Below are 61806 nucleotides of genomic sequence, written 5' to 3' on the forward strand. Positions count from 1 at the left end.
CACTGGACAATAAACGATAAGTTATACCAACTCCTACTTTGAGCATAAAGTCAGATTCAGTTCTCAAAACAGTTCTTCTTAATGTAATTTAAAAGCATTTACTGAGTCTTTAGGGTTTATAAATAAATGTTTTAATTGCAAACTATGGAATCTGTGACGATTGCGGCTATACCCAGATATAAGGACCAGGCATGGACCAGTGGTGTGTCAACTTAATTTGTATGTTTCGGGGTCTCCGTGAGGACCAGCAAAGACTCAAGGCAAACATAAATCAGTCAAGTTCTGCCTGTCCCCAAAACAAATGTTGCTTATCTGAATTCAGGTCCCTGGCTGGCCTTGACCTTATCCCAATTTGCCTGGAGGCTCTGTAAATCGACGCTCTGCCCCCTCCCCTCTCCCACCGAGGAAGTCTGCGGACCTATCAGAGGGGCCCAGCTGATGTCATCATTTCAGGACTCTTGGATTCTCTTTCTCTGGTGCGTTCCTTGGTTGATCTCGGCACTCCTTGAGAGAGTTTATGGATGTCACCAGAGGGAACTGGCTGACTAGACCATTCTTATCAGAACTCCTACAGTGCCTCTGGGGTGTCCTTGAACACCCTCACCTCTCTTGTCATCTCCTCTCCCCTGCAGAATGTCTGCATCACTATGTGCTTGTGTGCGGGGTGTTTTTTTTTTTTACAATTTCAGGCTATCTGTCCTCGGCCATGGCTTGAGAGTCTGTTAGGAATTGTTTTTGCCTCCAAATCCTACTTGTTGTCACTTTCATTACTTTTTTGTCTGTCTAAACAGGTCTCACTTGTAAATGATTCCCAGAGGCTCAATGTGATTAATCTGTCTCAATAAAGGTTGAATGAATGAAAGAAAAGGACCAACAAGAACAGAGACCAAGACTCAGAATCAGTTTACAGTGTTTACAAGGTGAGATATAAGCAATAAGCCAGGGGAGGGGCTGGACCCCTGAGGAGCAGAGACAAGGTTAGAGTCTAGGATGTCGAGGGCGATAATGATATTGCAGTTCTCTCTTACGTTGGTGGTTGAGGTCAGACATGGGAGAGTAGACCCAAATGGTTCCAGATGGAAGAGGTGCAGGTGAAAGGCAAGCGGTAGGAAGATGTGGAGGCAGCTGATGAGGCACAGAGGAGCTTGAGATCTGCTGAGGAGATTTCAGGAACACAGGACATCAAAGGTAACTCGTTGGAGGCACGGAAAAAAAAGCACAAGTCATTCATTTTTAGCTTGGACCACAAATAGAAGGCTAGAACAAGACTACTGTTGGAAGGTAATGCTCCAGCGCTGGATGAGTGTCTTCTGAGGCCTCTTATACTCCTCGTGAACATCAAGTCGCAGGATCACAGGTGGGGCTAAATAAAGTCTGACTGTGGGAGCAGGAGCTGGCAGAGCAGAACTACCACAAAAATCCAACGGAAAAAAGTTATCCCAAACTATTTTAGACAGTATCCTGATGCATGCTCATTAATCCAGGTAGAAAAATCCAAAAAAGTTCAATCTGGTCCTCTGGACATTCAAAAAAACAAAAAACAAAACTAAGCAAAAAAAATATATAGAAACGTTTCATCTCTCATCCGAGAGACTTCCTCAGTCTGAGTTGCTGTATATTTTAGACAGTGCAGTTTGAAAGAGTTTACTCCATTAGTGGTTTCGATATTTTCATTAGCAATTCTGACATGCAGGTCTGCAATCACTGTAAACAAAACATTCACCTGAATCCCCTGGAAAGCTGAAAAAAAAAAATTATACACAAACACATGAAAATATTTGGACCTTTCCATCGCAGTTAGTTATTTCATGGATGTCACCGTTGTTGACATATTTAATTCTCTTCAGCCGTTCCTATAGATTAAAAAAGTGTTTGTTGTAGTTGGCAGCCGTTCTCAATATCGCCTACACTTTACCATTAAATAATACATTAACCATCAAAATGACAACATATTTGTTCAAAATGTTGCATCTTACTTTTTCGGACCGGTCTAGTGAGTACCTTGAAAAGTAAAGCCACACTTCTATATTTACAGACTCTGCATCCATTTCTTCTTTGCTGAAGAAACAAACTGCCCAACTCTCATTGAAGCAGTTTGTGCTGGGTATTATCTGTGATGCCAGCAGGGTATATAATAAAGCCAAAATTACATCTAAATGTTTAAACAAGAAGCACCGGAAACCAATATACAGTTGATCTTAAGTTCTATTTTATTATATTTTAATGTTTACTATAGAAGTACCTACAACATGATTTGGCAGACAAATATTGTTTGCTGCTGCGCCACTATGGCTCATTTGAATTTCAATTTGGCATGGAAGGAAGCAATAAGAGGGAAAGGAGGGAGTGTGTGGAGGGGATATAAGGCAGCGAAGAGAGAACGAGTCCAATCACTCATAGATTAGAGTCATTTGTCTCAGTCTGAGGCACTTGTTCAGTTGTTTTTACCTGTTTGCTTTAAACCTAGAAGGTATTGAATCATTTCTCTCTGCAGCACAAGAGAGCAGATAAAGACAAGATATAAAAAAGAAAATCCTTTTGATGCAAAACTAGAATAATAGTCGTATTATCTTATACAATGTCTGCCAACAAGATAATCAAAACAAACATGTCACTTTCTTTCATCACTTGAAAGAGTGTACGACTGACGCGTGACAGCGTGTGACAAGAGGTCATCTTAGAAATGTACAAACCTCCCAAATTCTGAGCAACATGCTTCAAAATCTGAAGGAATTCAGCTTCTGCGCCATCAGGCTGCATGATGTGAATGAATTACAGGCGAACGTGAGATTAAAAAGCAACGATAAAACGGATTTGGGTTCCCAGACACCAATGAAGATCTGTTGCTGGAAGATTTGCTCTGCAGGATGGTTTTTCTCCACTGAATAACTCGTGCTATAATAGCAGCTGATGACAAAACGAACAATGCAAACGTGCACTTACAGAGTTCTATAGCTGAGCACTGGATTGTGTTTGAGTTGGTGAATGCAGCAGACAGCATACATTTATGTCGGATGTTGTTAGCAGATAAGAAGCTCCCAGGTGAGCAGGAAAAGAGAGAAGAGCAGCAGAAGGTGAGAGACGGAAAAGAAAACGTGCTAAAACCATCAATGGTGAGAGCCAGCTATACTGCTGACTCATACATGGAGCCTAATTACACCCCAGGAAGGGCTGGCATAACCCTTCTGATGGGTGTCCATGTGTGTTTGTTTGTGTTTGGTGGTGGGGTAAGGGGGTCTCAGAACGTTCATGCGTTTCATTTTTTGGGAAACTATCAAGAATTTAAACTATTGCTGAATAGGTAGGCTAAACGCATCTGAAATATTAACAACAGTGTGTTACTACAGTAAATCACGTCATTAAAGAAACTATTACTACTACTAGTTTATTCATGAAGCACTGTAAAACAACCACAGCTGCAACAAAGTGATGTACATACAAAATCAAGAACATTTAAACACATAAAAGAATAAAATAGTGAAAACAGTAAAACTAATCAAGTTCAAGTTAAGTTCATCGTCATTCGAATCACATGAGGTGGAATGAAATTATGTACACAGGGTCCCGGTTACACCCAACAATAGCAAAAGTATAAAGTTTTAAAAGAAACAGTACGGTGATGAGTATCACCGGCTGCAGCTTTTCCTCTCCAAGATGGCCGCCAATCAGCACCACCTGATGACCATCATCTGGATGAGGCGCCTGACTACTTAAGGCTGAAGTTAGATGTCACTCGTCACCGGAGCATTTGCCACGGATGGTATACTTTGTCTCTGGCCTATGTTTATCTATCATGCTTTAAACTAAAACCTTTTCCTATGGTTACACCTTCCCGCCTCCTTGGTTCCCGTTGTGCCTTGGTCCTCCTCTGGTTCTGCTCCTTGGTTCCCGCCGTGCCTTGGTTCCCCTCAGCTCCTCTCTTGGTTCCTCGTGCCTTGCCTTCCAGCCACACGTCTTCCTGCCTTCCCATCTGGAGTCTACTTTGGTTTCCCTTCGACCATCCTCCACACTGGTCCCAGCTGATCATCTTCTTCACTGTAAATAATAAGCACTGTCAATTTGTATCTCTGAGTCTTGCCTTGTTTCCATGGTCTCGTACCACTCTGGGTTCCCCGAGTCGTAACAAGTATATAAAGATCTAAGATATACACCAGGATATATGCTAACAAACAGCAAATGGTACGCTTAAAGATCAAAGACATGCATCAAACGTCATATGTTTTGGATATGTTATGATGCTTAACCATAGCTACAAGGTGGATTTTTACAAATGGGAGTGTCAGGGTTTTCAAGGCAGATCAGGACAGAAGAACCCAATTGCGCAGGCAGGACTCAGGAGGCAGATGTATAAAATAAAATACTTTTAATAATAATAATAATAACAAATCAAAAGGCTGACATGGCAGCAAAACTTACATGGACTCAAGAAACAGGATCACACAGGCAGGACAAGACAGGCAATACCCAACGACGAACCGACAATGACAGAACTGACAGACAGACTTTATATACACACAACCAGGACATGACACAGGTGACGATAATCAGACAATCAATTCAGACACAAGGGAGAACAGACAGGGGGAAGGCCCACTAGATGGTGCCATCCCTACAGGGAGCAGCTGATGAACATCTCAAAAGCTCAAAAAAAAAAATAAATCAACTGCAGCCCCAAATCCCGAATGAGTTGAAAAGGAGGTGCCATGGATGCATTCCCATCTACCTGGAGGCAGTGCTAGAGTGCCTGACCACAGAGATCTTGGAGGTAGCGGAAAATGCAGCTCTTGACAATGGAAGGATCGAGATCATCCCTCGGCTCCTGCAGTTACGTTTGTGGTGATGAGGGGCTCAGCAGGCTGCTGGGAGAAATGGCCTCGCTCGGAGAGGAGTTCTGCCCGGCATTCAGGCAGTCCTGCTGCCCAAGAGGACTGAGAGTTCTGCTGGGTCTGGGTGGATAGATCGGCATCTGCAGCCAGTTTTTTTCTGATCTGCTGTCAGACGGACTGCTGCAGATCCTTCCTGCCCAAAGCCATCAGCATCTATAACATCTCTTAATGAAACAAGGATGAGCTACAACAACAATTAATTTCCCTTTGGGATCAATAAAGTATTTTTGAATTGAATAATTTGAAACACTAATAATGTAAAACAACACGGTATCAACAGCAGCCCGACCATGAGGCTGCAATGAGCAAAGAGATATGAATGAATACAGCAGCATGAGATCAGCAGTATGAGATCAGCAACTCACCAAGTGTCATTACAGTGATTTATTTTCTTACAGTGATTATAAAACAATAAAAAATAATAAAACAACAAAAGCAGTAGTGCAGAGCAAGCTTCAGGCTGTGCCAAAAGCCAGGGATCGTTCCATAAATTTGCAGCAGTAGCAGAAAAAGCTCTGAATCCTCTGAGCCTCCGTTTGGACCGCGGCACCGCCAGGAGCAGCTGATCAGCTGGTCTGAGGTACTGAGCAGGAGTACAGGTGAAGCAGCGCAGAGAGGTAGGATGGGGCAAGACCATTCAAACTTTAAAAACAAATTAAAGAATCTTAAATCAAACTCTAAAATGAACAGGCAGCCAGTGGAGTGAAGCCAGAGTGGGTGATGTGCTCCTTCTTATGAACTCCAGTTAGAAGCCGAGCTGCAGCATTATGGACAAACTGGACACGTCTGAGGGAGGACTGGCTGACTCCAAGGTAACGAGCAGTACAATAATCCAGCCGAGGTGTAACAAAAACATGGATTACTGTTTCCAGCTGCTGCTGTGTGACGATCTACTTTACCGTAGCCAGCTGCCTGGACTTGACCATTGCTCCAATCTTGGAGTCTATTTTAAAAATCACTGTCCATTTAAAAACCCAAATCAAAAACTGTTTGCTCTACATGTGGTGCCAGAAGGACCAGATCAACAGGGGAAGGTTCACAGGAGCCACTGGGACCAAACGCTATCACTTCCGTTTTCTCGTCATTAAAATTTTAAAAAGTTTAAGGACATTCAGGCTTTGAAGTCTTCAAGACACAAGAGGTCTAACTGTGGGGGCATCTTTCTTTTTATGTGGCAAATAAATCTGACTCGTCAGCATAGCAGTGAAAAAGATCCCATGCTTGTATGCAAAAGAGCAGCACGGTGGTGCAGTTTGTAGAGCTGTGGTCGCTCAACGAGAAGGTTGACAGATCAAATCCCAGTCGGGAACCCCACTGGGTGGAGTTTGCATGTTCTCTCCGTGCATGCGAGAGTTTTCTCCGGGTGCTCCGGTTTCCTCCCACAGACCAAAAACGTGCACGTTAACGCAGAAATTGTTATTAGGACCTGCAGAAAATTCAAGAAATTCAAGATTTTCTTCTACACTGTATGAGAAACAAGCTTGAGCATGTGTTAGTGGGAAGGTTTAAAATTATAAATATAACTTTAAAAAAAAAAAATCTAAGACAGTCGATATATTGAGCTTGTTTTGAAGCACAGCAGTGGGTTCTGTAACTTTAGGGTTGATGGTATAAAAAAATGAATACATTATTGAGCCGCTTTGATCCAAGCAGCACAGTAACACCGTGCACAAACTCAGTGCTGGAATAAATTCACTACCAACCAAAGCTGCATTACACATCGAGCTTTAAATTGTGGCGGTAGTCTCCCTGTCTTGTCACTGCAGCGGGAGACCCAGACTGTGAGCAGCCACATAAGATGGAGAGGACTGTAATCTGTTGAATGATACAAAGTCTTAAAATAAAACTCATTTCTTTTCCCACTGCGTTTTGCTTTGTCTGCAAAAAAAAAAGGATTTGCAACGACTTCTCAGACATTCAGGGCTACTAGTGAATAAAAAGAGTTATTATTCACATCACAGTGTGTTCACACACAGATACACAGATGCACACATTCACAAGCTTAGAGAGATCCCTTCGCTCTAATTGTCAATCCGTTGCCATTTCCGTTTGGTCCTTTATGGCTCCTGTAGCTTTCGGGAAGTGTGATTAAATGAGATACAACTCTGTTTAACAGCCCCTACACCCAGTCATAAAAACATATGAATGTGAGGGAGGTTAGATGGGTAAATGTGGCAGAATCACCTCTTGTTACCTTTGAATCCTGAAATCAAGACATTTTGGGACCAGGAGTCAGAAACTAAATGAAATTTAGCCTGTGGAGTTGCACTGGTCAAAACATGCAGCTTTGAAAGTCCATCCATCCATTATCTTTTACCCACTTCTTCCATTTTGGGTCACAGGGGTCGCCGGTGCCCATGTCCGGCAATCACTGTGCGAGGGGCGGTGTACACCCTGGATGGGTCGCAAGTCCATCACAGGGCCACATAGAGACAAGCGAGACAAACAACCATTCACTCTCTCACTCACACCTAGGGACAATTTAGAGTCACCAATCAGTCTAACATGCATGTTTTTGGTCTGTGGGAGGAAACCGGAGTACCTGGAGAAAACCCACGCATGCACGGAGAGAACATACTAACTCCAACCAGAAGGGCACCCGGACAGGGATTTGCTTTGAAAGTCGAACCGACTAATATACGTTTTTTCCCCATGTTTATAACACAATATTTGACTTTGAAATGTTAATTCATATACATGGACCAGTAAACATTACCAGTTGCAGCCGCTATCCCTCTAGGCTTTTATATGCTCTACCCCGCTAACCCTCACGGGTTAGCTCACGGCCGGCGCCTTCATCCCCACTCCGGCGGCGGAGCAGGGAGGAACACCAGCGCCCAGGCGAAATGAAGCTGCTTTGACCATTAAAGTGCATTGATTAAGGAAAAGTTCAACTGAGACACACCTTTGCTATAATGTCAAGCAAACAAATAATTGGTTTTTTAGGTGTTAATCTTGTTAAATTCTTGTTAAAGTCCTCCCGTGCATGCTTCCGCAGCCGTCATTTGGCAGCCAATTGATTTCTGGCACAACACTAGCCCATATTTCTGGGTGGTCAGCGGTGACGCATAATAAATGCGACTTATACAGCGAAGCAACTTATTTATGTTTTTTTCCACTTTATTAGACATTTTTTGACTGATGTGACTTATACGCTGGAGCGACTTGTAAGGTGAAAAATAAGGTATTTAGCATTTCGACCTAGCATTTCTTGAAAGAGTGCATATTGACTGCCACCGTCCATGTCAGACTCAGACTGAGATGCTGAAAAATGAGTTGTTTTGGCTTTGGTCAAAACTTGAAAACAACAATGGGCACAACCTCCTGCTCAGAGTATGTGATGTGAATGACTCTCAGCTACTACCACATCAAAACTCAGCTCAACTTTTGTCAAAGTGACTGAGGTATAGCCATGTGTCTGTCCATTTTTGATTGACTGTGAAAGCCACCTGTAATTGGATTGACTCCAAAAGTAAAAGAAATATAAGTTAATTAATAGTTAAACTCTGAGTGTATAGTGTGTGTGTGGGGGGGGGGGGGGGGGGCATGTGTGTGCACATGTGGGAGTCTGTTTGAAAAGGAATAATGAAAGCACAATAAAAGGAAAATGGACTTTGAAGAAAGAATGAATGAAAAGAAGGAATTTTGATCGTCAGCTGATGTGCCTGACTCATGCGTTATGAATAATGTAGAGGACGGTGGCTGCTGCTTTCTGATCCATCTGCAGGAGCAGCAACAGTTAGGAAACTGAGCAGGTGAAAAGATTCAATTTCATGTAGGTTTGTGGCTTCATTCATGGCAGAAGCAGGAGGAACTTTCAGCAGAGGGAGGTTTAATTAATGTCAAGAGGCTTTTCAGATGTGCTACAATAATTCACACATTGGATTATTCTCTCAGGATTTGGGCTCCACTTCCACCCTACACTCAACAGTATCATGAACATTGAGCATTCACAAGCAGGAACAGCTTCACCACTGAAACCAAAGTCAACTTTAGCTGTTCAGCCGCCCTGGGTCTTCTTTGCTGGATTACTTTGTTTCATGGTTCAGCCGCCCTGGGTCTTCTTTGCTGGATTACTTTGTTTCATGATGCACCAAATATTTCCAGTTGAGGTCTGGACAGTAGGTAGTTCAGCTCCCAGACACTTCTTTTATGAAGCCATGCTGTTGTAAAAAAAAATGCATTATGCAGTTTAGCATTGTCTTACTGAAATGTGCAAGACTTTCCCTAATAAAAAGCGCCCTCTAGAATGGAGCATACTGTATGTTGTTCTCATCTGACCTGCTGCCAATCAAGATCCTCATACTGTGGTAAGGAACAGGATGTTAGGAAGGAGGACAGTGTGTTTCATGCAAAAAATACTACTTTCCGTGCACCTTTTCCCAAAACATGATGGACTTGCCTGGATACACAAACTGGCAGGCAAATTGAATTTCCCTGCAATAACAGAAAAGTGAATACTGCTGATAAACAGCAACACAGATTTCCATCAACACTAAGTACTTATGATTAGCCATAAAGTACTGTAAGAAACTGCACTTCTTTTGGATGTAATAAAAACAAAGGGTGCAGACATTGAAATTTACAGTATGAAACTATTATTGCAAACTTCTTAACCCATCCATCCAAAACTCACTTCATCTTGTGACATTTCAAAGAGGTGGCGGCTGACACCACTGCAGACATTTGGCAAATATCCACATTTATATCTGCAGTAAATTCAGAAATCTGGGTTAAGCCCATGAAGAGAAGGAGATCATGCAACTCTGATCATCCTCCAGCTAAACAGCAAATCTGTGAGGCAGCAATGTTAAACGCTGCACAACCATGCCAGCATAAGTTTGATTGTACAAACGTGTGGCTGGGGAGAGCTGTCTCGGACACTCGGACTATAAGCACAGGATCTCCACAGGGCTGTGTGCTTTCCCCCCTGCTTTTCTCCCTGTACACCAACTGCTGCACCTCCAGCCATGACTCTGTGAAACTTATTAAGTTTGCAGATGACACCACCCTCATCGGGCTCATCTCAGAAGGTGATGAGTCTGCATACAGGAGGGAGGTGGACTGGCTGGTGACCTGGTGCAGCAGCAACAACCTGGAACTCAATGCCCAGAAGACAGTGGAGATGATTGTGGATTTCAGGAAAGCCACAGCCCCTCTGCCCCCCCTCACCTGTAATGATACCCCCATCACCACTGCAAATTCTTATCGGTTCCTCGGCACCACCATCACCCAGGACCTCAAGTGGGAGCCAACCATCAGCTCCCTCATCAAGAAGGCCCAGCAGAGACTGTACTTCCTGCGACAGCTGAAGAAGGCCAAGCTGCCGGCCAAGCTGATGGTGCAGTTCTACACAGCCATCATCGAGTCCATCCTCAGCTGCTCCATCACGGTGTGGTACGCCGGGGCCACTGCCAGGGACAGACTCAGACTGCAGCGCGTTGTGCGCTCAGCTGAGAAGGTGATCGGCTGCAGCCTTCCATCCCTCCACGACCTGTACGTCTCCAGGACTGTGAGGCGAGCAGGTCGGATCACAGCTGACCCTGCTCACCCTGCACACGGACTGTTTGAACCACTCCCCTCAGGCAGGAGGCTTCGGTCCATTCGGACCAGAACCTCCCGCCATAAGAACAGTTTTTTCCCCTCTGCTGTTGGACTCCTGAACACTCATAATGCTACCTCATAATGTCTGCTTTGGTCACATTACATCTGTATTATAACTGAATACTCCATCTGTACTGTTTTCTAAGCTTTTTTATTGTTTTCTATTGTATGGGTGTACATATGGTTATGTTATGTTTTTAATTTTACTTTATTTGTGGGTGTACACAGGTCTTATGTCTTATGTAATGTTCTCATTTTTACTTAATTTTTACTTTATTTTTACTTTATTTTACTTTACTACTATTCGCACCTTATGTCGAAGCAAATTCCTAGTTTGTGAACCTCGTTCATTGACATGGCGATAATAAACTGATTCTGATTCTGATTCTGACAAGCAATCATGAAAAAAGAACTAAATAACTAAATAATATGAATCTGTTTTACTTAGTTCATTCACAATGCTGCGTTATCCCTATTTTATCGTCTGTAATCCTGTAAATAAATAAAAGACAGGCCAACACATTGAATGAACAATTGTAGAATGTAAGTGTAAAAAGATGTACTTTGTATTAAAGAAAACCTTTAGGTGAAAATTCCTCATCTAAAAATTTGTCATAAAGAACAAGCTGCACCCCCTGGATGAATGAATTCAAAGTAACGGTCATTCTGGCAGCAAATGCAAAGCTGCTCATACTCTGAAAGTAATCTCATTTTAATAACTGCATACATGAAAGTGCCTCAACTGTTGATACATAGAACACTGTTGGAGATAAATATTTATACTGAGGCGCTTGTGGGAAAATTTAAGCGCAGCATCGTGATGCTACAACTGCCAACAAGTCTTCCTCTTTTATTTCTGTGAGCGCAAACAGCTCTTCAATCAATTATGTACAAAAATACAAACATCCATTTCCTCTTCCTCCTCCTCCTCCTCAGTAAGTTGCATGTCCCACTTGTGCATGGCAAATAAAACCTCCACTCATTCACGCTCTGCCTTGAACACACTCTTCTGAAGAGGCCAAAAAGGCTCTACCCATCAGAAGTGTATATGATCAGAGGAAGCTCACAGCTTGTCGTGCATCCTCAGACAAAAGCAATGGCAGAAGTGAAGCAAAACTGGAGTGCTCAGAGAAGAGAAGCCCCCAAGCTGAGACACAAATTGCTTTCCTCTTCTCTCCGCAGCTCTAAGACGATTCCATATATCAAATAGCGGCCACGGCGGTAGAAGATCTCTGCCACTGCGGTTCCTTTTCTGGTCTAATGCCAAATGAGTGCAGTGCGTCCTCCACATCAGAGATCAAGCAAGCAGCTCAGAGAGGGCAGATGTATTATAAATCTCCTGCCCGTCCGCAGGAACTAAATAGCTGCTGACAGACTACATCTCACATTATGAAAGAGAAAGCTGACAAGTCACCTCTGAATGAATGTGGGCTGAAGCTTATCGATTTCACACACCGTTTCTCCACCTGTGAGGAATTTTCAGCATTGTGTTTTGTAGCAGCTGGGGCTTAAAATGTATGACTGCTCCGTGTGTTTTGTTTCGTTTCTTCATTTAAAATGGGCTCTGCTACCTTTTTGTGCTTTAAACAAACATTACACATTTTCCTCCAAATCCCCAGTCCCTGAAATATCTTAGTTCTGGGCGGTCTTCCATCAGAATACAACCGTTATGTCCTGCTTATTTCTTCCAATACCCTTATCTCAAGCCTGGTTTCCTGCCATGCAAGCCCAAGACACAAGTAGGTCTGTCCACTGCAGCTATTAAAAAACTAAATATGATCACGTTTAGTGGTGTCAAATACCCAGAGTTTCAACTCAGGCACGAGAGACCAAACAGTTTATAACTAGTTGTGTTTATTTCCAAAAAGACGATTCACTGGAGGGAGCTGCAGGAGATGGTGAGAATATGGAAGTAGGGAGATGTGGTTGTTGCCAAGAGATATAACAGTAATTGCTTACTTGATGTTCTCTTTACAGGAGTGAAGCAGACACCAGAAGATTCCAGGGAAGTGGAGAAGGATGAATGAGAGTTTCAGGACATACCTTAAGGCTGGATGAAGAGATGTTAAGTTGTTGGTTATGGATTTGTTGCAGGTGGCAGTTCCAGGGGTTGGATCCAAGGAAGACTTGGGGAGCAGAAACCAGGTGTTGTCTCGAGGTATCTTGGAAGCAAGGAACTGATAGCAGGAGCTACAAAGAATACAAAGAAATTAAAGGTTTGTGTTAACAAAAGGAGACTAGATTTCACAAGTACATGGTACCATAGTATGGAAAATGTTCCTGCAGCGACTGATAAGTTGGAGAACGTCATCAGCTGATAGAAGGCAGCTGATGGTAATTGGCTCCACTCAGGAGCTGCAAAAGGTAGTGGATGGAAAAACTCCAGAATTCCCACAAATGCATGGTGACTGAAACATGGTTTCTGTTTGATCACAACAGTAAACCATAAAAAAATCTTTATATCTGCCACAACATCCAATGGCGACCAAGTGGGGTGAGAACAAGCCATCCATCCATCCATCCATCCATTATCTTTACTCGTTTATTCCATTTTGGGTCACGGGGGTCGCTGGTGCCCATGTCCAGCAATCACTGTGCGAGGGGCGGGGTACACCCTGGACGGGTCGCAAGTCCATCACAGGGCCACATAGAGACAAACAAGACAAACAACCATTCACTCTCTCACTCCTTCTGGGGGATCCCAGGCATTCCCAGGCCAGAAATGGACTGTACTTATATAGCACCTTTCTATCTTATTGAGATACTCAAAGCGCTTTACAACACAATCTGTGTCCTCATTTATCCATTCATACAGCACTCTACTAGACCTCTACAAAAAATAATCAGTGCTTTATTGCATTCATACATCAATGGGACAAACATTGGAGGCAATGAGGGGTTCAGTATCTTGCCCAGGGACACTTCAGCATGTGACTGCTGGTGGAATCGAACCCCCAACTCTTGCACTGGTGGACGACTGCTCTAACCACTTAGAAACAGCCGCCCCAAAAGATAAACAATAAACAAAAAACAAAACAAAAAAAAAATTCCCCAGTGAGTCCTGAGTCTACACTGGGATTTCCTCCCAAAGGGACATGGCTGGAAAACTTTCATCGAGAGGTACTTAGGAGGCTTCCTAATCAAATACCCAAACCATTGGTTGACTCCTCCACTCTCCCCAGATGACAGAACTTCCACCATATCTCTAATGTTGAGCCCAGTAATCTGACAAGATGTTGCTTTTTCAGTCATGATCCACATCTCATGCCCATAGGTAAAGTCTGAAATGTAAACAGACCAGTAAATGGAGAGCATTGCATTTTAGCACAGCTATTTCTTCACCTCAACAAACTGGAACAATTTCATCATTACTGCAAACAAGGCCCCAATCCATCGATCCATCTCCTGCCCCATCCCACCATCAGTCATTAACAAGACTTCCAGATGCTTGGACTTCTCAGCTTGAGGCAGGAACTCACCCCCGATATGGAAGGAGCATTTCCCGTCTTTCCATTTGAGAGCCATGGTCTCAGACTTAGAGGAGCCGACTTTCATCCCAGCTGCTTCCTACTTGGCAGCAAACTACCCCAGTGCATGCTGAAAGCCATGGCTTACAGAAACCAACAGAACCTCATTATCTGCAAAAAGCATAGATGACACTCAAACCTGACACTCACCTCTCTACGTCTGCACCTTGACATCCTGTCCATGAACACCACAAACACAAATGGAGGACAAGGCACAGCCCTCGGAGAATCCAACCTGCACGGGGAACAAGCTCAACTTTGGTCTGAGGATGCGGACGCAGGATTTGCTGTGGTTATACTGGGACAAGATAGCCTTTAAACATGACCCTGGAACCCTCACAGAATGCCTCTAGGAATGCCTCTTAATCTTCATCAGAATAAATAAAAACAACAATGCATAAATGTGTAGGAAGAGAAGCATAAATCATTACACAGCAACAACTTTCTCATCTATTTATTTCATTTTCATTGGCTTGTTCTCGGCAGCACGGTAGTGCAACTGGTAGAGCTGCTGCCTCTCAGCGAGCAGGTCCCTGGTTCAAACCCCGGTCCAGGGGCCTTTCTGGGTGGAGTTTGCATGTTCTCTCCGTGCATGCGTGGGTTTTCTCCGGGTACTCCGGTTTCCTCCTACAGTCCAAAAACATGCATGTTAGGCTGATTGGTAACTCTAAATTGTCCCTAGGTGTGAGCTAGAGAGGGTCGCAGGGAAGAAAGATATTTGGGTTTCCCTTTTGGACCTGTTGCCTCTCCACTCTGACTGGATAAGCAGCAGAAAGTGAACAAATGAGTGAACAAATGAATGAGTAATTATCTGTATTGCTTCTATATTTATTTATTTTTATAGCAGGAATGAAGGACAAATAGATTGAGCCTCTGGGCAACCATAACATTTAATACATGCAAGAACGTGATGATGGAATAGGATTAATTTTAAGCAAAGATGGAAGTTCATAATGCCAAACAAGATATCGATTTCAACATTCGCTTATAGTAGTAGCTCATTCTCACAAAATGCAAAGTGTACACAGTATTTATTCTCACAATCTCTTTGGACACTCATTCAGAGGAACAGAAGAACATCCAATTCCTCAAAAGACACCTAGATTCCTATGAAAATATTAGAAAAAACATGGCACATTTTTAGTTCTTTTTTGGTTTGATCAGATTTCTTCACAAGTTGTTTGTTTAAATGCTATTCACATGAAAGCTCATTCAAATTTACACCCTCAAGCTCTCATCCTGATTTCTTTGAAACATAGCCAAAGAGAAAATGAATTCCTAACATAAGCATTGTTTAATCTAATTTTCCTCAATTTGCTTCATGACTGAACTTTCTGCTGGTGTAAGCACAGGACTGAGCTGTATCAAAACTGGAAGAAAAAAATGGTTATGTTGGACTTGATGTATTAAAGATGTTTGATGCCAAGTTTGACATTAATAAATGTGAAAACAGAGTTTAAGAGTTGTGGTGATTTGACGTTTGATCCACTCTCTTCTGTTTCTTTGTGCTAAAAGAGGCAAACTCTCAGCTGGGACTGTAAGGAAACAGTTGCTCACCAATTTTAAGGTAGTGGGGTCTTTATTGCAAACACATACTGTATTTAGTCTGTGATATTTTCAAGCTTTTTTTCTAAGCTGTGTGCAATATCTTTAACCTGTCCATATCTTTAATGTGTCCACATCTTTAATGTGTCCATAAGCCAAAAATCCATTCCAGACACTTGGAAAACAGTCTGTTCTACCTTTGCAGAAGGGAGGAGACCCCACCTCACTGAACAACTATCGGCCAATCTCTAAACTCTGCATTTTAGACGAGTTTCTAAAAAAACTGATAAACTCTCAAATCAAAAAGTATCTGGACTCGTTTAACATTATACCTCCCCATCAATCTGGTTTCAGGAAACATCACAGTACAATGACTGCTTCGCTAAAGGTTTTTAATGACGTTGTTGAAGCACTGGGTTCTAAGGATTATTGTGCTGTGCTGCACTTTTCTTAGACCTGTCTAAAGCTTTTGACACTGTGTGTCATAAGCTCTCAGAAATTTGTTTCTCAGCTCACACCATTGGTTGGTTCTCTAACTATCTTTCAGATCGGAGGCAGTGCGTTCGATATAATGGTACTTCCTCCAGTTATTTAACTGTCTGCTTTCAACATCATCCAGTTTGATTTGTTCCGTTACAAACTTGTCCTAAACACAGACAAAACCAAAGGAATGCTTTTTTCAAACAGGAAGTCAGTCCCAGCAGTTCTTCCTTTGATTTTATCCTTGAATGGTGTCCCTATTGAGTTTGTCGATTCCTACAAACATTTGGGTATCTTGATCAATTCATATCTCTCTTTTAAAGTTAAACTGGGTTTCTTTTTCAGAAATAGATCCTGTCTAATTCTGAACGCTAGGAAACACCTTGTAACTGTGACTTTCCTTCCCTCCGCTGACTACGGTGACATTATTTACATGAACGTCCCTACAAGCACCCTGCAGATGTTGGATGCTGTCTATCATGCAGCACTAAGATTCATAACTGGCTGTAACTACCGTACCCACCACTGCACCCTGTATTCACTGGTTAACTGGACATCTTTAACTTCACACAGACTCTCTCACTGGTACAGTTTCATCTTTAAATCACTTCTCGGTCTGTTGCCTTCATACATCTCCTCCTACATGTCACTGCGTGAGTGCAGCTACAGCGTGCGCTCTCAGGACATTATTACCTGCAGTGTTCCCTCAGGGAGGACTGAACTAGGCAAAAGGGCCTTCTCCTACTCCGCTCCTGTTTCCTGGAATATCTTGCACAAAGATCTGAAGTTCTCAACTTGACCTCTAAGTGGCTTCAAACATCTGCAAAGTTCCTGGCAAAAACCAATGCAGACACATTCCTGTTTCTAGTATACTACACCACCCTACAACTTAGCTGGGTTTTTTTTTTTTTTACATTTTCTTTCAAACACCATTTTATTTTCATTTGTTAAAAATAAAAAAAAACTCAACATGTACGCATCCTTTATGATTGTCTATTATTGTCTTTTTTGGCTACTGTTGTCATGACTTTGTTGAAATCAGGTCTCTCTTGTAAACGACTCCCCGAAGCTCAATGGGATTAACCTGTATATATATGCTAATATAAAACCTCATGTAGTACTCGTCTCAACTGACAGAGCTGCTAGCTTCATGTCCGACTTATGGCTCCGCTGATCATCATGTCTGTGAAATTGTCATCCAGTACAAAATGGAGCATGCACTGATTTATCTGATAATTTCTCACATTCACACTGAGGGTGAATCTGCTCCAGTGTTGACAACTAAACCACGACAATTCCTTCAGCGCAGAAGCCCGCCCCAGGTGATACTTCCTGGTGCTTTATTGCTTCAGAGCAAACCTTTGGCACAGATAGAGCAAATTACAGGTGTTTTTCTTTCTGTTGGTTTTATTTTATGTGCATGGGAGCTGCTTCAGTTGTAATGGGCTGTGATGTGGTTATCTTGCCTAAAAGAAAGATAAAGAGTGGTCATAAAGGAACGTTCGCACATTTTAATGGATGCATGGAAGCTGGCCAAGTTTTACGTTGAGAAGAGATACAATAATGGATCTTTCAATAGGCTGGGGAGGAAACCAGCATTACAAAGTTTATTGAGAGGTTCATTACCAAGTTTGTTTCATCAATATGATAATAAGTGCATTTAAGGTGAGTGCAGAAGTACTTGTTTAAGAAAGAAGAGGGCAAGTCATATATTTTCATAAAGCTACACCTGTCAGGCTTAATATGTCTTCAAAATCCTTGCCTGCCTTCCAAAACATCTGCTGCATCTCTTGTGATATTAATTAATTGTATTATTTTCTGTCAGTTTCCACATCCTACCCGCTCTTCTTAATGACTGATTTTAATTTAAAATCTCTACAGGAAGATGATTCAATACATCTCCCAAGTGTCTGCCACACAAACACTAATTTCAGATTATGCTGAAATACAGTTTGTCACTAACAGAACACATAAAACTTTATTTCCCATTTTCTGAGTAAATCTGCTCCTTTCTCTCACAAACATCTGTTTTAATCTAAATTAAACTTTCTTAGTACAATACGCCACCAAAAGGTGGACAAGTCATACTGTTTTTGTCCGTGTGTGTGTTGGTGTGTGTTTACATGTGCGTCTGATACCATATTATCTTATAAACCACTGATCAAATTTTAATTAGCTTGCAGAAAATAATGATTAGATCAGTGTATGAGTGATTAACCTTTGGAGTGAACTCGATTAAATACCTGCCACGTAAGCTTAAAAACACAAAAATAGTTATGACTATAGACAGGTTTACAGGTTTGTATTAATAAGTTGTGTAGTGGTGACAGAGTGATCTTCAACACACATTTTTAGCTCTAACAGATTGCACAAGATCACTGTTTAAAACTTTCCCATTAACTATTTGGAGTCACTCTGCCTGTCTGTAATCATTTTTATTCATGAACCCCTGGGCAAATTGTAAAGAAATTCTCATTTCTCCGTGATCTTGGTTTAAAACGTTGGCATCAAACATACCCATATCTAATTTAGGCCTTTGCATACCTTGTTTTTGATCTATTGATTATATTTTACACAGAGTAAAATAGTGATAAATATTAATTGTTCAAGTAGGGGCGTCCCTGGTTTGGAGGATTGTTCATCTTGTTCTTGTGAATGTGCAGTTTTGTGTGCAGCTGAGAAAGAAGCAAAGATATTTCATTCAACTGTTTGTGCAACAACCACAAACTAATCCTGGTGACAATATCACACGGCCCATCTAATAGAATTTTTTGTGCATTTGAAGAAAAAGCCTTTGTGCCACAATTTTATTGTTTTCTACTACTCGTTTTTTGTACTCTGTATACCCGTCTTTTCTTTCCTTATCTGTCTTCTGCCTCCTACTCTTGGCTTTAGGCTCACTTAGGCCCATGACCCATCAGTCCCGCAAAGACCTCTAAGGGGCTATCCATCACCAGAGCAGCATTGTAACCTGGGGATAGATTTCCACTGCCCTTGCCCACTCATCAATCAACAGGGACCACTGTGCATACCCAAGAAGGCTGCAGAAAGTGGAAAAGGCCAAGCAATGCTATTTACTTGGCTCAGAAGCCACTTGAAGAATGAAAGAGGAGGCAAAATAGCTGAATGAAAAGACAAAACAAGCTCTGTGCAAGCTGTTTTGTAAAGAAAAGATGTACTGAAACAGGGAAAAAATTATTTAATCTTTTATTCATGGAAATTACTACAAACCCTGAGCCAGAATCTCTATGAGTGTACTAGAAAGTTTACTTCTGTCCTTAAAAAACAGAAGCAGCAAGAAAACAAGCAGCTGATACACAAGAGGCACGTTAGAAAGTGCATGTAGGCTCAGGGAGCTGTGCTCAGCAGTTGTGGCTGACACAAAACATCAACCTTACACCAGCAAAAAATATTAAAACTTACAGTTCTCTAGAAGCTCAACAAAACAGAAAGACAATGTGTAAAGCAGTTCACCGCAACTTTGTGCAAGAAAATACGGTGGACGTGAGGTGTAAATGAATGTTTGAAAAAAACAGAATTACATTTGGGGGAGAAAAAAAAACGGAATTACATTAAGCCAAAGCGGAAGTGACAATCATATTTGGAAAAAAAAAAAAAAGTAAATTTGAAAAAAAAAAATACATTTGAAAAAATAGAAATACATTAAGCAAAACCGGAAGTGGTGGTGTTTGTCTTTAGTGTTTTTTTTTCTTTTTTTTAACTTTATTTTTATTTATTTATTATGTTTATTTATTACATTTTTTTCAAATGTAACTTTGCTTTTTAAAATGTAATTTTGTTTTTTCAAAAGTAGTTCTTTTTTTTCAAATATGATTCTGGCCACTTCCGTTTCGGCCACTTCCACTTTGGCCATTTCCACTTTGGCCACTTCTGCTTTGGCTTAATATAATTTCGTTTTTTCAAATGTGATTCTGTCCACTTCCATTTCGGCCATTTCCACTTTGGCCACTTCCGCTTTGGCTTAATGCATTCTGTTTTTTCAAATGTCATTCCGTTTTGTCAAATGTAATTCTGTTTTTTCAAATGTAGTTCATCTACACCTCACGGCCACCGTAAAAAAGGGAAGACTTGAAATCACTGATAAATCTAGTGAAAGCAGGCAGCGTAAGGAAGTCCCATCGTGACGCAAAGCAATGCAAGGAAACCACAACAAAAGATCTGGCACAGGAGGGAATACGTGAAATGCTAATTATTCAAAATACAAAGAAATTAAATAGTGATGCAACTACACAGAAAGAGCAACAAAGGAGAGAAAGTGAAATAAAAAATAACATGGGATGTTGGCAGCAAGACAAAAACAAGACCCCTGTCAATGACACCTACACGGAGAGGATGCAGTGATGGTTGAGGCTGTTAAGTAGATACAGAAGAGGCAGAGCACAGTGGCTGATGTCATTGAGTCAGACAGTGCCAGGTGTCCTTTTGACATGTGTACTCCCCTAAATGACTGGCTGAGGGAAGACAGAGTGTGTAGCTGCCACCAACACCCATCCAATTAAAACCCCTAATTAATCAGTGCTATTTAAAGAAGCCCATACATCGCCACTGGCAGGAAGCATGGTAACGAGAGAGAAGATTAACTGCACAATATTGCTCTGATTTACCTTTCCTTTGCTCTGCCTTTAGGCTCTGCTGCCTTCATCCATGGATACGCAGTGCAGCTGTCACATTCAAAACATAATTACGACATAAAGAATAATTGCATCTAACAAGCGATTCTGCATTTCTCTGTCTGACAAAATGGTTTTCCTCACTAATTCTTGTCAAGGATTTAAGGCCACTTCCACAACAAAGGTTAAACAATTTATTTTATTTGGGGTAATGCAAAAACAAGTTGAAATGGGGAAAACTTTTTACTTTTAAAAATGAATATCACCTTGAATTTTGTTTTAGCTCTAATTTTATGTAAATTAAAAGACTAACATTCCTCCGATATCACATTTTCACATCGCAGTTTCAGACTAAGACCATCTGATGTTGAGAAATAACACACTCGTGTGATATTGTGATTTCCCATGATCCGTTAACACTTGGAGTTTTTGTTGTAGATGACCGTCAGGTACTACCACCCCTTAAATATTTACCAAATTTATGGAGGTATAGTCAATCCTGCGTAAGAAAAGGTCGATTGACTGTGGCAGTCCCCAAAGGTTTATCAGTTGTAGATGTACAACCAGTGATTACTTTGAGAGTTTCATTAAAATATATCTGGTGGGGAACATTCTCAACTACTAACAACGTTTTAGCTCAATGATTGCTAAGGCTTCTTTGCTGTGGTGGCCATCATGGATCTGCTTGACTCAAAAAGTTAACAATGACAACGCAATGAGTTCAATGGTACATTACAATGTGTTCAAGGTTCTTTACTGTCATTTGCATCACATGTGATACATGAGGTGGAATGAAATTGTGTACTCAAGGTCCCAGTTACACCCCAAAATAGCAAAAATATAAAATGTTTTTTAAAAGTACACGACTCCAAGATATACACTAAACAATAATAATGTAATACAGTATATTAAACAGCACCCTGAAAATCTAAGATCTATAAGATATTTTGCTAACAGTACAGACAACGGAGCACACACACACACACACATCACACAAAGGCTAAAACTTTATCTGACTGCCTTTGGTGGGTCAAAATGGAAGAGCAATGTTTGTTTTTTTAACAAAATATCAGATTTTTTTTATTTTATGCAAAGCAAAAATCAGGTTTAAGGCTTAATAAGCAGGTTGTTCTGTTGAGGGCATGCACGTTTGTTTTTTAACTAAAAAAGTTGCAACTTGAGCAGATGACATGATCTGCTGTTTAGGAGTTGAACCCACGAGCAGGAAGGCAACGAAGACTCCGAGTAAAATAAGTAATTTTATAATTTATTTAAAAATAAACAAATCAAAATGCTGACCGGGCAGCAAAACTTACAGGGAGATGAGGGTACGCAGAGCAGACACAGGCCATGACAAAGGATAATGCCCAGATACCAGAGGAGTGAACTATATACAGAACGCTAATGAGACTGAGTGGGAAACACCTGGGGTGACTGGGATTCAGGACAGGTGTGACAGGAGCAGAAGATAAGGATGAGAAAAGCACAGGGAGGTGCAGAAAAGACAGAAACCCCACAGCAGAATATGGTTTGGGATTGACCTACTGAAAAACAAGGCCTTCTCTAAAAATAATATTCCCTGGATTACAGCTTATTGCCCTAAAGTCTGTTTACTGTTTAGTATTAATGATCATCTTTAGAAAATTAAAGCTGCATATTATGAGAACAGATGTAAGAAGCGGTTATGAATACTGGCTGATAACTTAATGAATCCTTTCTCGTTTTTATTCAAACAATATTGCATGTATTGTCTAAATATATTTTAAATTCCTAGTTGAGAGCCTAAAATAGCATATTTGACCTGTCTCAGGTTTTTGTAAAAGAAGATCAAATCAGAAAACGGAGGGTTTGCTTTGATTTTTCTGTCTAAAGGTAGTTTGATCCACCGTAGTAAACACAAAAACATTGTTTTCTGACATTTGTTTTAATTGATGCAATAAAATCTTCAGCAGAAATGTGTTGCAGAAACCAGATAAGGAAATCCAAAAAAGTGTGGCCATGCTGCTCTGCCTTGTTACTGACATACAGAGTTAAATGTCTTATACGTCATAAGCATCACAAATGATAAGATGCAAAAATTTTTGTAATTGTTTCTGCAATGCATCACACTGGATTGTCAGAAGATTAAAAATAGTAAAAACAGTTGTTTCCCATTTGCACAGGAGGAGGAGATCGCCTGGAAAAGCTTTCTCTTATGGTTTGCACACACACTTCCATGTGTTTTTATCAATGAAGGTTTAAAAATGAGTGCTTTGGGTCATGTTTGTGCTGTAGTTTGTTCTCATTTTGTACTTGTAGAGCTTCTCTGTTTATACTTTCACTTTCTGTGCTTTGTTAGAATGAAGGTTAGATATATAAAAAAATAAAATAAAAATGTTTTTTGTCATGCTGTGGTTGCAGACAAACATCTCGTTCTGTATGCTGGCCCTTTCAGCCCTCCGTGTTAGCAGCAGGAGAGCTAAAATAACGGTGCTAAAGTACAACAAAAATGAGAAACAGATCATGAATTGCATTCAGCCCAAAATGAGGAGAAGATGTTGAGGAGCTCGGTGTTTCCCCAGGCTCACAAAAGTATTTCATCTTGGTCCAAACTTTCTGGAATATGGTGGGAGGAAACACATTTTGGCAGCCTGCATTTTCTGCCACTGAAAGGAGCTCATTAGCATTTCTTGCCCTTAGTTGAGCTTCTCAGACAGAACTTCCCCTCATGCTGAATACAAATCCCATCTTTTTATTCCAAATCCACAAATAAAGTAAACAATTCTGTAAATCTCCAACTTTAATCAAATCCTAGCACTTAAGTTGTTATACCTCAAAGAAAACAGCTGGTTCAATCAGGTCGTGCCAGTTCATTCAGACTAGATATAAGTACAACACACGTATGTTCCAGTACACAGTAGCTAAACTGTCTCCCTCTGGTAATTGAACATATTTGCATTTAAAAATCTGAACTTTGCTCAGACTTTCTCCATTTGACTCAGGAGCTTCTAGACCTAATCTGTCCAATCATGCAATTGCATAAACCGCAAGGACGTTTTCGTACATTCAGTGATTCACTACATCTTTGAGTTAAACAAATGCACAATTTAAATTTAAAGAAATAAAAGAACTGCATTTTTTACTTTATGTGAATTATTTGTATTACCAGTAAGTAAAAGGGAAAGGCAGAGCAATTTTGAACAGATGTTAACGAAACCTGCAGAAAGTAATCAGTGGATGACACCTAGAACTGATTAACTTTTGGAGTCGTCGTTATGGCATGAGCTCGTTTCTTTTGCATAAAACTGTGCAGTTGATGGTTTGCTGACCACTCCTGACCTCCCAATGGACATCTCTCTGCACCCTGGTTGTATTGTTCATCTCCTGCTCCTCCAACCTCATCAGTAAGTCCAGTTTAGTTGGCTACCTGGCCTAAAATATTTGATTGCTGCTGACTGATTGATTTGTTCTAGAATTGCGCCGTTCGGGGTGGCTGCATATTGGAGCAGCTCTGTTACATTCATTCTAAGATTTTGCTTTTGGAAACTTTAATTCCTCTTTTTCTGGATGTAAATCATATTTTTTGTGAGGATTGTTTCCTCTGGTATCAGATGCTGTGCAGCTGGAAGGATTTTCACTGAAACATTTTAGTTTTAAATATTTGTTATGATGTGTAACAATAACAACAAGTTTTTTTTTTTTTTTTTGGGGGGGGGGGGGGGTTAACAACCGGGAGCAGATGATCAACACCTCAAAACTCAAATAATAGCTCTGCTACAGCCCCAATTCTCAAATGAGTTGAAAAGGAGGTGCCGTAGATGCATTTCCGTCTTCTTGCCAGCTGTGCTCGGGTGCCTGACCACTGAAATCCTGGAGCTGGCAGGAAATATGGCTCGTGAAAGCAGGACAGGATAGTCCCCCAGTACCTGCAGCTGACTGTTTGCAGTGACGAGGAGCTCGGCAGGCTGCTGGGAGGAGTGGCCTCTTCTCAGGTTCTTGAGATGTCTCTGGGAGGAGTTCTACCCAGCATTCGGGTGGTCCTGATGCCCAGAGGAACTGAGAGGCCAGCCTAGTCTGGGTGGACGGATTGGATGGCATCTGGAGCCAGTTTCTTCGTATCTGCTGTGGGACGGACCTTTACAAGAGATCCTTCCTGCCTACAGCCATCAGCATCTATAACATCTCAATGAAATGAGGATAACGAGCTACAACATTAAATTTCCCTTTGGGATTAATATTCTTGAATTGAATTGAAGAAAATTTGGATTAAGTACAAAAAACAATCCAATTCTATGCTGCCACTACAACTAATCAACATTAGCCAGTACAAAAATGGATATATCTCCGTCAATCCAACATATACTGAGCTAACATTTGATGTGGTAGTAGCTGAGTCATTCGCAAAACATATTCTGAGTGTGACATCTCATGACTGCATGAAATCATGCATTAGTTTATTTTTAAGGTTTGTCCAAAATAGTCCTCTCATCATAAAATGAACTTTGGCCTTCAAGAAGGTTGGTAACCTGCAGCCTTTCAAGGAAAACTAAGCTTTAAATTTTTATTTGCAGTGAACAGAAGAAGTGAGCAATCTTCAGCAGGACTGGAAAAATGTAGCCACATGTTGTAGCTTAGTCATGTGGCATAAGTTAATCTACCAATATCCTGTAAATCATGACGGAATTTTAAAAATCATTTCTGTTGGAGCAACATGGCAGCAGCATGCAGGACATCGCTGTGACTCATCGGGTCTGTTCGTCTCTCATTTTGTTGTCTGGATGAGAACAAAAGGTCGCGTCCCCGAAAGGTCGGCCAGAGCTCGAAGAACGAGCGGTCTGCGAATAAATTACATCTTCATTGTAAGATGTGTTTTGCTAGTCAAAGAACATTTAAGAGCTTTGAGGAAATCAGAAAAAAATGACATTTCAAATCAACAGGGATTTTATGACGTGATGACAGAAGAAAGATCCTTCACAGTTACTGTTAGTCTTCCTCGAAAAAAGTATCGTCTTCATTTCCTTGTTTGTAGGAAGGAAAAACCAAGATAAAATATTTTATTGGGATTCCTTTAAAACTTAAAACTGAGAGTTTACATCTTAACCAAATCAAACAGATCAATTATGCTTTCGGAAAAACATTTTGCCTACCATCGTTACATTTTATGGCCTTCTCCTTAAGATTGATTTTATAAGAGCATAATTATTGTCAAAACATGGTTTTAAAAATGTTTGGTACCACTTCAAAATAAAGACTCCTTTATAAATGATTCATAAATGGATTATTTAGGTTTGTAAATATTTCATAAAGCATTAACAATCGTTTCTTAAAGTTATGAAACATTGTTCATACACTGAAGCAATCTCGCTATTTGGCAAGATCAAGTGCTTTTATATGTTTAGTCAAATGTAAATTATTGCTTGTTGCTTGGCTTACATTTAAATAAATAACTTTATGCAACCCCAAAATAACATTTTTCCTCTATAGATGCTTACGTTCAGATAAATTGTTGACAAATGCTTGAAAGTAGTATCTATTTAATTAAGAAATGAATATAAGTGCAAAATGGCGAGTATGCCTCAGTGTACGAACAGTGTTTTATAGCCATTTTATAATATTTCATAAATGCTTCATGAAGCGTTTAACAACTCGTGAAAAACATTTGTAAGTAGCTATAATAAATATTTTATAAATTGGTTGTTAATAAGAATGTAAGAACTTGTACAGCATTAATAAACACTTTATTATAAAGGAGCTTGTTGTGAAGTAGTCCTCTACATTTCCATAGTTAAATAAAGGTCATTGTTCAGGTTTCAGTATTGAATGCTTTCACGTTATTCCCAAAAAGTTTTAGCGATTGTTGCTGCAAAACTATCTTTGTACAGAAACTCTTTGGTGGAATTATTTACATGTAATAACATACTTTAATGAAAATTGTGGAAGGCATGTGAAAGATGAACTAATTCAGTCTTGCAATTGTATTAATTACCGGTGACATGGTGCTCCCTTTGGGCGGCACGATAGCGCAGCTGGTAAAGCTGCCACCATTTAGGGTGGTGTTTGCATGTTCTCTCTGTGCATACATGGGTTTTCCCCGGGTACAACGGTTTCCTCCCTAAATTAGACAGATTGGTAACTCTAAATTGTCCCTAGGTGTGAGTGAGAGAGTGATCGTCTCCGTGTGTCCCTGTGATGGACTGGAGACCTGTCCAGGGTGTATCCAACCTCTTGCACAGTGACTGCTGGATATTTACACCAGTGACACCCGCCACCCGATAAGGAAAAAGTGGGTAAAGATAATGTATGGATGGTGCTCCCATGTGTTAACAACGTATATGTGAATAATAAAACTTACTGTTTCTGTTGAGTAAAGCTCAGTACAAACAATAATTTGGTTTTCCGGGCTTATTAAAGGTTCGTTGGGTTCACATATGCAGGATGTCACCGGCGTGGCTTCAGAACAAGCTTCAGCAGGACGAGTGTGCAAAGACAGAAGCGATAAACCGGGAGAGCATTCAACTCAAGAATGATGCAGCGACGAACAGGAGGCAGAGAATAATCTAAGGGATTTTAATCTATCATATAGATCCTTCAGTACATGCAAAATTTGATGGCTATTTTAATTAATAAGGTTCAACTCTATTATTTGCCTGAATTTAATCTATTTTTTAAATTCTCTTACTAACCTTTTAGGGTTTTTTTTTTATTTTACATTTCTTCTTCCTTCTGGAAAACTACCATTATGCCATTATGACTCCAGCGCGGTTCTGAAAAGCCTGAAGGTTTTCTTCAATATGCGTCTTTTTTTGTCCTGCAGCGAGTGTTGGAAGATTGATTTCTTAGATCCTCCAACACCTGTGGTGAGTTAGACAGAGAAATAATTGCTTATTTTGTAACAGCGCCCACCTTAATAAAGGGGCTTCAATACTTCCAACTCCTGTGGAGATAGTTAGTGAATTCCAGCCAGAAGTTTAGAGAAGCTTTTATTTCTGTACAAGCGCTGCTTTAATTGGGCTGAAAAAAATTGCTGCTGATTATTCTGTTGTTTATTAGTTTAATAACCATTGAGCCATAAAATTAGGTGGAAGGTGAGGACCATTAAATTTCTTTTTCTTTTGGTTTGCTAAGATAAAAGCTTTTATTTTTAAGCTCAACACCACTTGTATTTTCTATTAGAGACTCATGAAAGGCCAAGTTATTCCACCAAAATCCTTTCAATCACTTATGAAAAGTATATTCTTATTTGTTTTGTTTGATACTGCAGAGTGGGAGACAGCCTTTTACTCGAGGACAAAGAGAAAACGTTTTAATTTACAAAAGAAACCAAGAAAAACCCAATCGTATCACTGTTTTGTGTTCATTTTTACAAGAATAGTTTGAACTTATTAATTAAGCAAACAAGAATCTAAGTGCATAACGTCGATCTGTTGAGCTTGGCTCAGCTTTCTGTGGAGCACAATGATTTTCTGCACTGACATTTAAAAACCCACATCTCCTTGATCCAATATTGTCGTACCTTTACTGTATATTTGGTCAAAGCAGGTCATCTTTATTATCCGTTTTAAAATGTCATTCTTTAATAATTCACAAAGGCCACTATAAAGCCAATGCACTGCCTAAAATAAGAATTTTTGCAGCAGATCGGGGGTGTAGCCAGGGGTGCAATATGCATAAAAGATGAACTCCCAGCAGACTGAAACAGCTCTTTTATTCTTCTCTGTGCGATCCGTGTGTATTTCCGCATTAATCTCCTCACTGCGGTGGGTCGAGATCCCAGGATGCAGCGCTGCCTCCCAGCTGTAGGCAGGTGCAGGATGTCAGCGGCATCCTGTAGACTTATTGAAAAGATGACCTTTAACTCATCTAGATGTAGAATATTGCATATAAAGCCCAGATCCCTCAGTCAGCTGGTGTCACAAGCCAACGCTGGATTCTTCCTTTGTTCAACAGATCATCACTTCTCTCGATTGTTTATTCCCTTTGAAAATATTTTTATTTTAAACCTCGATAGGAACCAAGTTTCAACGTCTTTTCTCTTGACTTTTGCTATGACAAATGCAATAATAAAGTGGGGCACTCTCCAAGTCAGGGTTATTTAATTAGTTATTAGAAATCGTATTGTTTTGAAGCCAATGCGATTTAATCAGGTATGCAAATGCATGACCTAAATTGCAAAAGTAATTATGAAGAGATGAAAGATTTAAGAAATGATGCAACACTGCCACCTACTGAGTTGTGTTTTGTTGGCCCCAACTGCTAATCTGCTCTACATGCAGTTTTAAATCACAGCTCGTTAGTTCAGAACATGTTCCGCTGATCATCCTCAGCTATGACACCAACAAATTTGGGTCAATACATGTTAAACTGAGTTTTATTCTTCTTTTGGTTTTTAAGATCATTTGGCTACAGCAACCATTTTAAATTGGTCTCGACTCTTTTTAAAAAAAGCAATTGAGGTAGTGACTAATTTCTTTACATTTCCTTAATTGTTTGTCTTCAGTCTGCATGTATTAAATTACTTTGCATACACAAATCACATATGACTATCTGCATTTCAATTATTTATTTTTCATGTCCAGAGGTTACATAACTCTAAAACTGAAATGTGCATTACACTTAGTAAGTGTTGGAAAAAATAACTTGTATTCAAATGGTATATTTGCACAACTGTTTCACCCAAAAAGGCACCAAAGACACACAAGTATTTACCAGAATGGTTATAATAATCTCACTTGTGCCGTTAACAACGCTAGAAAATATTACAATGATCGACTTGTGAACTATGTATAGAAATAAACATAATTATCAACATTATTATGTACTTTTGTTTTTTTCTTATAAACAATCTTTATTTGAATGGTTAAAAGCTAATAAGACAATAGTGGTGTTGTTGTAGCTAAAATATATATTATATAAATACAACTTATTTTAAGTGTACAATTTTTACTCCCTTTGTGGCTAAAGACAGTCCACGGTTTGTGCAAGGAGAAAAAGCAATGTCCGAACAACCTGCATTCAAAGCACAACTCTTTTTCAAAATAAATCACACTTTTGTAATAAATTATCTTCAGTACAATTTCTAGTACAAAACAGCAGATGTTATTTTTGAACAGATGTAAAATGCACCAACAGCTGCTGAAATTTATTGCTAAAGGTCTGAAATTAAACGATACGGTTGTGATTGTCTGAACGTTGAAGAGTTTTGTATACGGTCTTTTTTTGTGTGTGTCTGTCACCGTGACAGGAGAGCTCTCCGCGCTGCCGAGCCCCACAAATTGCAACAAATGAAAAGAGTGAAAAGTTCTTGGTACAAAATATAGAGGACACTCAAGTGGCATCGCAAATGGAAACGTGGCACACTTGAGACAACGGACAAATGAAAAGAAAGGGGGTCATAAATTCTGAGCTCTGCTGCAGTGGGTTAGAGCTGCTCGGTTTTTACCTGAAGACACAAACAAGCGAGGTAACGTCATCTTAAGCATCAAAGGTGTTCAGACTTAGCAGCGGCGCTCCTTCTCTTCCATCACCTTCTCTCGCATTCAGGAACGAGAAAAGCTCTTGCACCAAAACTGTGCAAATAACGAGACTATGGGACTTGGTAAAATGAGAAATAACTGCAGTTATTGTAGTGGGTAACTGGAATTACATTTATGCACCACTCCTCTGCATACAGAGGGCACCTCTTTCATCAAATCAAAGCAGTTCTGAATCCTCTGGCAGTCTTTCCTATTCATCACGTGCTTCTTCCTGATCGGTACAAAGGGAAGAGCTGCGAACAGCTTCAGGAAGAGTTGACCTGATTGTTTCTTCTTCCTCATTTGTTTAGAGCGATGGAGACGTAAGATGTAGGTATGTAGCCTTCATCTCCATTGTTCCTTCGCACACGAGTCCAACCGTCCCCTTTATCCTCTTCTACCACAGCCAGCACTTCCCCTTCCTGCATAGAGATGGTTCCTTCACTCGCACCTGAGAGGGGAAAAAGATTGACAAGAGAAATCCATGTGACACTTTAAAACAAGTTTACAGAACTATGAGGGGGAAACTGAATGAATAGTTCTGAAATGCACTCCGACTGGTCAGTGAATTTACTGTCATAGTGCCAAAGTCTGTAACTTGTATTAGAAATCAAGCTACGTTGATTTAGAAAATAAACCACTTACCTTATTTTTCCCCAAGTCGCACCTTTTTACATAAATTTGCAACTTCTGCGACTTATACATCGAATCGACTAATATATGGTTTTTCCCCAGATTTATAATAAAATTTTTGGCTTAGATATGATGATTTAATTCATTCTGACATGAAAAATATTGAACACTACCATTTGCAGCCGCTAGAGGGCCCTTAAGTCTTAAGGCAAGCCAAATGTCTCATTAATAGGTAAAAGTGGCGATTAATGAGACACTTGGCTAAGCCACCTTTGTCTCTCTCTGGAACTCCTGGAGCAAACGTCAAATTAGCTGAGTTTTGCTGCACCGCCCAGGCGAACGAAATGCAGCTGATTTGAGCATTAAAGAGCATTTACAGTGCCTTGCGAAAGTATTCGGCCCCCTTGAACTTTTCAACCTTTTGCCACATTTCAGGCTTCAAACATAAAAATATAAAATTTTAATTTTTTTGTGAAGAATCAACAACAAGTGGGACACAATTGTGAAGTTGAATAAAATTTATTGGATGTGTCAAACTTTTTAACAAATAAAAAAACTGAAAGTGGGGCGTGCAATATTATTCGGCCCCCTTGTGTTAATACTTTGTAGCGCCGCCTTTTGCTGCAGTTCCAGCTGCAAGTCTCTTGGGGTTTGTCTCTATCAGTTTTACACATGGAGAGACTGAAATTCTTGCCCATTCTTTTTTGCAAAACAGCTCGAGCTCAGTGAGGTTGGATGGAGAGTGTTTGTGAACAGCAGTCTTCAGCTCTTTCCACAGATTCTCGATTGGATTCAGGTCTGGACTTTGACTTGGCCATTCCAACACCTGGATACGTTTATTTGTGAACCATTCCATTGTAGATTTGTCTTTATGTTTTGGACCATTGTCTTGTTGGAAGATAAATCTCCGTCCCAGTCTCAGGTCTCTTGCAGACTCAAACAGGTTTTCTTCCAGAATGGTTCTGTATTTGGCCCCATCCATCTTCCCATCAATTCTGACCATCTTCCCTGTCCATGCTGACGAAAAGCAGGCCCAAACCATGATGCTGCCACCACCATGTTTGACAGTGGGGATGGTGTGTTCAGGGTGATGAGCTGTGTTGCTTTTACGCCAAACATATCGTTTTGCATTGTGGCCAAAGAGTTGGATTTTGGTTTCATCTGACCAGAGCACCTTCTTCCACATGTTTGGTGTGTCTCCCAGGTGCTTGTGGCAAACTTTAAACAACACTTTTTATGGATATCTTTGAGAAATGGCTTTCTTCTTGCCACTCTTCCATAAAGACCAGATTTGTGCAGTGTACGGCTGATTGTTGTCCTATGGACAGACTCTCCCACCTCAGCTGTAGATCTCTGCAGTTCATCCAGAGTGATCATGGGCCTCTTGGCTGCATCTCTGATCAGTCTTCTCCTTGTTCGAGATGAAAGTTTAGAGGGACGGCCGGGTCTTGGTAGATTTGCAGTGGTCTGATACTCCTTCCATTTCACTATGATTGCTTGCACAGTGCTCCTAGGAATGTTTAAAGCTTGGGAAATCTTTTTGTATCCAAATCTGGCTTTAAACTTCTCCACAACAGTATCTCGGACCTGCCTGGTGTGTTCCTTGGTCTTCATGATGCTGCTTTGAACAGAACCCTGAGACTATCACAGAGCAGGTGCATTTATACGGAGACTTGATTACACACATGTGGATTCTATTTATCATCATCAGTCATTTGGGACAACATTGGATCATTCATAGATCCTCAATGAACTTCTGGAGTGAGTTTGCTGCACTGAAAGTAAAGGGGCCGAATAATATTGCACTTATTTATGTTTTTTCCACTTTATTAGACATTTTTGGACTGATGCGACTTTTATGTCAGAAAATATGGTCGTTGAAACACTAACGTACCGGGGAAGCTGTACATGGCTGTGCATCTTCCTATAGGAGCTGCTAGTTCCTCGTCTTCAAAATCATCATCAAACTCGGCATAGATGGCTTGGGAAGAATCAGCAGGAGTTTCATCAGAATGAGCTCCATCAGGGCTGGAAAAGCAAGCAAACAAATAAACAATACTTTCTTCGCACAACTAACCTGATTTAGTTTCAAGCATTATTTTTTCTGCTGGAAGAAATAATCTTACCTGAGCGCATCATGAGCACCGTTATTGTTAAAAGTGTGGGTTTTATATCGCATTGTTTCACCTCGAGCTCCAGCTTCTGTCAACCAATTCTTGATAAAAAGGGAGAAAAGAAGAATAAAAATGTGCTTAATGCGTTAAATGCACTTACAAATGAGAGTTGTAACTCTATTGATCAAACCTTGAAAATATTACGTGCCATTTTGTGCAATTTAACAAAATGTCAGAGTACATGTTGAAGGACTCTCAGCTATAAGCACTTCAAACTGTGGCATAATATCTGTAAAATGACTACCGTATTTTTCAGACTATAAGACGCACTTAAAGTCCTTTAATTTTCTGAAAAACAATCAATAGTGAGCCTTATAATCCATTGCGCCTTATAAAATCAGTTTGAGGTCAGTAAGCACAACCAGAATTAATACATGTGGTTATTGTGAATGAGTTTAATAAAGTTTGACTTATTTGACTGTTTTGTTTCGCTTAATGCGCCTTGTAGTCCGAAAAATACGGTAAATGATAGCCTTTTGAGTATATTATTAAAAGGTCAGCTGGATATGGCAGCCATCTTGAATTGGCTCCAAAAGGTAATCAGTTGTAGAGGTACATCCACTTGTTCCCTATAAGTTTCATTAAAATACATCCAGTAATTTATGAGATGCTTTGCTAACAGAGTTCACTACAAATCGCCAATAGCAAAGTTTTAAACAAAGACCTTTAGGGCTCAAATGTGTGCTATCAGTCTGAGCTACAAATTGGATTTGTAAAATTGACCGAGCTAAAGGCAAGTTAGTGTTTTCTGTCGTCAGTTGACTGTGGAAGCCATTTTTAATAGGGTAAAGCTTAAAAGTCATGCAAATAGTTGTGCAACCACAGACTATTTTGGGCAAAAGTCATTAAGATTTATCCAGTGGTTGATGAGATATTTTGTAAACAGATAGACATACACACACACACGCATACAAAGACAAGGCAAAAGCATTGTCCCCCTTTACTTTTCAGTGAGAGGCAGTTTTGTGTAATTTTGTTATCATTATAAATAGACGCCTGTATATTATGAATAAACAACAGGGGGGAGAATTACCTCATACTTGCTCATCTCTCCTTTGAGCCGCTCGATGTTCTGAGACGTCTGACTGATTTGGGATGCAAGAGTAGCCGGATCTCCCATTTGAGGGTTTTTCTCATAAACATCTTTCATCTTTCCGAGTGCTTCACTAAGTGGAGAAAAGAAAAGACGGCAACAAGAGCAAGGAGAAGTAAAAGTGACTTTTGGAGAAACTCTGCTCCCTGCAGAGCTCAGGGGTGGGTAAACAATTCAGATACACACAGAGAACACAGAGTTGTTTACACTGCATGAATATTGTATCCACATTTCCTGAAGAGAAACTCTCACGTTGTTACCAATGCGCACAAATACACACAAATACACACAAATACACACCTCTGATCTACTTCCTTCTGCAACTCTTTGGAAATTTCCTCTAATTTCAGTTGTAACCTTTTCCTGCGCTGTTCTGGCGGAAGATGGCCAAAGTCTTCTGTCACCGTGGGCTGTGCAAAATCACAGGAAGGGCGGGTTAGCACAAAAAATTTAACATTTTCAAAAGAATTTTATCAGCAAAAGCAAAAGAAACAGGCAAACTGATGAGAAACACCAAGACTGTGGTTTGAGATCAGCTCAAAAGATACAGTTGAACAAGTTTTCAATCACTTGTAGGGTTTGAATTAATAAAAAGCCAGGGATGAGCAGATTATCAGTGAGCTGAACACAAAACCTTCACCCATGTACTGGCAAATACAATGTAGCACCCATTATAAGTTTGTAGAGTTTTAACTTTTTAAGAAAAGAAAAAAAACTAAACAATAAATCAATAATTATAAAAGGGAATGAATGGGAAAAGTTAGGAGCCAAAGTGCACAGAAAATCTGTTTTTTTTTGTTGTTCAGCTTCCTTTGTGTCAACCAGCATCCGCCCTTCCTCCACCACCAGATGGCCACCTCTTCCATTTAAACTTAAAAAGACTTTCTTGGAGCACAGAAACATTAGAGAAGGAAAACTACAGAATAAGTGCCCGTGTTTGTGTGTCAAACAAGTGAGAACCCCACACCAGCGTTGGAATTATATTACAGTACCATGACCTTGTCTGGGGTAAATTTCTGGGGGGGCAAAAAGAAACAATACATGTAAAAAAAAAATAAACAAATGTTTCTTGTCAAACATTGAGCTTCCTTTATTTTAACCCACATCCGCTTGAAAAAAATCTAATGTTAGTTTAAACATGTAAAATCAGTTAATTGTTTGAGGAGTTTAGCAACTTTTGGACAGAAACAAGCCACTAAAGCCGCTTCTCCACGGCTTTTATCAGTTCGCATCAACTCAGCATCGGCCAATTGTGTCTCCATTACCTGTCCCGCTCAGTTTTTGGATCTGCTTCAGCCGTGGTTCCAAGCGAGCTCAGCTGAGCTGAGCAAGCGATTTTGACGTCAGCAAACAGCATCCCGTCGATTGGCCCCATGAGTCAAGGCTGCACTTTCAAACTCCTCATGAGGTGCCATTTTCAAACTGATTGTTACAGAGCGTACTTTCCCAAGACAGAGGTGGCGAGCTGCAAATCCCATGTAATCCCATGACCGATGATGAGGTGCAAACCTTTATACCCATTTTGGCTGACGAGCGCATACAGTGCGAGCTCGACGGAGCCACGAGGAACTAACGAGTGTACCAGGATGTGTCTGAAAAACTGGCCACCCACGGCTACGCTCAGTAGAGGTGCACCGATCCTATGTTAATATCGGTATCATTACAGATATCGGAAATAATTCTGGATCGGGTATCGGTGACAATGTGACCGATCCATAAGGACAGGAGCCGATTGCCATTTATTTTAAATATCTGCCAACTAAGCTAGTGAAGCTATTGGTGTGTTGAAGTGTGGTGTACTGGTGCAGATTTGCAATAAATTTGTAATTCAGTACATTTATGTCTGCGTTTTTTTTTTGTTTTTTTTAAGTTAAGTTAATTCAGCATTTTTTTTCTGTATTGATCGACATCAGATTGGTATCGACCAATACTAAACATCAGATATCGGTATTGATAACAGAAGTGAACAACGTGGCTCGGTGCATCCCTAATAAAAAATGTTGAAACCATTAAAAAAAAAAAAGAAATCTGACGACTGCCCCCTTTGCGCTGCTGATCATGCCCAGAGAATCCCACCCACTGAGTGAGGGGCACACACACATTTGAAGAACTGAATAGAAATGAAGCGATTAGACTCAACAATGGAGAAGCGGCTTAATAGTGGAGGTGTCCTAGTACCCGAATCAACTCCTCTTGTCACTCACCGATCTCTTGAGTGTCCTGAAGGAAGAGATTCTGGGTTTGACTGACTTATTGATCTCCTTCAAACAGTGCGACAGGGAGTCCCGGCCAAACTTGGGGGAATGGGATCCATTAGAGGGTGAAGCGTCAGGGTGTGTGAAGAAAGGACCGAGTGTGGAGGAGAGCTGGGGTTGGGCAAAAGTACCAGCACCCGATAATCGAGTATGCAGGTATGAGATGGTGTATGAGGGAGAGAGGGGGAGGTGGGGACAACAGAGAACAGGGGAACAAGGAAGACAAAAACAAAAACCAAACATGGTGACAAAGGAAAGAAAAAGACACCATCAACACCTTAAAGCGCACCACAATGCATGGAAGACAACACAAACCCAACACACAAGCTCAAAGAACATAAAAACAAACATCACTCTTATTGTTAAAAAAGGCCCATTCCATGCAAACGCATGGAACAGTCAATTATTTTAGAAAACTTTCTAAAAATGTATTCTACTTCATGTCTGCAGCACATAACAGAAAAGTGGAGACAGATCCAAACATCTAGGAACTGAGAGGACCAGTTGCTGGATTGTTTGTATGAGAATATTGTTTCAGTCTTGTTTGAGGTCATGATGTTCAACAGTCCTTGGTTTTCATTGCAGGAATTTTTTTTTTTTTTTTTTTTTTTTTGTTTCGTGATGTGTCAAAGGTTTTTATTTGGTCAGAAGTCTGGACTGCAGGCAGACCAGTTCAGCGCCCGGACTCTTCCACTATGAAGCCATGCTGCTGGAATGGGCGCAGCATGCGGTTTAGCAATGTCTTACTGAAATATGCAAGACCTTCTTTAAACAAAGACCCATCTGAATGGGAGCACAGGTTGTTTTAGAATCTATATACAGTAGTCCCTCGTTCTATGCAACTTTAACATATGTATTTGTATATGTACTGCACAGTAGCTACGTACTGCAAAATTTTATACGGGTACTAAACAGTCTTGGTCCGGTTCTGACTGGCTCTCTGCAGCCGTTGAGCATCAAGATGCTTTTAGAGCGAGACAGACCTTCAGAGAGCCAGCACAAAACCACACAATGGTCCCGAGTGAATCCAAATAATCCAGAGGGATAAGGATGAAAAAAGTCCCGGTGAGCTCCGAAGAAGACATCGGACCTCCAAGCAACGTCTCCCCACTTGAGAGGCTTCCTGGGCCGGCAAGCAGCATTCAGATTGATTGATGAAGCTGGAAGTAGTCCTGGTCCAGTTCTAGTTTGGTTCTGGTCGACTCTCTGCATCCACTGAGTGTCGAAGTCACTATGAACAAGGACCAAATTTTTTCCGGATCGGATCAAAAATTTCCCTGCATTTCAGCAGAAAGCAATGGCTGGAAGCACTGTTGGCTTCTGGGTAATGTAGTCCTTTTGACTGGCCTTACTGTGTAGACTTATTGAGAGAAAACTAGAAAATGGCAGCGCCTGTTCAAACTATTTTTTGTTAACTTTTTACTGTATCCCATACTGTCCCAGTCACGTGAATTTTTATTCTATTTTTTTCCCTTTCGGCTGCTCCCTGCATTAGGGGTCGCCACAGTGAACGAAGACTTGTCAGTTATTTTAACGCCGGATGCCCTTCCTGATGCAACCACAGACCACCAAGCTATCACAGCCCTCTGTGTGGAGCAGAGAGCTGCTATCTAGGACACCCGGAAGAGCAGATGGTGGGGGTTAAGGGCTTTGCTCAAGGGCCCAGAGTGTGACAAATGAAGGTGGGGGCAGGTGTGGGTGCTTCACCTACCCCACTCACATTTTTGATGTCGGTACCAGAGCTTGAACCGGCGATCTTCCGATCACAGGCCCACCTTCTCTAACCTCTGCGCCACCACTCCCCAGTCCCAGTCACGTGAATAATAGTTGACAATCGTGTGTCGTGTGCAATCCTTATTTTTTGTTGTTGTGTACAATCTTACTTTGAAAAACCATGAAAGAGCGAGTCCATAAAAGTCGAACCGTGAAGTAAGAGGGACTACTGTATACTTTTCTGCATTGGTGGTGCCTTTCCAGATGTGTAAAGTCTGACATTGTCATTGGCATTAATGCCCCCTCATCCCATCATAGAGGCAGGCTATTGAACTGTGCACTGACAACAGGTTGGATGGTCTCTCTCCTTTCGATACAGAGACGTGGGGTCCGTTGTTTCCAAAAATAATTTCTAATTTTCTCCCATCTGACTGCAGAACAGTTTCCCCTTTTATTCCAGTTAACTTTAAATGAGCATCATGACTCCGAGAAGATGGTGGTGTTTGTGGATGGAGTTCACTTAACGTTTTTTCTTTGCATGATAGAACTGGATTTGAGGATGGCACAGTGAACTGCATGCACTAACAATGATTTGAGGAAGTGTTTCTGGGTCCAGGCAGTGATGTTCATAATTAGGCCTGTCACGATAATAAATTTTGCTGGGCGATTAATTGTCTCAGAAATTATTGCGATAAACAAAAATATTATTTGAAATTTGACCATAATTAGTAATTAGTAATTATGGTCAAATTTAAGAAGAAATGTTGGTTAATTTTTGTGTCTAGTACCTTTTTTGACCACTGGATGTCAGCATAAGACTGTTTGAACCGAAGGATGGATAGTGAGGGAGCTAGCAGCGTGTCTCTAAGAAAAATGGGAGGGAGGCCCATTGACGTGACATGGGCTGTCTCCCATTTCTGTTTTTCGGTTCTCAAAATGGTGGACGCTTGGTGTGGTTTGAGCTCTTTAGCATAGCATTTGTCACACAAAGCTTTTAATTAAAAAAAACAGTAAACAAGTTCTCAGCTTCTTTTTGCAGAGAAAAACAACTTTTTAGACGAAGGCACGGGTTTCAACCGTGAATTTTTGGAGCTTTGACAAGACAGAGGGTTTTTTTGTTGTTGATGTTTACCAATAGATGCCGTTTTTCCTTTGAACCACTGCTCATCTTTACTTCCGAGATGACAAGCCTCTTAAAAAAAGCTTTATTTATAATCAGTTCTCTTATTGGCCTGTTGCCAATTAACAAAATTAATCTAATTTTAACTTGATTGAAGAGGTTGTTTTTTTTTAAAGATATTCTTTACAAACCACTTAGGCAACAATTTCATGCAATAATTTCATGATAATATCAATTTTTTTTAATTGTCTTTCGAACATAAAGTAAAAAATAAAAAAAATCCGTTTTAAAAAAAGTCCAAAAGTCATCATCATTAACAACCGAAAAATAAAGTCGGTTAGCTTCAGCTCAAAAACTCAAGATGAACTTAAAGAGTTGTGTGGATGTGTTTCCATGGGATGAGCAGACTCAAAAATAAAAATAAGTGAACTCCACAGTGATCAACCAGCAGCTTGAAACTTGCAGCAAAACTCAAACATAAAGCCAGAGTGAGCCCCAATGAGGATCATAAGAAAGGCACAAAAAACACATTGATGTTGCTCAATTTTAGCAAACTATGCTAAATAAGCTTTATATGACCCTTTTCAGCAATTAAAAGTTCTTGTGTTTGCTCGTTTGGAAAATGATACGGTTTACAATAATCAGATTTGTTTATAACCATTTTCAGAGTTACGCTCTAAACTTTTTAGGATTGCAATTTTCCACAGTGAAAAAAGATTTTTAAACAGCCAATACAAGGCAATATCCATATCGTAAAAATATCCTTGTGAAAAATTCAGCAAGAGAAAATCTGTTTAAAATTTAAGCAGCAGAACCCTGAGACTGACCCACATAAACAGCCCTACAGCTATTAAACCAGTACAGTTGTTATAAATAGCCTGCTGAATTACCACAGTGGGATTGTGAGGATGGATTTTTGGGGCTGGGCAAACAGCCTGTATTAGAGTTCTTAACCTGACAACATATCTGCACAGAACTACATAAATATTCTGGAAGGTCCATTAGCTAAATTACACAGGAGGCTGATGGCGTCTAGCCTTCAATACAGTGTCTAAAACGGCCTCACAACAAGCTCCCATGTGTAAATACTGAGAGTTTGAAGCGCAGGACTGTTATTACACGAACATGTACTACTTTAGTGCTACTCGTCCCAAGAGTTATGGAGCTCTAAGTAGAGGAGAGAAGTTAATAGGAATGTTCAGTGGCCAGACTTGAACTGAGCTTACTCAAACCAGTACACAGCCAGTCTCCTGTTCGCACATACTTCTAAAGCCTAATTGGGAGAGCCTGACTGATGACACAGAGTTCTGTGCCACACACACACATATGCGCACGCACACACACAAAACAGGAAGCGTGCACAGCAGAACGCAGCTAGTAAGACGTGCAGAAAAAAAAAAAAAAAAAAAAGGCATGCTGAACAAGCAAACACCGCAGGGAAGAAGGAAAGGATCATTAAGTCCTGGGCCTGGAGGAGTGGACCATGAGCTGGTTAGCAGTCAGCCACCCATGAAACTGGTTGAATTCAAAACTAGTGCGCTTGCAGTTTTATTACGACATAGTAGGTGGTTTGCACACACACAAAAAACTAAAACTAAAGAGCAAACGCAATCATTTCTGGCATTACAAACCTGGTGTCATTCTGATGTAGGCAAAAAGATGATGCGACACCTAACAGCAGGTTGGATTGGGGGTGGGGTGGGGGGCTGTGGAGGGAAAACTCAATGTTTGGGTCTTGTGCTGCTCAAAGCACAAGCAGCAGAACGCTGGCTGTCGGTTGAACGATTGGAAACCACTATGAAGAAATGAGGAAGATGTATAAGGATGGGGGGGGGGGGGGGGTGTTTAATCGCTCACAGCCAGGGACAGTCATGCAACAAAACTTGTCTGAAAAGCTCGAGGTTTTTGAATGTGGTCACTTATATTGAGAGGAGAATGGCTCATGCGTTATTGTATATTTATTACCTACAGCTTCACCACACGTGCACCGTTTCCAGCTCTGCCAGGCAAGAAGTCATGACTTATCTTATCTGATCTTATCTAGGACATTAGTGTTTTTATTTTAACATTTACAGCATAATAAAGCTTTAAGTTGGAAATTAAACTGTTGCCTTGTGAATAAAATACAAGTAAGAAATTCAACTTTGTGCATGTGTGTAATGAATTTGCATTCACTGGAAAAAAAAAAAAAAAATGCCCGTTTCACAAAAACATCGAGGGTACTGAAGTGTTATCAGTCAACATCTGTTGACATATACAAAACAGAAAACTGTGGAAAAGTTTGCTCTGAAAACATTTAACAGTGTTTGTGACTTTCAGGTTATGAGTACAAGTTCTTGCTCAGTTTTCACATCTCGAAACTTTAACGACTGAAACGCAGCTGTCTAACCATCTTAACTGCTTCCTTAATTTGGTTCCTGAAAAACAAAGAGTGATGAATAGAAAGAAATTTAAATTTAGTCACTTTTAGGACCTGTAAAACATTTCCAACGACAACAAAATACGTTTCTCTGCTGCAATTCCAGTTGTTGTATTGTTGCTCTTTTTCAAAGCAGCTCAACCAAATTAAAACATTTAAGCTGTAAAGTATTGGAGCATCGTCATGCATTTGTTTTATGCATCAGAAAGTGTCACTTCACATGAAGGAGGAGGACCCAAATCCAAGACTAAACACGCAGGAAGACAGGCAAAAACAAAAAAACATATGTTTATTTTACAGAACAAAACCAAGGACGATGACAAAGAGAAGCTAAAAGTTCAGATATAAATTCACAACACATAAAACGACTTGATGTGAAAACGGAGACGAGTACAAAACTTGATACAGAGCAGGAAATGATTACAGAACGTCACCAAAGAATCTGGCAGAGAACAAAAGAAAAAAAGAGTGCGTATGGAAACTGAAAGGTGTGATTGATTAAGAAGCTGCAGGCAAGAAAACGAGACGACAAAGACGGTAATGTAAAGTTCAAATGAGAGTGACTGGGAAAATCTTCAGGAAGTGACAAACAAGAGCAAAGTACGTTCAAATAATAAGACAAAAACCAAACGACTGCTAGTTAAACACATTAACTGTACATAAAGCTGTGGTAGAGCAAACAGCAATGAATAAAAAACAGCTAAAAACTAGAACACTTGCATTTCCTGCGAAAATGCAGCATAAACACTTGTTGCAGAATAACTTGCTGAAAAACAGCTAAAATTAGCTAAAAAAAATCATGCTAAAATGTAGCTGAAATGTAAGAACAAACCATTAGCAGAAGAAAGCAGAGAGAATACACTTGCTGAATTAGCTTTAAATAAGCAGAAATGAGCACAAAAATTAGGAAACAAGCAAAAAAAAGCTGAAATTGGTAGAAAGAAGGTTAAATTACCAGATTAAAGCAAAAAGAGCTCCAACAAGCTAAAAAAATGTGGAATTACATGAAAAAGCTAAAATTACCATAAAACCAGCTACATGGCAGCTGAAATTGCAGAGAAAGCTGAAACTATCAGAAATAAGCTGAAAGGAGCATAAGAAGCTTGAATTAACATAAAGAAGTTAATTAGGATGAAAGTAGCAAAAATTACAAAGAAAAACATGAATTACCATAATCTGAAAACAGCTTAAATTAGCTAAAAAAAATACTAAAAAGCTAGCTGAAAAGTTAGAACAAGCTTAAATTAAAAGAACAAAGCATAAAGAACACGTTTGTCCAATTAGGCTGAAAGAAGCAGAAATGAGAAGAAAAAAATGGAAATTACCTGAAAAAAAGCTGAAATTAGGAGAGAAAAAAAAACAGATGAAAAGTAGCTAAAGTTGGAAAAAAAAGAAGCTTAAATTAGCAGAAGGAAGAACAATTTAGCTAAATTAGGCTGAAAAAAGTTTAAATGAGTGCAAAAATGTGAAATTAGCTAAAATTAGCATAAAACGGCTAAATAGTAGTTGAAATAGCAAAAATATGTTGAAACTTGCAGAAATAAGCTGAAAGGAGCATAACAAGCTTAATTAGCATAAAGAAGTTAATTTGGCTGAAAGTAGCAAAAATTACAAAGAAAAACAATGAATTCCCGTAATCTGAAAACAGCTTAAATTAGCTAAATAAATGCTAAAAAGCTAGCTGAAAAGTTAGAACAAGCTTAAATTAAAAGAACAAAGCAGAAAGAACCTGTTTGCCCAATTAGGCTGAAAGAAGCAGAAATGAGAAAAAAGTGGAAATTACCTGAACAAAGCTTAAATTAGGGAAAATGTTTAAAAAGAACAGATGAAAAGTAGCTAAAAATGAAAAATGAAGCACAATTTAGTTAAACTAAGCTGAAAAAAGTTTAAATGAGTGCAAAAATGTGGAATTAGCTAAAATTAGCATAAAAACAGCTACAGTAAATAGTAGTTGAAATAGCAGACAAATCTGAAACTTGCAGAAATGAGCTGAAAGGAGCATAACAAGCTGAAATTAGCAGAAATAAATTAGAAGAAGCATAACAAATATTGTAGATAGCAGCAAGAATCTGCTAGGAGTATAAAGGAGTACAAAACAGCAGAAAAAACAGCTGAAATTAGCTGAAAAAAAGATTAAATTTGTACAAGGAAGCTGAAAGAAGCTGAACCGAACAAAATGTGAATGGAGCAGTAAAAGGTTGTAAACAGATCTAAAGATTTGAAGGATGTACAACAATCTCAGTTAATTTTCTATGAGAAAAAAAAAATGGCAGAAAAGACTAAATATTTTTAAAAAACTCAAGTTGCACCAATACCAAAAGTCACAGCACGATTATCCTGAACGAGCTGAACGTTTTGATTTATGATTTGTTGAAATAGCACAAAAATTGTGGAACGAGAAAGATGCCAAAAAATGTACGGAAGAAAAATGGATCACAATGGAGTGAATGATTCAGAAGCATTCATACCATTAAACCTATTTAGATTATAACTCTTTCGCTAAACATGCTTAAATCTCTTGGTCCAAGAGACATACTATATTTAAAAAATAATAATAATAATTTATTTTAAATAAGATTTTTTTTTATGAAAGAGCCATAATATAGCAACTAGAATTGCAGCAGAGTATCTGTCTTTCAAACGCTGAGCAACAACATTTAAATGAGGCCTAATAGGTCCAAGACAAATCAAAGATTTGACCAGATTTCGTTTTTTCAGGTGAATGGTGACATGCTCAGACTTGGGTGTCTTTAGGAACGAGGGCCTAAAAAATTTGTCACAAAGCTGAAGTGAACAAAACAATCTGCCCTCTGACTGGACCATCTGAGCTGTGACTGAGCTGCTGCAGGTCACTAGATTAGTAAAGATAAAGGGTCAGAATTAGCACTTGTAACTTTAGAGTCTGTATTTTACTATATTTGAAATATTTCCTAATAAATCATTTATGAATTTGCACTTTAAAACAAGTTGTGTTTAACTGTATTTTGTTCAAAGTTCAGAATTATTGGAACAATGCAATATATTGACATGCCAATGACTTTTATATTAATGTACAATCAACTACTGCCGTATTTTTTGGACTATAAGGCACACCAGATTATAAGGTGCATTAAGCAAATAAAAGTCAGATAAGTCGAACTTTATTCAACTCATTCACAATAGTCACATAAAATCAGTTCAAGGTCAGTAAGAACCAGAATCCATACATACATGTAAGGATGATAAGGCTCACTGTCAATTTTGGGTGAAATTAAAGGATTTTAAGCGCGTCTTATAGTCCAAACTTTTGAATTTCAAAATCCATAATTCAGTATTCTTCTTCACTCCTTCACTGCCCACTTTATACAAAGTAGAAATATGTTAGGGTGGAGGCACATCACATGTTTTAACAAAATAAAAAGTCCTACCTTACTCCTTCTGTTGAAAAGCCAAAAGTTTTTGCCCTTGTTCCTCCCCAGAAGGTCCATGGGGCCTTTAGGTGTACCCAAACTACTGTCAGAAGAGGCTCGGTTGATTCCTTGGCTGTAGTCCTCAAACTCCACGTCTCCAGGACGCTCAAATCCGGACTTGTTCTGCTCTATTACAATCGCTGTGTCCTACGATGAAGGCGGTTAGGAGTGAAATAATATGATAAAATATAAAAAAATAATATGATCAGTCTCTGAAACAAACTCACATTCTTCTCATTAACGTTGGTGCCAGCTTTGGTAATGCCTTCCAGGCACTTTCCAATGATGGGCATCACTTGCTTTTCTGTGTCTGAGAACAACATGTAGCCTCGTGCCAACTTCTGTATTCGCCTCTCGTCCAGATCCTGCAATTTCTAAAGAAAACAAAACGGTTACTCAGACTCTGCCATTAGCAGACAAAACATTAAACGAACGTATACTTCACTGGAAATCTACAACTTTCATTATATATATATTGTTTTAACTCCTCCGCCAGGACAAATTTCCTGCTTTACGGTTTGGTTTACACAAAACAGGACCGTCATTTAGCAAATGAGCAATATGCTTCATTAAATAAGATGTGAAACTAGCGCCTAAGCTTTTATACTCGGGAAATGTTTGTGAAGTTGCAGCTCAAGCAACGTTGACTCCAGTCTTGTTAGTGAAGCAGACATTTAATTGTGTTTTAAGCGACACAAGTAATTAACTTCACTTTTTTTTTTTTTTCTGTAAAGACTACAAGATTTGGAACAGTTAACACTGCCATTCTGCAACCCAGCCAAAACACAACAATAAAAACTGCTGCAACACAACAGGTCTTACATTGAAAACATGTGGCATGTCAGTAAAATAGAACTGGCTCTGCTCTTTGTTGTATCTTTGGAGCTGAGCAGCATAGTCGTTCTTACTCTCCTCCGCTGTTTGGGCCTTAAAATGAGCCTGCTGTTTGGCCTGAAACCACAGAGCAAAAAAACAAAAGTAAAAACTGACACTGAACGATTGAACCGTGTTAAACTCTTTTTGTATGAAATGTAAATTTTCCACACTCCTCACTTTCTCAACATCGGCTTTTGTTGCGTTGATGTCCAGATCCGTCTTCTCTGCGTTCTGTGCTGCACGCTCTGCTTCTCTCCACTCCCTCTCAAAGCGCTTTTTGCTCTGAGAGGAAAACAGTTCAGTTCATTAAAGTGAGGCCCGAGCTTAAATCAAATGTGAAGAGTATTTTCTAATTAAAGCAGTTTGATTGCTTGTTAGGAGAGATTTAATTTGAATAAGCAACAAACAAATATATATATATATATATAAATATAATACAGATGCAGGAGTTTAAAATGCTTTCCACTGTGATTATCTGGTTTTACTATAAACAAATAACGCCGCCTGCCTGACCACACCGACTAGGAAATAATTCCCGAACAGATTGCATTTTACCCTGTCACTCTGACCCGAACCGACACTGATTAAAGGCCTCCCATCCATGAAGGAATGCATATCTCCCACCAGCTTTCATTCCAGAGAGTTCAATTAAGATCATCTTATAGAGGAGAAGACAGAGCACAGTAGTCCCTCGTTTATCGTGGGGGGTTCCGTTCTCAGTCCACCGACAACAAGTGAAAAACCGCGAAGGAGGAATAGTAGTACAAGTAGTTTATTTTAGTATTTATATATACAGTAGTCCCTCGCTACTTCGCGGTTCATTTATGGCAGATTTTCTAAATAAGATTGGACATGACACAACTGTCGGATTGATGGATGAGCCATGGATTGTTTATTTAAAATTAATTATTTTAAATGATTTTGCACCATGTGTGAAGCCCACAAGTGGAGGGGGAAGCTCCCTCCTGCAGCTGATCAGCTGATCTCCATCTCTGCCACGCGCACACATTTCTCCCGCTGCAGCTTTGTGAAGGGATAACCCTTTGATGTCCAGATGCACCGATCCGACTTTTGTCTTCCTAATTAAAGTTCAAAATATGTCACATCGTAAAAATCCTCATAATCACAAAATATAAAGTGTTAAAAGTTATTTTTCAATACTTTAGAACTTCTATGATCAGTTGTTGAAGTGTAATTATCAAAAAGTACAGTTCTGCTCAGGGCAGCACGGTGGCGCAACTGGTAGAGCTGCTGCCTCTCAGCGAACAGGTCCCTGGTTCAAACCCCGGTCCAGGGGCCTTCTGGGTGGAGTTTGCATGTTCTCTCCGTGCATGTGTGGGTTTTCTCCGGGTACTCCGGTTTCTTCCCACAGACCAAAAACATGCATGTTAGGCTGATTGGTAACTCTAAATTGTCCCTAGGTGTGAGTGAGAGAGTGAATGGTTGTTTGTCTCGTTTGTCTCTATGTGTCCCTGTGATGGACTTGCGACCCGTCCAGGGTGTACCCCGCCCCTCGCACAGTGATTGCTGGACATGGGCACCAGCGACCCCCGTGACCCAAAATGGAATAAACGGGTAAAGAAAATGGATGGATGGATGGACAGTTCTGCTCTGTGAAGCTGTGTGACATCTCTTTGATGTCCTGCTGCACTTCTCTTCTCTACAATTTAAATTCAAATACTGCAACAGTTTGAATAAACAATCCATGCTGTATGGATTGTTCATTTAAAATGTTACAGTATTTAAATTTAAATTGTTTATTTAAGGAGGGAGATTGTGAGTAACAGGTGATGAGTGTGATTACAGCCTGGCACATATCAAAGTTTACTGAACTTGAACTACTGTATTTCTACTTCGTTGTTTTTCACTTATCGTGGGTGGGCGTGGTCCCAAACACCCGTGATAAACGAGGGACCACAGTATACATTCATTTTTAAGGCGTTTTAAACCCTTCCCACACTCTTGCAACATCCTAAACAATGTTTCTAAACTCTAAACGTTCTAAAAGAGCACAGAATGTCATGATCTCTGCTCTATCTGCCACACCTACGTCTCTGCTGCAGAGCAGAGATCATGACATGCTGCAGGAGGGAGCTTCTCCCTGCACATGTGGGCTGCACACATGTGCATCTGGTGCAAAATAATTTTAAATAATTTATTTAAATTTTTTTTTTAATCCAGGTTGATCTTGCAGCTCATCCAATCAGACAATTGTGTGTCATGTCCAATCTTACTTTGAAAAACAGCGAAAGAGTGAGTCTGCAAAAGTCGAACCGCGAAGTAGCGAGGGACTAGTGTTTTAGTTAAACCTTGTAAATGACGTCATCTCAAGTGATACTGGGAGGTTCTCAGATTTGTTAGAGCTCAAAGAATGATTTGAGGATGGCGCCCATCTAATACCACACAAAACTTTAGCTCAAAATCTATAAACTTGACTTGGAGCCATTTTTGTTTTGGCTACGGTTGATTTCCTGTAGAGATCCCCTTGGAATGAGTTGACTCCATCTGTACATGTACGTGCAACGATTATCTAAAAAAAGTTTCAATAAAATCACTCCAGAAGTCCATGAGATATTTTGCAACGACAGTCAAATGAACACACAAATTTTTTGGAAAAAAAAAAACACTATTGCACTTTGCCAAAAACAATATTAGGGTTATTTTGACCGGTCTACACATTTTAAGAGTCGACTCACATAGTCGAGCTGCTTGTAGGTGCTCTCCAAACTCTGCTGGGCCTTCTTGACCTCCATCAGATACTGCAGACATTTATATAAAAACAAAATGACAAGGAGGCCTTATGACGGAGAGAGACATGTGTGGGAGAAGACAAGATAAACGAGGACCTTGGAAAGCCACACTGCAAATTAGACAGGAAAACAAATAGCAGCGTGTCAGTTTGAGACGCAACATCTTCAGCTGTACATAGCTGCAATGTCCTGCAACCCAACATAACAAAGATGGAGTAGTTCTCATGGAGAAACAGAACACCACTGCACAACCAGTTCTCCCTCAGGAGACACTTAAAACTTCTTTCCTGCTGCAGCATCGTGATGTCTCCACATCTCAACTCTTATAAATCTGGTTTTCTACCCCTCCCATACGTCTCTTCCCAAATTGTGTTTGCTGTATAAATAAAAACCCCATTTGGTGTTTTGTCAAGACTATTTACAAGTATGGTCTTGTACACACAAATATAATAGTGTGCAGAATAAACATTTCTGTATGATTTAAACACAATGTTAAATATTTAGCCTTGGCATTCCTTTAAGTAATGCAGATCGTCTTTCATGCCAGAGTTTGGAATTAAGATCTTATGATGACAGGGAACAGAGTTTTATCTGTTAAGGTTAAACCTCGTAAATGACATTATGGGGGATCTCATCGACATGTATTACAGTAGCACTCAGAAGATATGTAGAGGATAACTCTCAGCTACAACTACACCAATGTTTACCTTTATATCTGTAAAAATGAGAGTAAAACTGAGTAAAAGATATTTTTTTTTGTTCCCCAAGGTAGGCCTGTCACGATAAACAATAAATCAATTAATCGCATGATCAATGAAAATTACTGATCTCGTTTTCATTTATCGGCTTTATCGTTTCTTCGTGTCTCGTTTTGACGTCACTGGATGACAAGGCTCAACTCCAGTCTCTTCACTGACCCCTCCATTTCTCTTTAAAATCCATTTCAACCATTTTGTTTTTGGATCGTTAAAAGCAGTTATGCTGAGAAGCTAAGCTACGAGCTAAGCTAAGCTAACAGGCCGACCTCAGGAAAAAAAAACTCTGTCTTGTCAAAGCTCCAAAATTCACAGTTGAAACCTGTGCCTTTGTGTAAAAAGTTGTTTTTCTCTGCAAAAAGAAGCTGAGAACTTCCAACATTTTTCAGTCAGGTCATCTGAACAGTTTCTTTTTTTGTGCTGAAACGTTGGACCTTCGATCCAGAAGGCTTCATCAGTCAAGGACAAACAAAAAAACTGATTCTTCCCCCAACAGCTGACTCCAAAGTGGAACAAACCAGTTATGTTGGTGCTAAGATGGTCTCTTTGGTACGCCCCCTACTCCATTGCCGGCCCTCTTCCTTGTTGACAGTCGTGTCAAACTGGTTGAAAACAACAAAGTCCATGCTCAATAATCCAGGATTACAATCCAACATTTTTCAGTCTGGTCATCTGGACAGTTTCTTTTTTTGTGCTGTTCAGATGACCTGACTGAAAAATGTTGGATTGTAATCCTGGATTATTGAGCATGGACTTTGTTGAAGCTGAGAACTTGTTTACTGAGTTTTTATTAAAAGCTTTGTGTGAAAAATGCTAAACTGCTCAAACCACACCGAGCATTCGCCATTTTGAGAACCGAAAAACAGGAACGTGTGACAGCCCATGTCACGTCAAGGGGCCTCCCTTCCATTTTTCTTAAAGAGGCACGCTGCTCGCTCCCTCACTATCCATCCTTCGGTTCAAACAGTCTTATACTGCCATACAGTGGTTAAAAAAAAGGTACCAAACACAAAAATTAACCAACATTTATTCTTAAATTTGACAATAATTAATAATTATTGTCAAATTTCAAAGAATATTATCGTTTATCGCAATAATTTCTGAGACAATTAATTGTCCAGCAAAATTTATTATCATGACAGGCCTACCCCAAGTTCAGCTGGCTGTGGCAGCCATCTTAAATTAGAATGACCCCAAAAGTGGATTAGTTGTAGATGTACATCCAAACATTACTTTCTAAGAGTTTCATTAAAATCCCTCAGGAGGTTATTGAGATATTTTGGTTAAAAAAACAGACACAGATATGGGCTAAAACACTGTCGCCTCTCACCTTTGAGGGGCAGGCAAATAAAGGACACCATCACAGTTAATAAATCTAAAATTAGGAGTATCAGAGGATGGCTCTACTGGACCGTAACCAGGAAATCTCTGCACGTTATCAGTACTTTGCATATCAAGCTCACCGTCTTTCGCTCCTGCTTGAGCTCTTGCAGGTACTTTGTGAGATCAATACAAATGTTCATCATCAAGTTCTCTGCAATTAGCTCCCTCTGGCCCGCATAGTCGTTCATCTCATTCAGGATGTCCAAATAGGACTGGTAGCTGGACAACCTATCATTGAAGAGGAGAAAAAGGAAAGGGTGGAGACATGAGGACATGCGGATGGGACTGCTGATAACGGGATAATTGCCAAAAGTTCTGCAGTGGGTGAAGTCCTGATAACAAGATCACGACTTCCTTATTCCTGTTTCCTTCTGAGGGCATTTAAATGTTGCCTACAAACATCCCACAACAAGTGCACGGATAACAACGATGAAAACAACTCTTTACAACTTTTAAAAAGTGTTCATTTTTTGTAATAGCCTAACAAGCTGTGAAGCTCACCTGCACTCTGGCTCATCTTTGCTGCATCGCTTTTGGTAATATTTCTTGGAAAGATTCCTGTGGGCATTGAAAGGGCTTTACAAAAATGTACAATACGACTTGCTTGTGCAACCATTCCAAGGTTTTTCACTATATTAAAATAATCATTCACAACGAACATATTTATTTAGCTGCTCTTCCTTCTTTCACTCTCTCTCAATGACCACTTCCAGTCTGTCATGTGCCAGTCTGCTCCCACTTCCTCTGCTCTGCAGCAAAGCTCAGCACTACAACAGATGTGGGCTTGTGCACTGGGAACCAAAGGGTTGAGAAAGACGGGAGACGTGGAGCAGCTGGAGAATTAGGCTAGTGTTTCAAAGACAAGCTAGAATCTGTCCCAAAGCAGTCATAAGACCCAAGAACCTTTCACAAACAATGTTCTTATGTGCAACTAAGGACGCACAAGCTGCAAAAGATTCTGGACAGCTCATATAGGGGAAAAAAAATACAGTAAACTGAACCGTACCTCAGTTGTTTGGCATAGTTTTGCTCAATCTCTGTTCTCTCCTTCACAAATTTGACGTACTTCTCCACCAGCTCCAGGCCGGACTGTGTGTGCTTCTCGATTATGTCATACTGATCCTGGAGAAGCAATAAAGAATATAAAGGTTTAAAAAAAAAAAAAAAAGACAGAGCTTGTGCTAACCTTTAGACTACAAGAATCTTGAATGAAAGACAACAAACTAAACAGAACGAGCTTTTTCCTGCATGCTGGATTCTGGGAATGCGCTTCACATGTGGTAAACGTGTTTGTGTGATGGTCTTTAAACTTCTGCTTAGCTTTAAAACATGGAGCACACCCATCATGAACGAGGGGATAAAAACAGTTAAAAAGGCACAATCTGCCTGAAATACCTAGTTAAACAGTGTTGATTAAGCTGTTCTATAATTATAATAATGTGGGAAAAGGTGCGACTAAATCACAGCTCTTATTATGCAATTGTGCATCTTTAAACCACTTTTTCCACTTCATTCAGGAAAATTTGCTGATTTTCGCTTATTTTTAGCGAGACGACAAAGTAATTTTCAGTTTCTTTACTTCTGCTTTTGCTTATCTGGCATGACTTTTTGGCACCTTCAAGTTCAGACAGGTCTGTTAGACGTGAGGGATGGCATCAAAACGCTGTTTTTTCTTACTGTAGACAAAGAGCAGCTCCCCCCAGATTTTATTGCTGCTAATTTTGCATTGAAGTAGGGGCATATTTAGAAAGGGGATTCCTGACATGTTGGGCCTTGTTCCTCTGCACCCTCCATGCACTTTAGATTAAATAAAACAGACTCAGATGAATGAGGTTGCCTAATCACAGACCGAAGCAGCCTGCAACACAGAACCCCAGAAAAGGCCAGCAATAATGTTTTGCCTTGCTGGGCTTTTCAAGCAAGGTTATTTTTGAGTAACAGAAGTTTTGACAGTCATAATGGCTCACACATTTTTGCTAACTCAGCATATCCTTTGTTTGAGGATACTCCCCCTCCTTCTATCTCAGTCTGGAAATTTTAACAACACTGAAAGATACCAACTTCAAGCATCGGAAAATTGATCAAATCAAATAGTTCATTTCTTGATATACTGGTATCATCAGGCTTTTACATAAAATTAGGGGTGCACCGATTACAGTTTTCTGGCCGAGCATCAATCCCTAAAAAGTCTGGACTTGCCAATACAGATTTTGGCCGATACCGATTTTGTTTGATAAGCGACACTGTCAGGTGTTATAAGGTCACAATGCACCTTCAATTTTCCAATCGTATTTTATTGAGAAAAAAAAATGCCCTTGAACAATATCCTAGAAACAATACAAACTTAGTTTTAACTGGCCAAGAGGTAGTGTTTTGAAATATAAATTAAGTTTAGACAATTGTTAGAAGTAGAAAATTTCTGTAAAATCAGTTTCTCATGTATCGGCCGATCACTCAACATTAGGGAAATCAGGGCCAATTCATCGGTGCACCCCTATAAAAAAATCTGAGTGCTCAACTGCCCTGCAGAGTCAAGTAACATACAACAAAGCAAAGGCAATCAGCATGAAACTTTCTTCATTCTTGGTTAGGCCTGTCACGATAACAAATTTTGCTGGGCGATTAATTGTCTCAGAAATTATTGCGATAAACGATAATATTGTTTGAAATTTGACAATAATTAGCAATTGTCAAATTTAAGAAGAAACGTTTCATAATTCACTTGAGTGTAGTACCTTTTTTTGACCACTGGATGGCAGTGTAAAACAGTTTGAACCAAAGGATGGATAGTGAGGACGCGAGCAACGTGTCTCTCTTAAGAAAAATGGGAGGGAGGCCCCTTGTCGTGACATGGGCTGTCTCCTTTATTTCGGTTCTCAAAATGGTGGACGCTCGGTGTGGTTTGAGCTCGTTAGCATAGCATTTTTCACACAAAGCTTTTAATTTTTTAAAAATCAGTAAACAAGTTCTCAGCATCTTTTTGCAGAGAAAAACTACTTTTTAGACGAAGACACAGGTTTCAACCATGAATTTTGGAGCTTCAACAAGACAGATTTTTTTACCCGAGGTCAGCCTGTTAGCGTAGCTCGTAGCTTAGCTTCTCAGTTTAGCTGCTTTTAACGATCCAAAAACACGATTTTGGACGGTCAAAACCGATTTTAAAGAGAAAAGAGAAAGGGAAGGGTCAGTGAAGAGCACCGGAGTTGAGCCTTTGTCATCGAGTGTCTTCAGTAAAAAGACACGAAGAAGCGATAGACGATAAATGAAAATTATCGACCTCATTTTCATTTATCATGCGATTAATTGATTTATCGTTTATCGTGACAGACCTGTTCTTGGTTATAAGAGTTGCAGTTGGACAATCAAACTTTGTAGTATTAGCAGAGTTGCATTAAAAATCACAAGGTTTTAGGTTTAAATTATACAGTAAACTTGTAGGTAAATTATAAAATGGTCTATTCTGTTACTTTACTTTTTATTACCAAGTGTAAAATATTAACTGATCCAGTTTAGTTTTTATTTGCTATTAACATAAACATTTTATGTTAACCGCGTACTGCTACTATAACTTTGTCATGTTTATAACTATTGTTGCTATTACATTCTACACGCACAAAATCTTCCAAACAAAAATGAAGCGTCGGAGAAAATTCTCACGATTTTTTACAAACAAGACATGAATATTCATTCAACCTTTATTTACACAGCTAAATCACATTGAGCCTCGCAGACTCATTTACAAACGAGACCCGTTTATGGTAATATGTTTTTACACATACAAGCTGATAAATATCAAGTTTAATAATCAAGTCCAACGTTTCTATAAATGATTCAACATGTCCCAGCACTGACGAGTCTGTTTAACGAGACCCTGAACATTTTCAGGTTAATTGTTTTGTTTTGTTGAGATGAAAGTTTCCCATCCTAAACATCAAATCCTTGTAGTTTTATTTAGATTATAATCCGATTATAAATGTGGGTGGGAAAGATGAACAATGGCCTCCACTCTGGGCCCTTGAGCAAGATCCTTAACCCCCACCATCTGCTCCCCCAGGCGCCCTAGATGGCAGCTCTCTGCTCCACACAGAGGGCTGCGGTAGCTCAGTGGTCTGTGGTTGCGTCAGGAAGGGCATCAGGCGTAAAAACAACCTCCAAGTCTTCGTGCGAGTTAGTTCGCTGTGGTAACCCCTGAGGAAGGGAGCGGCCGAAAGAAGAATTCTCTTGTGAAAATAGTTTAATGAGACACTTGTGAGAGAGGTGGTGTCAGTGATTCATTTCACAGGTTGTACTCGTTTGATGCTTCTTTCAAACTTAGGTATATTTAGAATAACTAAAAAAAAAAAAAAACAAGCAGGACCAGATGAAAGGGAACAGACCCAAACAATGATACTACCACTTCTGTGTTCCTTTAAAAAAATGTTGGAATACAGTTTATTTCTTCAAAAAAAATAATGGATTTTCTTTAAAACAGAACTTTCAATTTCCTGCTGTTTTATATTAAATTAACCATAAGAGATTTGTTTCTCTTTTCCTTTCACAAAACATGCAACACTGAATCTTTAGATTCACTGCATAAATTAAAAACACCCTTACATTGTTTTCATATTTGTGCAAATACACAAAATGTTTTGTGCAGAGCCACAAATTCTTATAGAACACGAGAGCACAAGTGAAAAGCAGCTCTCAGCCTTTAGCCTTCAATTCTGGCTATTTGCATTTGCGAGTATACCATTTGCATATTCAGGTTTGGGATTTTGTTCAGTCTGCAGCACGGTGCAACAAAACACTGTGGAGACTGAGAGGCAGGTTAGGATTTGTACAAGGTCCTCAAAGTTGAAATGTGTCCCCTTCTTCACGAGCAGCCACCTCATAATGTGTTCTGCTTCTGCGTTTGCACAGTTACGCAGCGCAAACAGTGCAACACTTATCAGATTCAGAAAACATAGATAACGGAGTACTTGTGTAGAAAGATCAAATCTGTGCTTTGGTCAAATCTCTGATATAACAGATGTGTTTTAGTGGTTTACCAACCCGCAGTAAAGCTTAGGAGATGCAACAAGCATTGTATGGAACACAAAAAACAAAAAGTGTTGATCTGTGTTTGGTGCATTTCTCTGAATTAAAGAGCATTTCTACCATAGACTGATCAAATCTGTGTAAAAATAAAGAAGGTTATAGGCTCCCGGGTCCATAACCTCATGAAGAATTTAAATACTACTTCGATTTTGGAACCTTATGCCGTCTCTAAATTACAGATTGAATAAATGTGGTTTGTCTTTTGTGTTTTATATGACTGCAGCATCTGAAGCTGGTTCAGCTGATCCAAAGAGATTCGTTTGTAAGGACTGCACAGATTGATCTTCAGAAGCTCGTGGTTCCAAAAGTTAGGTTCAGAACCTGACTCAATCATCCACCAAAGTATCTTATGTTAAGCTGAATAAAAACAAACTGATGAAAATTTACCCAATACACTGAATATGATACAACATATATTACATGACATTTCCTGAAAGTTTCATGGGAATGAAATGGATCATTTCAAACACATTAAATCAAGAATCTTGGATTTTAAAATGCTTTTACTCGTTTAAATCGTGATCTATTAAGGTATCGCTTGAAATACTTTTAAAACTCTTTCAAATTAACTATTTGTTTTAAAATAAACCCTGTGGGTTTTTTTATGCTTATGCTCAATAATGCAGGTAGGAGAAATCATCTCTCTCCAGTTTTAGCTTCTCTCCATTGGCTCCCTGTCAAATTCAGAATAGAATTCAAAATCTTACTTCTAACCTACAAAGCTCTCAACAACCTAGCTCCATCTTATATTACAGATTTTATTGTTCCGTACTTTCCTAACAGAGCACTTTGCTCTCAGACTGCAGGTTTACTTGCAGTTCCTAGAGTTTCAAAAAGTAGAATGGGAGGAAGATATTTCAGTTATCCGGCTCCACTCTTGTGGAATCAACTTCCAGTTTCTGTCTGTTTGACTGACACATTGTCCAGTTTTAAGACTGGGCTTAAGACTTTTGTTTTTGATCAATCCTATAGTTAGGGTCGGCTTGGGTTTACGGAGATAACCCTTAGTTATGCAGCTATAGGCTTAGACTGCTGGAGGACAAACTGACCACATTTTTTCACTCTGCTACTGTCTTTACTTCCTCTGCTCAACCTGTTTTGTATTTGTAATTATTTTTTCTATCCTAACATGTGTTTTTGTCTTTCAGGTACACCTGCACCTACATGTGGACCTGCCATTCTGTGTGCGTCTGTCTCTTCTTCCTGTCCTCTCAAACCAGCCGGTCAAAGCAGATGGCCACTTGTCCTGAGCCTGGTTCTGCTGGAGGTTTCTTCCTGTTAAAAAGGGAGTTTTTCCTTTCCACTGTTGCCACTGTGCTTGCTCAGGATGTAAGACTGCGACGAAGTGAAGATTCATCATGTCTGCTGGATTCCTTAGATAGAGAACTTTACCAATTGGCTTTTCTACGTATGTTCTTGTAAAGTGCCCTGAGACAACTTTGTTGTGAAGTGACACTATATAAATAAACTGAATTGAATAACCAGGTCCTCTGGGCTTGTGGTTTTCTTTTTTTTTATGTTTTGTAAAGCTGCTGTTGTTCTGAGGGTCAGAAGCTGAATCGTTTGAGAACCACTCTTGTAGAAAACAGGGTAAACATACAAAGAAACTGTTTTTACAAGTTGTGTTCAATTTGGTGGCACACCCACTTTCAGTCAGGCTCACCTGTAAACTCATTTCTGGCTGCTTCACTGCCAGAGGCCGTCAAACTGAAGCACATTCACCGTCAAAAAAAAAAAAAAACAGCCAAAATTTTCCTCTCTCTCCATAAAGACGGTTTGTACTCAAATGAACTTCATAAATCCAAAATGGCTGCGTCAAGAAACGATCAAAACACTTGATTAACATTTTATTATGAAGCCAATTGCAGCTTCTGAACATTATTAGACTTCTAAAGTTGTCTCTGTTCCAACACCTGGCAACAGGTGCATGTTTAATAAGTATATATTATGAAAACCCATAACCCATTGTGTTGCACATGAATCAAAGGAAGCAATAAAATTATGGTTGTGTCACTTCAACATCTAATGCCGTTCTTACATGAAATAAAAGGTTAACAAAACATTTGAATTAGTCACTTTGTTAAAATTTCCTACGAATGTTTCAGCTCTGAGTCAATCATTGTCATCAAAAAGCATGGCCCTGCCAGACCTGCCACGCAGGAGGTACTGTCACTATCACAACTAAAACCCAGACACTGATCATCTTGCACTGTAAACCGGCGCCTTAAAATAGACACCGGATTAAAAACAATCAGGGGAGCAGATGCCAAAGAGCTGACCTGGCCAACGAGTTCTCCTCTGCAGCCAAACATCAGCAAAACCAAAAGTTTTGCTTGAACAAACACAAAATCTAAAAACGTTCATTTTTGCTGCATGTGCATGGAATAATTTAACACCAAGGGAAAACAGCAAAAACTTGTAGGTGCTGGATTTCCTCTTAAACTCCATCACGCAGTGAAACAAACGCTAATCCTTAGAGTAACGCGCGTCTCCCGGTGTCTTCCGTGCCATCGTTTTATACGAAGATCATTCAATCAAAAGAAATCAAGTTGGAAAAGTTTTGGTCAAACCTTGTAAATGATGTTCTGCACAATCCTGTGTGATATTGTGAGATGCATTAGCCCCAATAATATGTTGAGGATAGGCCTGCCTGTTGCAATAAAATCAATCAATCAATTAATCGATTAATCGCACGATAAATTAAAATTATCGACCTCATTTTCATTTATCGGCTTTATTGTTTCTTCGTGTCTCTCATTCTACTGAAGACACTGGATGACAAAAAGCTCAACTCCGGTGCTCTGACCCTTCTATTTCTCTTTAAAATCTGTTTTAACTGTCCAAGCTGCGAAGCTAAGCTAAAACTAAGCTAACAGGCCGACTCTGGAAAAAAACTCCGTCTTGTCGAAGCTCTAAATTTCACAGTTGAAACCCGTGCCTTCGTCTAGAAAAGTTGGCTTTCTCTGCAAAGAAGCTGAGCACTTGTTTACCTTTTTTTATTTTATTTATTGAAAGCTTTGTGTGACAAATGCTATGCTAAAGATCCTGATGCATGCTCAATGCTATGCTATGCTAAAGAGCTCAAACCACACCGAGCATCTGCCCTTTTGAGAACTGAAAAACAGGAACGAGAAACAGCCCACGTCACGTCAAGGGGCCTCCCTCCCATTTTTCTTAAAGAGACACGCTGCTCGCTCCCTCACTATCCATCCGTTGGTTCAAACCACTTTATACTGCCATCCAGTGGTCAAAAAAATATACTACACACAAAAATTTACCGACATTTCTTCTTAAATTTGACAATTACTAAATATTGTCAAATTTCAAACAATATTATCATGTATCGCAATAATTCCTGAGACAATTAATCGCCCAGCAAAATTTGTTATCGTGACAGGTCTAGTTGAGGACGTCTCTCAGCTACCAGAAAAACACTAAAAATCTGTAAGTTTGACATTATTGTGTCGGCCAAGGTAAGTTGGCTGTGGCGGCCATCTTAATGCGAAGCAGTTGTAGATGTGCATGCAATGATTACTTTCTAAAAGTTGAATTAAAATCCATCAAGCAAAATGTTGCCAACAAAGAGTTTTGACACAAACAAGAGTATCTGTTGGGGATCATGCTCAGCTACAACCACCAAACTTAACTTACAGCATGACAGACAAACAAAAGACAAAGGCAAAAACATTATTGTGGGCAATAAAACCTTGAACAGGGATGGAACATCTGAATATGGCAGGAGTGAATGTTTCTGTGAGTCAATCAAAGTAGGGCAAAATTAATTAGGCTGCTGCACCACTACATGGGATGAGGAAAAAATGGGAGACTGGGGAAAGGCCCAGGGGGAGCCTGTAATGAGGTCGCAACCTTCCTGTCCTCAGCTCTGCAATGCTCCATTTTACACACCAGGTTCCCTGGGAACGTGAAAGCACCATTGCTGGTTTTGTTTATGTTCAGGATAAAGTGAACCCTTTCACTGCTGCTTCCAGGAAGGGGTTCAAAGTTTGCTCCAAGACTGCATTATCTTTGGGTTGACACTGTTAACAGCTTACTTACAGTCACCCAACGATGAAAACCTACTTATACCAGCATTCAGAGCATGCAAAGCATAAACATTAAACGTTTTATCAGTGATGATGTTTGTTGCCAGGTCACATCTCAGCATCTCTATGGAAGCCAAGTGTGACACAATATAAACAGAGCAGCATCCTAAAGATACAACCCGCATCAAACTGTTTAAACAGAAATATATATATATATATATATATATATATATATATATATATTTAACTTAAAACCCACTCGTGGTAAAAGTGCTGCAAACATTATGACCTGTTACACCAAATTAAATAAAGCTATGTGACGTTCAGGTGCTGTGTTCGTCGTTTTTTATATATATTACATGTTTAAATAAATAAATAAAACGCCTCAGGAGGGAAACAGCGTGTTCCTGAACGCATCGTTTTCACCGCTCAACTCGCCTGCAAACAAAACTTCATACGAAGCATCAAACATGTAAATACAAATGCATCATTGCCACCTTCATGCTATTTAATTAACAGTCAGATGATGGACTCACCCAAAGTTCTGTGCCCCAGTCCATGTTCGGTTTGAATACAAAGAACTTTTCCACAAAAAAAAAAAAAAAAGTTTATCCCGACAGCTCGGCCCGAACAAACACAACAATCCCGACCGGAGAATAAATCAGGTCCTAAACAAGACGGGTCCCGGGGTCGCCTTTCTCAACAAGTTACACAAACCCGCATCATAATAACACAAATAACTGGTGCTGCCAGCAGTTGGTTTAGTTAGTCCAAATATTTTTCGTAGCGAAGGAAACAGGGACAAACCAGCTCTCCTGTCCGCGTCACTCCCAAATCCTAAGTCTTAAAGGGGCCGCGCGCCAATTATCCGCCCAGGGTCGACCCTATACTTGATTATAAAGTAATCATCTTCTTAAATTAATTTCCTCTGTTCAGTAACTCCGATTAGGTGCTGTTATTCGAGTTGGGTCGATTAATCTGCTGACCTAATCAGTCCACCTTTCAAATAAAATTGGCATTCGGCCACGCCTCCATAAACTTATTAAAATAACGGGACCAAAAGGTCCCCTCTTTTTCTCCACGAGGAACCGTTTGGAACCAGTGAATGCACCAGGGGCGCCTCCAGAAATGTTTTAAAGGTGGCCAGATGGGGGCCATTGTTAATCGTGGGGTGGCCATGTAGACTATACTGTAAGTTCTAAAAAAAAAGTTAAGTCAGGTCCTCTGCTCGGATTAACCAAAAAAAAAAAAAAAAAACTTGTAGAGATTTGTAGACTTTGTCAGTCTGAGGAGCTGTAATAAGCTCAGTCTTATAAATAGCACCTTCCCACAGTGGATCAACCAGTTTGTTGTTGACATTCAAAACTAGCTGCTCACATGACATCAGCCTAACAGTGGATTGTTAGTACCTTGATGGCTGCTTGCTATTCACAGGGGGCTGAGTGACACGAGCAATGACAGTACAGTCCCCCTCTTACAATGCTGTTATTGCTAGTATCACTCAGCCTTCTGTGAAGAGCAAGCGGCCATCAGGTCACCAAAGATCAATTATTAGGCTGATGGTCCTCTTTTTACATGAGAACAGCTAGCTCTGGATGTCATCTGCAAACTGGTTGATCCACTATGAAAAGGGGCTGCTAATAAGACTGAGTTTATTGCAGCTCCTCGGACTGAAGAAGTCAACTGCTGAACACAGAGACCTCATCCCTGTTGGACAGTTTATTTTCACAAAGATGACTTCCTTCACTCCTCTCTCAAACCACCGTTCCTCTCTATCAAGGATGTGAACATTGTCATCCCTGAAAGAGTGACCGCTGGCCTGGAGATGAGTGTAGACCACAGAGTCCTGGCCTGATGATGTTGATCTTCGGTGCTGGGCCATCCTTTTGGCCAGTGGCTGTTT

The 61806-nt window shown here is 39.9% G+C and overlaps 1 protein-coding gene across 2 annotated transcripts; it reads right to left on the reverse strand.

The window, feature by feature from the left end:
• Window positions 1–29863: 29863 nt before the first annotated feature.
• Window positions 29864–60735, reverse strand: trip10a (thyroid hormone receptor interactor 10a). 2 transcript variants are annotated; one of them, XM_037689096.1, is made up of 16 exons: window positions 60440–60735; window positions 51791–51906; window positions 51286–51342; window positions 50865–51012; window positions 48593–48655; window positions 46074–46178; window positions 45843–45971; window positions 45248–45394; window positions 44979–45167; window positions 36269–36430; window positions 35057–35080; window positions 34365–34474; window positions 34005–34137; window positions 32924–33012; window positions 32692–32825; window positions 29864–30615 (listed from the first exon to the last, which is right to left on the reverse strand). In XM_037689096.1, the coding sequence occupies exons 1-16, from the start codon at window positions 60461–60463 to the stop codon at window positions 30464–30466; spliced, it is 1782 nt and encodes a 593-aa protein (XP_037545024.1). In that variant the 5' UTR covers window positions 60464–60735; the 3' UTR covers window positions 29864–30463. The 2 variants fall into 2 exon arrangements, with proteins under 2 accessions (XP_037545024.1, XP_037545025.1); XM_037689097.1 differs by lacking the exon at window positions 35057–35080.
• Window positions 60736–61806: the final 1071 nt, after the last annotated feature.

This window comes from Nematolebias whitei, chromosome 15 (genome assembly GCF_014905685.2).
Source record: "Nematolebias whitei isolate Nwh7 chromosome 15, NemWhi1, whole genome shotgun sequence".
NCBI lineage: Eukaryota > Metazoa > Chordata > Actinopteri > Cyprinodontiformes > Rivulidae > Nematolebias > Nematolebias whitei.

Excerpts from the sequence above, each read along its gene's own strand:
- trip10a (XM_037689096.1), bottom strand. The coding sequence starts at position 60,463 with ATGGACTGGGGCACAGAACTTTGG. Across the intron at positions 34,475-35,056 it reads TTACCCCAGACAAGGTCATG|CCCACGGTGACAGAAGACTT; the intron begins GTACTGTAATAT and ends GATTTTGCACAG. Across the intron at positions 30,616-32,691 it reads AGCCATGTACAGCTTCCCCG|GTGCGAGTGAAGGAACCATC; the intron begins GTACGTTAGTGT and ends TTCCCCTCTCAG.